The sequence below is a fragment of the Petaurus breviceps genome, unplaced genomic scaffold (assembly GCF_028583685.1).
Source record: "Petaurus breviceps papuanus isolate PSGF00001 unplaced genomic scaffold, PetGlider_PUasm1.0 90881, whole genome shotgun sequence".
In the NCBI taxonomy this organism is placed as follows: domain Eukaryota; kingdom Metazoa; phylum Chordata; class Mammalia; order Diprotodontia; family Petauridae; genus Petaurus; species Petaurus breviceps.
In genome coordinates, this window is record NW_027187369.1 from 7644171 (window position 1) to 7716259 (window position 72089).

General features: G+C 44.5%; 1 protein-coding gene across 1 annotated transcript; it reads left to right on the top strand.

Annotated features, from left to right (window-relative positions):
- The first annotated feature begins 34357 nt into the window (after positions 1–34357).
- ARHGAP36 (Rho GTPase activating protein 36) lies at positions 34358–55817 on the top strand. The gene is made up of 11 exons (XM_069073994.1): positions 34358–34472; positions 45082–45101; positions 47074–47316; positions 48570–48765; positions 50210–50265; positions 52442–52592; positions 52952–53100; positions 53295–53465; positions 54411–54628; positions 55113–55321; positions 55543–55817. The coding sequence occupies exons 1-11, from the start codon at positions 34358–34360 to the stop codon at positions 55815–55817; spliced, it is 1803 nt and encodes a 600-aa protein (XP_068930095.1).
- The last annotated feature ends 16272 nt before the right edge of the window (positions 55818–72089 follow it).

Here is a 72089-nt window from a genome sequence, read left to right on the forward strand (position 1 = left end):
CTGACTTGTGGATGACAGCAAGCCAAGGGTCTTTGCCCCCTCCTTCTGTCTAGAACCCCTCCTGACTTAGTCAGGCCACTAATGGTCAAGTTAATGAACTCTAGGGTGAGGGGATACCAGTGTGTAAACTGTATACAAAAAGGAAGCAGCTACACAGTATTCTTTCTTAATCCCGCTTAAACTGATTTAACACAATAATCAGACTTTAACAGTAGAAGACTGATTTTGCTCCCTCATTCTTTCCCCTCTAACCCTAAAGGATCCTTCACCTTTTCTAGCTAGACTTGAGTTGTAATCCTTGTTTCAAAACGACCTCTATCAATCCCCCTGAATTCTAATTGGAAAGTTCTATCTTCCTCTCAGCATATCTTCATCAAGTGTCCCTCCCCTCAGTCCATTCTCATGACCAAGCCAAACATTCTTCTCTCAAGACCTTGAATTCATCTCCTTCTGATAAGTTCATGTTCTCATTTCTGCATATACATTGAACACCCTCCATCTTTGATCTAATCATCATGTTTTCTGATTACCAATCTCTTTTAATAGCTCCCTTTCTTCTCTAACCCTTCCCTCAAAGCTGGTTACCAGCTTGCCATGAATATCAGAGAAGTAATTAATTTCATGTAGTCACCTCTCAATCAAAGTCTCCTTTCTTTTTTTTAATTTTGGGAAGCAGTCAGGGTTGAGTTACTTGCTCAGGGTCACACAGCTATTAGGTGTCTGAGGCTGGATTTGAACTCAGGTCCTCCTGACTCTGATACTTTGCCACCAAGTTGCTCCTAAAGCCTCATTTCTAAAGCCCACTTTTATATCCAATAACCTTTTCAGGTATAGGAAACTAGAGGGGCTGCCATACAATTTTCAATAATTTAGGGGAAGGGGTATTTCTTTACAAAGACCTGTTAGCTTCAAAGTGATCTCTTGACCTTGGCCACAGAATGATTGTCACAGAGTGTTATTTATGTGATATATATATATATATATATATTTGTATATATTTATATATATTTATATATGGCCTTCTATTTATATGCCCCAGGACCTTTAGGTTAGGGTATAAACTCAGTTTATCTATGGTAACAATCTGGACAGACAATGGGGGCTTCACAAGGAAACCCCATTCTCTGAGAAACAAAGACTTGAGATCACCTCTGTTTAGAGCTGGTGATTTAAGCCTGAGACCCTGGGTAAGGCCAAAAAAAGGCATACATACATACATAAGTTGAAGTGGGGAGGAAGGGTAGACAGCTATAAGGGAAGAAATTCTTTAAGCAGGTAATGAAACCGCAGTATGTAATCCTACTGCCCAAGGCAGCCCAAAGCTCAGTCCCCAGGAAAATAACAAATCAAGTCTGGATATCGAGACCAGAACCAGTGGTGAGAGGGCTTCCTTGACCTGAGCATTTGTATTACCCACTGCTGAGTGGGAATTGGGTGGCTGTGTTTGATGGACATGACTTATCCATAGTATTCTAGGGGCCAGGGGCAGACCCAACAGTTGGACTGCCATTCCTGCAGTGTGTGTCCTCAGAACAATGAGAGTGATCCCCCAACCCAAGCCCCAGACTGAGCCCTAACCCTGGTGCCAGACTAAGCTCTAACCCTGACCCCAGGCTGGCCCTGAAGACTGTCCAGTTGAGACAAATATCCTCATTCCAAAGGCAGGGGTAAGAAGGAATGACTGGCTCAGTACCAAGCTATCAAGCCTTGAAGGTGTCACTCAATTACAAGTCCCACTGACAGCAGGTCAGGAGTTTTGTTCCCTTATGGCAGCTTGTTATTATTAGGAGGAATAATCATGTTTATCCAATACTTCAAATACTTGAAAACAGCTGTGATTTTTCCAGTGTGGGTGTGCACTCCACCAACAACCCAGATCATAGCCCCTCAGGTTTTAGTAACTGGCCTTCATGAGATCTCATCACCCTGCCACCCAACGCCCCTGGAGATTGGCACTGCCTGACAGGGGCTGCCCCTCTCAGGCTTTATGGCATTCATTTGTGAAGCTGGGAGGGGAGAACAGGGCTGGCCCTTAGTAAAAATGGGGTGTTGGCAAAGCCTAGATTTGGCATTTCCGCTTCTTCCTTCATTTCAGGGCTCCCCTTCTGACAGATATCCCAAGCCCCTGTGCTGTCCTCAGTTCCTCCCCCGCCCCAGCTAGGGCCCCACTTCACTCCTCCCCCCAGACCTGCGTAGGTGTGATGCAATTTCAAAAACACCAGGAACATTCTGGAGCCTTCCTCTCCTCCTCCCCTCCCCAGTCCCGATCAGCCCTTCACCACTGGCTGATGCCTAAGAGGCTGCGTTGGAATCACTAAGCTTTCTGTGAGCACACAGCTCTGTGAGCGAGCCACTAGGAAAGCTGATGTGATCTGAAGCTACAGCCAGTGGCAGCCCGCGATTGATAGGCTGCTCCAAGGTTTGCAAAGTGCTTTTTACCCACTGGCTTCGGGGGCAGAAGACCCAGCTGCTCATTAACTAGAGAAGCCCCCTCCTCTGCCTGGGCCTCAGTTTCCTTCTCTGGAAAGTAAAGGGATTTGGACTTGGTTATCTTGAAGGCCATTTCCAGTTCTGACACTGAGCATTGGATCAGGTTATTAAAATGGACTGTGTCCCAGGATTCCATCTGGGAGCTGGGTGTCTGGGAACAGGAAGGCATTTCTAAATAGAAATACTCAGAAATATGGCAATCTGATTCCCAGGTGATTCCTCCATAAACCCCTTCTACCTCTCAGAGGTACTTACTTTCCTAAAGAAGAGGAACCATGCAAAGAAGTCTCAGGCAGCATGACAACATGAAATAAGAAATTTCAGACACTGTAGGGGAAGATATTGGGGGGGGGCTTTACTGTCACTATATATACAGACTCCTCAGAGAAAATCTAGTCCAGTGGTTTTTAACCTAAGGACAATGAACTTGTTTTAAAAATATTTATAACTGTTTTTAAATATATATAATTGGTTTCTTTTGGAATCCAATGTAGTTTATGTTATGCATTTAAAAACATTACTCTGAGGAACGGACTCTAGACTTCACCAGACTGCTAAAGGGGACCAGGACACAAAGGTTAGATCTAGTCCAAACAGTACCTAAAGAGAAATCCCCTTGAAAGTATCCCTGGCAAGTGCTCCTCCAGATTCCTTTTGAACTGACACTGTTCAGTCAGGGGGATGAGGCACTCACTCCCAGTGCACTCTAGTGTGGGGCCAGCTCTGATTGTTAGGAAGCCTTTACAATTATTACTCAGAGAATTTTGGGAATTTATCAGTTATTTAAGATTTCATTGGTCCCATTACCCATTGCTCCCTGCCCGGGGCCTGTTACAGGCTTGGTTTTAACCTGTCCCTATTCTTTCTAATTCCCATGCTTATGAATCCACAGATTTTCTTAAAACTACAATGTTTTCACTGTGGCCCCCAGAGCAGTGGATGTGGACAGGATTCTGACAGGGAATGGACATCTGGACTATTTATAAACATAGGCCTGTAAATTGGGGGCTGGCTAGACAATGGCCAAGACTAGGGAGAAGGGAATCCCACTCTCTTCCTCTATCCTGCTCAAACTATAGCTGGAGTATTACAACCAGTTCTTGCTACACATCTTTGAAATGGCCTGGCCAAGCTGAAAAGCATCCAGAGAAGAGCAGCCAGCAAGGGGAAGGGTCTCCAGATCATGCCACATGAGGGTGGAAGGAACTGGTGGCATTGAGGTTGCAGAAGAAAAGCCATGAGTATATGGTAGCTAGCTGTCTCTGATTGTCTGAAGAGCTGTCATTCAGAAGAGGGACTAGTGCTGTTCTCCTTGGTCCCAGAGGGCAGAATGAGGAGCAAAGAGGGGAAGCTCCATCAAGGCACATTTCAGGTTTGTGTCAGGAAAAGACTCCTGACAATTAGCATTGCCCCCAAAGTGCTTTGGACTACTAATGGGCTCCCCATCCACGGAGGTCTTCAAGAGGATGCTGGATAAACATGTCCCAGATGCTTTAGAATTCTGTTTAGGCATTGGTTAGACTAGATACCCTTTAGGATGCCTTCTGACTGTGTAATTCTGGGTAATGGTCCATCAGAGACACTGAAGGAGGGTTGGGTTGGGGGGGGGTCTGTGAATTAAGAGAAAGGTTGGACCAAAGGTCCTCTAAGGTTTCTTTCAGTCTTCCAGTGCTAAGAGACTGTGACTCATCCCTTTAGCTTTTGGCTTTATCCCCTGTTAAAATACGGACTCGTCTCTGATGGGTACCACAGTAAGCCGTTATCAGTCTTTAGCCTTTCTTTGTGAATATACGTTTATTTAATCCTGTCCTGAGAGCAGATTTGGAGAGAGGTGTTACAGATGCAGTGGAGGATGGCCTTAGGTACCTAAGGCTGGGGGTGGGGGGAGCTGCAGGATAAAGATACATAGGATGCTATTTCCTAGGTCCCATCTTTTCCAGACCTTCCCCTCTGCTAGGTGACAGGAGTAGCACTGCTGAGCTCAGGCCTTAAGTCTCTCAGATAATGCAGCCCAGCATTTTAATTGGAGCCTTCAATATTTTTCTCCCTGAGAAGTGACTTTAATGGTAGGAATCTCCAGAGTGGGGACAGGCTAGGAGGGTAAAGGTTTGGACCAGCATGGAGCTTTTGCAATTTTCTAGTCCTACAAGGTAGCATACCACCTCCACACAGGCCAGCTCTGCCTGAAAGATGGGCAATGGCTGAGACTGGAAAGCGGAAAGAAGGCAAGGGGAGGCTGGGAGGCAGGAAGAGTCATAGGCCTCAGAGCTGGGCAGGAAACTAGCATTGATTTAGCACCTACTATGTGCTAGCACTGTGCTAAGAGCTAAGCACTTTACAAATATTATCTCATTTGAGCCGCAACAAACCCTGCAATGTAGGTGCCATTATTAATCCCATTATACAGATGAGGAAACTGAAGCCAGCAGAGGTTAAGTAACTTCCCCAAGGTTACACAGCTAGTAAGTGTCTGAGGCTGGATTTGAACTCAGGTGTTCCTGACTCCAGGCCCAGTGCTCTCTCCACTGAGCTGCCTAGCTGCCTTAATAGCTAGAATTTTTATAGCTCCTTAATGGCTTCCAAAGCATAACAACAGCAACACCATCCACCTACTATGTGCCGGACACTGCTTAAAATCTGGCCTTGGACACTTACTAGATGTGTGATCTTGGGCAAGTCACTCAACTGCTGTTTGCCTCAGTTTCCTCATCTGTGAAATGCAGCTCTGCCTCCCCCATCTACAGCCCCACTGAAGACTGTTTGTTGTCCTTTTATAACTTTTCTCTTTCAGCTCAGCCATCGGTGGCCTGAATTCAACAGGAGGAAGGGCCTCCATAATTGGTAAAAGGCTGTCAGTTTGGGGAGGGGTAGGTGACCCATGATTTGCCCAGGCCTATGTCAGCAGTGGTAGTAGACTTATATTGAGCTGTCCACGCCCATCCACCAAAAGCCAGGGCAGACAGAGCTTCTTTCTCATCAGACCAGAAGTTCCCTGGGAGCATGACCTTACCCCATCCACACTTCCACAATGCTAGAAGTCCCCCAGTAAGTGCTGACCAGTTCACAATGCTGATCAGTGACTTTTTTAAATCCCTTGGCAGCTCCTGTCAGTTGTGTATCTGGGAATTGGTGAGGGGGAGGCTTCCTGTTATGATTTCCTTGCTCCTGCCCTTTCAGTTCCCTAGAGACCTGCACCCCTTTTCTAGCCTTATTTCCCTTCCAGCCCTGGCAATCTGGGGAACAGAGCACTTCACTTCTCTTCTTTCTTTCCCCCCACACATGGTGGAGACTTCTAGTTCTTCCATAACCTCAGTGGAAATATTCCCCTTTCTTTCTTCTCAGAGCACATGAGAGCTCACTGCTTTGAGAGATTGTAAGCCCCTCCTCACTGTTCATAGGTCTGGATCTGGAAGGGAGTGACTCAGTCACCTAGTGCAACCTTCCATATTTTACAGATGAGGAAAATGATTTCCAAAGAAGTTAAGAGATATGCCAAAGGTCACACATAGTAGTAAGTGGAAGAGCCAAGATTTGAATTCAGATCCCTGGACTCTGATTAGAGAACTCTCTTCACTGCACCACACGGCATGCCGAGGTCAGATGGCTGCTTGTCAGGCATGTTGTGGAGAAGCTTCTTATTCAGGTCTGGCCCAGGACCAGATGGCCACTGAGGACCAGAGGAGATTCTGGTAGGGTATGACTCAACAAAAAGGGCTTATTTGCTTTCAAGGGAAAGATGTTAAAAGCAAACAAGCTCCCACATCCCAGACAAGGAGAGCTCTGAGTTCACAAATCAGATCCCAAGAGATCCTTCCTTTGACTTCACTGGCCAGCAAAGATTCTAGGCAAACCAGCCCCATGAGAGGGGGAATAAGTAATAATGAAAATGGTAGTTGACATAGATCCCTAGATTCTTGGGGTTGGAGGGGACCCCAGAAACTGTCGAATTCAATCTCTATCTGACTAGGTGTCCCTTCTTCAACATCACTGGTGAGCAGTCATCTAGCTTCAGGTTGAAGACTTCCAGTAACAGGGAACTCACTACCTCCAGAGGCAGCTCATTGTCCTTTGGGATTGTTCAAATTATTAAGGGGTCTTTCCTTACATTGAGCTGGAATCTATCCCTCTTCAAGCAACTAGTCTTCTCTTCTCCAAGGGAAAGAACCTCAATTCCTTCCATTGAGCCTCTTGTGGCCTGATCTCTGTTTCCATCATTCTGTTCACTCCCTATGATGGATTGCTTAGAACTGAGCATGACACTCCAGCTGTGTCTCAAGAATGGCATACTACATTGGGGCTACCCTCATTCTGAATACTTTACTGCTCTTAATGAAGCCTTTGGGGGATGCCACCTGCAACATATTTTGAACTTACAGTCCACTAAAACCCTCTGATTTTTCTTCTTTTAGACATGAACTCTTACCTAGCCCCACCTTCCTCAACTTGTGCCCATGTAGTTGACTTCTTTTTTAGAATCTGAATATAAAACTTAGCATTCATTCTTAATAAATTTAATATTCTTAGATCCAGTCCATTGTTCTAGCCTGTTGAGATTTTTTAGATCCCAACTCTGTCATTCAGCATATTAACTTATGCCTCCAACTTCATGTTACTTTCAAAATTGGCAAGAATATCTTTGATGTAGCTTCATCCAAATCAAGTTAGAATGATTGGTTGGAATAGAATCAAGGCCAAATACCTGTGGCCCACCATTATAGACTTTTCACCAATCATTCAACCACTTCCAAATATTCCTCACTATATTATATTATCATCTAGTCCCTATCTCTCCATATTCTGCATGGGGATAACCTTAGAGAGTTTTACAATGCCTTTCTAAAATCTAGGTAAACAACATCTACTCTATTCCCTTGCCAAAAAGAGAATAGTCAGTATAGCAGGTAGAATGACTTGTTCTTGATGAAGCTGTGTTGGCTCTCAGTGATCCCTGCTTCCCTTTCTAAATGCTCACAAACCATCTCTTTAATAGTATTTTTTAACCAAATATAGTCATCAAACCTACTGTCACTACAGTTTATCAATTTTATCATCCTCCCAATTTTTGAAAATTGGGATATTTGCCTTTCTCAAGGCCTTTAGCACCTCTTCCATTCAGTTAAACAAAACAAGTGATACATCAAACATTCATGATGATGATCATATATTCACACATACATACATATATACACTATTCTGTATCCATAGTCCTCCACCTTTTCAAGGAAAGGAGGGAAGTTCATTTCCTCTTTTTTTCCCTGGGGCCAAGATTGGCAGTCACACACTTTGGTCTCCTTAGATAGCTCCCCCCTTTTCTCTCCATCAGAATTGTTTCTGTTTTTTTCTTCAAAGTCCTTGAAAACTTTTTATCCTCTTTGCCCTGATTTCTAGAAGAATTTTAGATCAGTCTTTTGAACCTATTCTCCCTAAAGCCAGGGTGCATGTTAGATTGGCTTTCCTCCCTTTTTCAGTCACAAAACCTAAAGTGGAGTAGTCACTTTCCCCTGAGGTTTCCATCATCTCAAACTGAGCAACCAGGGCACAGTAGATCTTTCAATTGTTTCTGTTGGGTTGATATATGACCACCTTTGCATACCTCTGGAGGGGATCACTGCTTCCCTGAGGCCTTCCCTGATCCCTTCTCTCCACCTCCTCCCAGATGAAAGTGAAAATGATATACCTCTAATACATTTCTCATAGCACTTTGCTTGGATGTCCTTTGTTCCATCACATCTCCACCTGAGGAAACATAACCCCTGACCTCACCTTGTCACTCCAGGGCTGTGGGCACTGAGGTGGGCAAATTGGGGAACTAAAGGGGAGTTAGGGAGAATGAACTCAACAGCAGAACACATTGACTCATAAGAATTGGCCTCCAAGAATGACCAGTTGTAGGTAGTGACCTATAAGAAATGACCTTCATCAGAGGTCCTGCCCTGGGGTGAGACATCAGAAAGGTAAGTTTGTGTTTTATCTGTCCCTTCCCTTGGGAGAAGTCTGAATTACACACCCCCACAGAACAACTCAGAGAGTAAACAAATGGATTTGTGGGAAATAGATTGTGTTGGTCTGTCTTTAGAGAGATGACCACAATCTTAGACTGGCCTCCAGTCCCCCCTCATGGAATCATGGGATCATAGGTCTAGAGCTGGAAGGAAGGCAACAAGCATTTATTAAGCACCTACTATGTGCCAGGTACTGCTCTAAGTTTCTTTGCAAGTATTATCCCATTAGATCCTCACTCAGAACAACCTGGGGAGGTCAGTGCTGTTATTGTCCCCATTTTACAGCTGAGGAAACTGAGGCAGGTGGAGGTTAAGTGGCTTGCCCAGGATCACACAGCTAGCAAATGGCTGAGGTTGGATTTGAACTCAGATCTTCCCTCTCCAGTCCCAGTTCTCTATCTGTGACACCCAGATGCCATTGAGGTCATCTAGTCCATCCTTCTCATTTTACAAATAAGGAAACTGATGCCCAGAAATGTTAAATAGCTTGTCTAAAGTCCTACTTAAGTCAGACTCCCTTAGCTGGTAGCTAGTCCCCACCCCAATGGCCATTTTCTTTTCCAAAAAATGCATTGATGCCTTCTGTTTTGACTTTATTTCAAAATACATGTGTTACTCCTTACTTCCCACAAAGCCATCCTTTGTAATAAAGAATAAAAAACAAAGAGGAGGGGTGGCTAGTTGGGGCAGTGAATAGAGCACCAGCCCTGAAGTCAGGAGGACCTGAGTTCAAATCTGGCCTCAGACACTTAACACAAAAACTAGCTGTGTGACTTCGGGTAAGTCACTTAACCCCAACTGCCCTAAAAAAAAGAGGAAAAAAGTAATTCAGCAAAATGAATCTGATAGTATATGCCATATTCCAATCCCATAGTTCCCCATCTCTGCAAAGAAGGGAGAGAAGCCTATTTTCTCACATCTTTGCTAGGGTCAAGCTTGGTCCTGGGGGCCATTTTCTTTCTTTTTTCTTTTAAAATTGCTTGTGAAGATACCTTTTTTTGTTTGAACATTACATTCATTTCTGAGGGTATTCCTCCCCCTTCTCATACCCACTGAGCTCATAATAAAGAATAAGAGAAAAAAGAAAATCAAGTAAAACTAATCAGTACATCAACTAAGTTTGACAGTATATTTAATGTTCCACCCCTGTAGACCCCTACCTCTTCAGAAAAAGAAGGGAGGTGCATTTTCTTAACTCTTCTGGGGGTGCCTCTAGCTGGAGGGCCCTCTTACCCTAGCCTGACTCCTTTCTTATCCCTCAAGAGTTCTCTAACCCCAGGTCGATTACCAAGCACTTTCCTTACATTCACCCTCTGAGGAAGGCCAGAGTTTACAGAGGTGGCTGGGAACCAAGACCCAGGGTGGTGGGTCTTGTTTGCCCCACAGTCAGAAGGTTAATTAGTGGTAGAGCTCTGGAGTAGAGTCTCTCAATTTCTTTTTCACTACAGTCTGATGTTAGTTGTTCTGAATTTACCCCCATCATTCTCCGTTTTCCAGCTTTCACAGAGGTAGCTTGGCTCTCAGACTCATAAAATCACAGCATTAGAAAGGATGTGAGAGAGAAGCTGGTGAACCCCATAAACAGTTATTCTCTCTACAATATCCCAGAGCAATGGTCTTTTCTCTATTTGAGTACTTCCACATGGGGAAGGCCTCACAGCTGCCAGGCACCATAGAGACTCAGGAAGGCTCCCTCATTTCACAGGTGAGGGAACTGATCTCATCAGACAGTCAAAAAATATTATTAAGCACTTACTATGTACAAGGCACTATGCTAAGAAGGGGGATAAAAAAAAGACAAAAGATAGCACCTGTCCTCAAGGAGCTTATAATCACACAGGTAAAATGGAGCTGAAACTTGAACCCAGACCCTTTGACCTAGCTCATTAGGCCTTGCATAGGGTGGTTTGGGAACCAGTTCCAGTTCTAGCTCTGTGGGGGGCAGATGGCATGCTTGCAAGCCTTCCTCTGTCCCCAGCAATCTCCTCTCCCTCTTTCTAATAACCCCTTTAAAGACCAGGGGCTGTCACTTTCTATAACTTCTCTGGAGGCCCTAGGCTCTCCCCTCCCTCCCCTCCCCCCAAAGCCCTGGTAAAGAGGATGGGTGGAATTATGGAAGGCCCTTGGGGGATAAAAGTCCCTCCTCTACACCATATCAGCATTCTACCTTTCTTTGGGGTTACAACTAAGATGTAAGTAATTGACCCATAGTTTTCTTGCAGAGGTATTCAGGGCTGTGTGTGGGTGAGTGGGGGACTTTGGGTATGCAATACTACATATACTGCCAGAGTCAGTTGCTGTGCCAGTTAGCTTTGCTGAATTGATTTTCTTCATTTTTTTTGGTAATTTTTTTTTTCTTACAAGGGATGGCTCATTAGGTGGGGAGGGTGATATATTTGGAAAGGAAGATATATAGGAAAGAAAAGATAGCAATGAAAATTTAAAAGAAACAAAAAAGGGAAGGAGGAATGGCCATTGGGATCAAGCTTGACTCCAGAGAAGATTTAAGAAATTCATCTCCCTCCCTTCTTGGCTGAGGTGGGGAGGAACATTTTTTATAATGTCAGACTCAAAGATGTGTTGGTTAGCTTTGCTGAACTGCCTTTTCTCTTTCTTTTTTTATTTTTCCTTACAAAGGAAATTGGGCAGGGGAAGGGATCTATTTGGAAATGAAGATAATGTTTTTTTTTAAAGAAAGAAAATATAGCAATAAAAATGTAAAAAGGAAAAAAAATGGGGGGAGGGGGAGAATGGTCATTGGGACTAAGCTTGACCCTAGAGAGAATCTGAACAAATCCAACTCCCTCCCTTCTTTGCAGTGGTGGGGACTATGGGTGTGGAACACTGTCTGTAATTTCAGACTTGGTTAACGTGCTTGTCAGTTTGGCCGGACTGCCATTTTTCTTTCTTGTAGAAAAAAATTTTCTTGCAAGGGATGGCTTACTGGGTAGAGGGAGGGCTATAGGTGGAAAAACAAGCTAATAGGAAAAAAAAAGAAAAGATAGTAATCAAAATTAAAAAGAAAACAAAATAAAGAAAGGAAAAGGGGGGGAAATGGCCATTAATACTAATCTGGGTACTAAAGGGGGAGATTTTCGAAAATGCACCAGTCTCCCTCCTCTGCAGAGGTTGGGGAGGGCAGGGAAGGGGAAGGGACCGTGGGTGTGGAACACTGCCTGTAATGTCAGACTCTGTTGACATGGTGGTTAGTTTTCCTGAATTGTTTCTCCCTTTCCTTCTCTTTTTTATTTTTTATTATGAAGGAGGCTTGTTGAATAGAGGAGGGGGGCATATATTCTGAAATGAGAGTGATATAAGAACAAATGATATACAAATGAAAGAACAGTAACTTCAAAAAAAAATCTCGGGTGAGGGTAGCGCTGTAATGAATACATTAGCTCTTTATCAGATGAAATTATCCAAGTAGCTTTAGGAATCAGAGGATTACAGATTTCTGCATTGGAAAGGACCTCCGAGATCTAGTCTAGTATTTTGCAGGAGGAAGCAATAAGCCCAGAGACGTTTAGCAAGCTCCCCAAATTCCTACAGGTAGCTAGTAGCAAATTTGGACATCTAGATTCGGATCCTCTGATTTAAAATCCAATGTCTCTTAAAAATGCATCCCGGATGTCTCCCTGGTCCATAATTGGCATGAATTAGCCTGTTTTAGGAGTTAATTTGGTAGACAGTCTAAAAAAAAAAAAACAAACTTTAATCACTTAAAAAAAAAAAACTAATTAAAAAAAAACCTTAAACAATTAAAAAAATCCCTTTGTCATGCTGGTTTAAGGTAAAAGAATACCCCCCCCCCCCGCCTTAAAGGCTAACAGAATTTGGGCATGCATATGTGTATAAACATGTATACATACATACACACATGAAGCAATGCCTCATCACCAAGGAATGAGCTATTTCATCTAACTGCATTTCCTGGAAAAATTGAAGTTTCTCCTCTTTTAAGCTATCGGTGTGTATATAGGAAAGAGAATTTCGATACCGCAGAAAGCAGCTGGGCTGGGATTCCGGACTAGAGAAGTTGTTTTTTAACCCCCTCCCCCCTCCCCCGGGTGGCGGTGCTGGGGGAAGATCATCTGGTCCAATCCCCTCCTTTGAACCCGGGGGAGAGAGCTGAGAAGCGCTTTGCTCCTGGGCACAGCTCGGAAGTAGCCGCTCCGGGATTGGGAAGCGACTCCTTCGCCTTCCAGCCAGCGCTCCTTTCGCCGCAGAGCCCCGGCAAAGGGCTGCAGTCCTGTAAGGGGCCTCGGGAGGGTAAGGGGTACCAAGAGGAGCCCGGTTGGTCGAGACTCCGGCAAGGGGCACCGGGAAGGGGGCAACTTGGGCAACTTCTCGACCCTGGCGGGGACCTGTTGAGTGGCGCGATTGGCGGCGGTGGCGGCAGGTGTCCGCTCCTGCCGCCGCCGCCGCCGCCGCCGCCAGTCTGATCCTCCCAGGGTCCCGAAGGGGCTCGTGCCGCCGCCGGCGCCGCCGCCGTCTCTGCCACCACCTCTCCGGAGGAGCCGCATCCCCCTTAGCTGATCGTGCCCTAGCCGCCGTTTTGCCCGGAGAGGCTTCTTTGGTCCTCTTTCGTGCGTGTGGTGCCGTTCCCGCCGCCGCGCACCTAAAGCTGCCGGTACCGGCAAGTGCGTCTGAGGGGGTAGCGGCTGCAAAGTTGGGCTTTCTGGGGAGCTGAACTGGCACCCGCGGCCGAAACGGCATCAGAGGCATAAACGGCAGCCAAATGTGCCTCTCCCGGAAAAACGGCGCCGGCACGAGCGGCTGGAGCCGCTTGTGAGGGGTGGCGGGAGAGGCGCAAGCTGGGGCTGGGGACAGAGGCGGGTTCTTGGCTCCTGCAGCTTGGAGCTTCTTCTCCACTGCTTCTTCTCCCCCCTCCCCGCCCCTTCACCCCTAAGGCGATGGGCACCGGGCACCAGGAGAGAGGGAGCTGCGGCGGGCGGGGGGGGGGGGGCAGAGGGGGCGAGGGAGGGAGCGGGATGGCTGGAAAACTGCAGCCCGAATCAGACAGACCCCGCCCCCTGCGCCCCCCGGAGGGGGGCGGGCGGGGCTGGGCGTAGCCAGAGGAGCTCTCAGCCAGTCAGTGAGAGTCATAAGCCACTCCCACACCATCAAGAGCCTTGTTTCTCTGGCGCGCAGCTCTCCTGTCTCACTCGCGCTTCGCTCCGGACGACGGTCAAGCCTCTCCTGAGCCAGCCCGAGCCTCTCCATCCCCCGGCGCCCCCTGCGCCCCCCAGCGCCCTCCGGCGTTCCCTACCCGCTTCCCTAGCGCCCTTTTCGTATCCTGCCACCTATTTACCTCCACCCGGCCCCCTGCTAGCCTCCGCTGCCCTCAGCTATCCCCTGCTGCCATCCGCTGACCCCTAGCCCTCTCCCCTCCTAATTCCCCCCTTTCTCTCTTCCTCCAATCGCTCCTCTCATCCCTGCTACCTTCCATCCCCTCCCCTGTTGCTTCCCGCCTTTCTCCACTGCCGTCGGTGCTAAAGGAGAAAGCTTAGTGTTGGTCTTGTGCGCTTTCTCTCGCTTGCTCCAAGTTGAAGCTGCTTATCCCAGGGCAAGGGCAGAGGCTGGGGGCAGCTCAGACAGGGCACAACAAGAAAAGCTTAAAGATTGTCTTTTCTTTTATATTCCTTAACATTTGACAAGGTTCGGTTGTCGGGTCTTTCGCCCGAAGGTAATGAGTTTTCTCTTTTATTTCCCCTCCCTGGGCTGGTCAGTTTTGGCCCAGGGGCTGCGCGGTGGGTGGGTGGGGGCATCTTAGTGAGGTGGGATGAGGTGGAGAACTTAGACTCTACTGTGGCCTTTTGGGACACAGAGGGCTTGGGGCTATGGATTTCCCATAGGATCCAGCCCTGGAACGTTCCAGAGTAGGGAGAGATAGGCTTGGAGACTTATTGGCGAATTTTTTTTTTGAGGGCTAGTAAGCCCTTTGTAAGGGTTATGGGGCTCTAGACGGAAGGGCCACTTTAGAAATCGTCTTTCTCTTTTGTGGAGGAGAAAACTGAGATTCTGAGGGTAAGAGCCTTGCCTCAGGTCGCACAGTAAATGGCAGAGCAAAGACTTGAACCCACGATTTCAGATAACAAATTCAGGAAATTTGACAGTTTCTGGGGGCAGGACTGAGGAGGGGGAGAGACAAATTGGCCTCTGATGCTTGTTCAACTTTGGATCAGAGACAGTTATTCATGAGCATTTCGGGGAGGGGGGCAATTGTGGAGGAGACCTTGGCGGGGATTTAGGAGACCTTATGTTTAGACTTGGGCTCTTCCATTGACGTGCGCTGGAGAGGGCTCTTGGAGGGGTGAGGAGCACCTGTTGACAAAGCTGGCTGTAAGATCGTCTTAGGGTTCCTTTTATGTAATAGAATCAGTGCAGCAGAAAGGGTTTGGGGAGCCCCCACTGTGTCAGGCACTGTGGGGGGCCACAGAAGACAAGGGGGTTAAGACCTAAGACAATCAGAATGCCTGGGTTCTAGTCTCAGCTCTGTCGGAGATGATTATGTTCTCTAGGACAAGCCCCCCCCCTTTCCTTTTTTTCAGCCTCAAAATAATGAGGATTGGACTAAGTGGTCACTAAAGTCCTTTCTAGCTCTGGATCCTATGATCAGATGCTAGACAAGTCAGTGGGAGTGGGATGGGGTTGAATAGATCTGGTTTGAGTTGAGGGAAAGTGAGGGAGGTGTGGGAGGTGGGGGAGTTGGAAGTGGAAAGGTACTGTGTTGGGGTGTTGATGTGGACACAAGAATGATGGGGTGGGGTCGATGTGAGCCAGGAGCTTGTCTTGGTGCTGGAGATAAAGATGGAATTGGGTGCTTGGTTTTCAGGGGTCCCTTAGGTGACCAGCATAGTGGGAGGTAAAGGGTGGCCATTGGGATTCAAGGAGTAGGAACTGAGATGTTATACCTCAGCTCACCTCTTCAGTGTTAGCATCTAGCTAAATCCACTGGGATTTATCTCTGACAAGAAAAAACTCCCTTCAGAACCTGAGAACCAAGCACCTTGGGGATGGTGGGGGGTGTTTGGGGTGGGGTGAAAGAGAACCTGTTTTGTTGACCCTTCCTGATGTTCTGAGGAAGTGGATTGAGCCTCTGGACAAAAGAAGGGGAAGGGGAAGAAAAGACCCACTTTGGGTATATTTACTTGTGCTACTGAAATGAAAAAAAAAATTAAAATGAAAAAAATTGTAACCTTGGTATGGTATCTTTTGCTTTGCAAATTGCTTCTTATATGTTGTTGTCTTTCATCCTCAAAGCTACATTGTGGGGTAGCTAGGATAGAAATCACTGGCTCCATTTTACACAGGGGGAAACTGAGGCTCAGAGAGGTGAAGGGATGTGGCTGAGATTGTCTAGTTCCATCCCTCTTTTATAGATGAGGAAGGGATTTGCTCTTGGTCGCACAGCTAACAACAGCACCAAAAGCCAATTTTGTTCCTTCCCCCCCCCCCAAATGATTTTGGGATCTTAGAGATCATCTGGTTCCTCCCCCTCATTTTATAAGTAAGGAAACTGAGGCACGGAGCCGGAGAAGGGACTTGATTGTGGTGACGCAGTTACTAATAGGCAGAGCACCCCGTTCACTTAAATTCGGCCCCCCCCCCCGGTCCCCTAGAGTTTAGCACGGTGCCTGGCACATCTCAAGCGTTCAATCATCGCTTGTTGATCCAGAGTGTCGGACTGCCAGAGCTTAAGAGATCATCTGGTCCCACCCCCTCATTTTATAAATGGGGAAACTGAGGCACTGAGATCAGGAAAGAATTTCTTTTTTGTCACGCAGCTAAAAAGACTCGGAGCCTGGTTTAAAAGTCAGTGACGCTTAGGGATCATCTGGTGCCGCCCTCTCAATAAATAATAAATGGGGAAATCGAGGCACTGAGACAGAGAAGGGGTTTGATCATGGTCAGGAAGCCAATAAGAGACAGAGTTAAAAGCCAGCTTTCTGTGCCCCCCCATCTCGGCATCGCTCCACCCCCCAGTCCCCTAGACTTTAGCACAGTGCCTGGCACATAGCAAACATTTAATCAATGTTTGTTGACTGAGAATACCTGACTTTCAAAGTTTAGAGATCATCTGGTCTCACCCCCTCATTTTATAAATGGGGAAACTGAGGCACTGAGCCAGGGAAGGGGCTTATTCCTGGTTGCGCAGTTAAAAAGAGCCAGAGCCAAGATTCAGAGCCATTTTCCCCTGCCCCTCATTCCTCCCCCCCTCCCCATTCCCTCTACGCAGGCACATCCAGGCGCGCGCGCGCGCGCGCGCGCGCACACAGACACAGACACAGACACAGACAGACAGACACACACACACACACACACACACACCCCGAACCCTAGGCAAGAGGCTGAAAGGCACACAGCACACTCACGCACACACAGACACATACACAGCACACACACACTTTAGACAGGAGGCTGAAAGGCAGACACACACATATACACATACACACACAGAGACACATACACACACCCTGGACAGGAAGCTGAAAGGCAGACACACACACACACACACACACCACACACTTTAGACAGGAGGCTGAAAGGCACACACACACACACACACACAGCAGGGCAGGAGGCTAAGGGGTATGGTATGATTTGAAGAGTCCCTGAGAAAAATTCCTGTCCTTAAGTATCAATGTATCAGGAGTAACACTCTTCTCTCTCCGCCCCCGCCCCATTTAGATATCCCCCCCCCCCCCAGTAGCCCTGTGACGCAGCACAAATGCATTACTTGGGTTTTGGAAGGGTTTGTTGTTGTTGTTTGTGGTGGGTTTTTTTCTTTTTTTCTTTTTGGACTATGGTGCAAATCCTTCAGGGAAGCACCTTCCCCCTCCTTCACCTCTCGCTCCTCCTCCTTCTACCCCCCCCCCCAACAGCTGAGACTAGTTTACCCAGGATTAGGAGCTATGCGCCCAGCTGCAGTGTGACGCAGGATAGGAGGAGGGGGCTTGGAGGAGGTGTGCATTGGCCTCCTGAGTCCAAAGTCACCTCATTTGCAGGTTTGCTGAGGGACTATCCCTGTCTATAGGACAGTGAGAAAGCCTGAGCTGTTCCCTAGTCCAAGAACACTCTAGATTTAGACCTGGAAGGCATTTCAGAGGCCATCTAGTTCAATCCCTTCATTTTCCAGAGAGAATCTGGAGAGGATAAGGGACTTGCTTAGGGTCTCACAGATAGTAGCAAAGGTAACATGCCAAACCTGGAGCTCTGACCCCAGAGTTCCTTTGCATTGTTTCAGAGAATATACAAGCTGGGAAGGAAGTTAGAATGTAGAACAGAGACTGTCCAAACTGGAAGAGACCTTGTACCATAGACTCACAGCTAGGAGAAACCTTGAAATACAGAATGTAGCAGCCAGGTAAGACCTCAGAATAGAGAACACAGCGTCAGAGATGGAAATGATCTTAGACACTTGGATTCCCCCTTTTCATTTTCCAGGTTCAGAGAATGTGGCAGTCAAGACCAGGACATAGGTCTCCTGACCCTAACACTACTAAGGGTAGTTTACATGTCTAGAGCCCTTTATGACCCATGTTGCTTTTTTAAAGGCTCGAACAAGAGTTGGGAGGTGTCTAGCCTTCTGAAAAATGGCCCCTGATTTTAGGTATCCAAAAATTGGGTTTGAGCCCTCCCCCCATCCCAAGCTGGGGAATCTAATGGGAATTAGATTCTGGTTCTGTGCCTCAGTTTCCTCATCTGTAAAACAGACTAGATTGGTATTTCCCAAACTGTATGTTCTGTGGAGCCCAAGTGTCCCCCTGCAGTGTGAATAATGATGGTGATATTTGAAAATATGAAATTATACATGTTCCAAAACGCATGGGGTGCTTTTCACTGTGAAATTAAGCTTAATTTCCTCTATTACCCTCCTAATTCACTCCCCCTTTTGCCTGGGAGGTATTCAGTATATTTAGAGACATTTATGATGTTTGTTGAACTGAAATATGGATAAATGAGGTTGAGAAACACTGACCTAGGTGAAGTGTCTGGAACATTCTGTGAGTCTGTGCTGTGTCAGTTGAGCCTTATATCAAAATCCTTTTGAAGATTCTAGATTTATCCATGTAACAGACATGCAGATGGATGTAGTGATTTGCCTGGTAACATATAGCAAAGCAAAGCATCAGACTAGGGACATGTGATGCTAGAGATAGCGCTTCCCCACTAACTGCGTCATGCTTCTCTTGAGGCCTATTAGCTCATCATAATCTCCAGATTGGGCCCCCCAATTTTAGAGGAGGTGAGGGCTCCCCCTTTCTAGGGAGCTTTAGCTTATTACTTCCTTGTTTCTTTACTCCTCTAGTCTTAGGCAGCTGGAAAAGTAGTTTCTGGTTTTTTTGCAGTCTGAGGGTATGATCTAGAGGTGATGTGTATATGTGTGTTTGTGTTGTGTTGTTGACATTATATATGCATTTATTTTGAAAAAAATCAGGCATTGGCAGAAAATTAGAGCCCTGTACTGGAGAGGATTCAGGGAGGGGAGGGGGCTGTAATCAGAGATTCTGCCAATTTCTTACCTTCTCTGGTTCTTTTTTGTGCATGGATTATTAAGCCATTGGGGAAAAATTGCCCATCAATGTCTCCGCTTTACAGCATTCTGTGGCATGATGATGGGGGTGGGGGGGGTGTTTGACGTAGGCTGCACTCAGAGCTTGTTTCATATTATGTCTTCAGCTCAAAGGGGGCCCTGTACCACCCCCCAGGAGTGGGCCTTGGGAGGAGGGGTGGAGCTTTAGGAATCAATTGAACAACTACTGTGTGCTAGAATTCAGTTCAATCAAACAGACATTTATTAAGCAGTTACAATATGAAAGCATTATGCCAGGTGACTGGGGATAAATAGATGTTTAAGACATTGCCCCCATCATCAACTTTATAATCTAGTATGGATGGGGTGGGGAAGATGTAGGCACAAAGATTTCTGATACCCAGTAGGATATGGTAAGTATCAAGAGAGGTTTATGGAATCATAGATTTTATATGATCTGGAAAGGACCTCAGTGGCCATTTAGTCCAACTCCCTCATTTTACAGAGGAGGAAAATGAGTCCCAGAGAGATTAAATTATTTAGGATCAATAAATCTAGAGTTTGCAGGGACCTTTCCATTTAGTCCAACTCCCTCTTTTTGCAGAGGGGGAAATTGAGTCCCAGAGAGATTAAATTTTTTAGAATCATAAATCTAGAGTGTGCAGGGACCTTTCCATTTAGTCCAACTCCCTCTTTTTGCAGAGGGGGAAATTGAGTCCCAGAGAGATTAAATTTTTTAGAATCATAAATCTAGAGTTTGCAGGGACCTCAGCTCATCTAGTCCAACCCCCTCTTTTGGCAGAGGGGGAAACTGAGGCCCAAGTAGGTGCAGTGACTTGCTCAGAGGATTGCAAGTGGTAATCCTCAGAAACAGGATTTGAACCCAGGTTCTGACTTTAGACCTGCTGCCCTTTCTATTCTATCAGATATCTGAGATGAGGGAGAGCTCACTTCTGACTGAGAGTGAAGGGGAAATAGGCATCAGGGAAGTCTGTAGGGAAGAGATGGCATTGGAACCACTGATTTCAATGGGGAGGGGCTGAGTGACAGTGCCTTGTTTTAATTGTAGGAGATGTGAGCGAAGGCATGGAGACAAGAAAGGTTGGGATGGGTTTGGGGCTTGGGGGATCCATTTTGTCAGGAGCATAGAACACTGTATGTGGAATGGTAACAATGCAAAATAATGCTGAAAAGATAGATGAGAACTAGATTGTGGTATTAGGGAGGATTGGCCTTGTATGCCAGACTGAGGACTTTCTATTTGGTGGACAATGGAGAGCCACTGAAGCTTTCTAGAATGAAGGGAAATGGTGGGACCTGTGCTTTAGGAAGATTATTATGGCAGCTGGATTAGAAAATAGGAGAGACCAGAGACAGGGAGACCAGGTAGGAAAATATTCCAGGTGATCCAGGCAAGATGTAATGGGGGCTTGAAGTAGGGTGTGGGGGAAGAAGGGGATGGATTCTAGAGCTTTCTGCAGTGAAATCTTCCGGACTGGGAGGGATGAGGGGAGGAAGTGGGGAGAGGAGGGGGGGGGGGGGGTGGTGATGAGCATATTCGACGTGGGAGGAGACAGACATGACTCAGTCACATTTGCAACCTGGAACTGAGGAAGGGTCCTCCTTCTTCTGCAGGTAAGTCAGGGGAAATGGTAGGTTTCTAGCACTCCCCAGAGGAACAGATGAGAGGGAATAGGTTTCAACTGTAGCAAGCGAGACTTCAGTTAGAAACAGAAGTACTTCCCTGATGGTACTTCAGACATTGCACATGCATGTGGCCTATTTTTCCAAGCAGCATCTGACATCCCCACTCACAAGGATGACATTTCCATTCCCATTGTGCCTCACTCTCAGTGCCCGATTTGGTTGCTTGAAGCCCAAAGTTGGGTGTCCAGTCCCTAGGTAGGCCACTTAATTTCCCTCTCTTTCATGGCCACAGACCACAACAGTGATTTGTGAGGAGCAAGCCAGAGAGTGAGTGGTGATGTCTAGCTGCAGCAAATTCTCCCTGTTTGACTCCGAGCTCCCAGCTCATGTCATACTAACATTGGGTGAGTAGCACTCTTTGCATGTTGGAAGTATGACATGGAACGTTTTTCAGGAGGGGGGGGGGCTGCTCTCCCCAGAGCTACATGTGCTGGAGTACAATCTTTATTCCTTTGTGTATTTCAGTAATAGAGGTCCTGGTAGTGCAGAAGTCTTACTTTAGTGGAAAGAGCTCGAATTTTGAAATCAAAAGGCTTGGGTTCAAATTAGAACCCCTGCTACTAACTAGTCTGGCCATGACATGCCACTTCACTCCAAGACACGTTTTGCTAATCTGTAAAATGGGGAGGAGAGTGGGGGGGGGTAGACTACATCTCGAAGGCTCCTTCCAATTTCAAAATCTATGATCCTCTGACCACAGCTGCACATATGCAGCAACCCTTTTGTCAAATAGAAAGGAAAGAAGTATATTTTCTGAAGCTGCCTGCCTCTGGAAGTAGGTGATTGAGTGGCATCTGGCCTCCTGGCTCTGTCACCAAATGTCCCTGAGAAATACCCATAAATAAGATCCCAAGGAACCGCATCCGATGAAAAGAGGCAGGTGGCAGAGGAAATGCTGGGTGCATTCATGGGAGGGGGTGTCGAGGGAATCCCTGACTCCTTCAGATGGCATCTTGGCACCAGCTTGATATTAAAGGAGATTCTTCTGCTGAAGGAGGTGGTGTTGATGTAGGCAGTCAAGGGTGTGAGCAAAATGTGTTTTTCTCACTGTTTAAAAGGAAGGGGTGTCTGATGAGCAACTGCCCAATTGGCCCTTATCCTTTGGCCAGCAAGGAGAGATCAGCATAGATACAAGCCCATGGGCTTGGATGCCTCTCCCTCATGCCCCAAGCTCAGACATCTCTTGGATGCCTCTTCCTCATGCCCCAACACTCACACACATACAATACATACACACTTGCTAATGCTGCAGGACTAATAGGAGACAGAGGAAACATATAGCTAGCTCAAGACCAGAGAAGCTGGGGACTTAGGGAGGTCCCATGCTCCAGATGGCACAAGAAGCCCACCTGTTATAGTTGCAGGTTTTCCTTGTTCTATGAAAACCCAGAATGGTTTCAAAGATCTATTTTGGCAGCTGGCTAATGGGTCCCCGGGCTGCTTTGTGTATTTCAGTTTGTGGAATGACATTGCTTAGAGGCAGCTCCATTAGAGCCTGGGGTAGGGTCTGAGGTAGGATGGACCTCACTGGTATTAAGAAGGAGGAGGCACCCCCCCCAAATTAGCATAAGGATTGAGAAAAATAACTCCCTGGAAAGTAGGTGAGGGGGAAGCTGAGCTCCAATCGAGCCCATCTTTGGGAGCCCTTGTCATCTATTTTTTCCTAGTTCTGTCCTCTACAAGATGACTGTCATCTGTCCATCTTTCAGTGCCAGCACCCCCCTCAGATCGGTGGTCCTCCCTCCCTTGGTTCAGGTTCTAGTCATTCTCATGTCAAAGGGGCTCCCTTTCCTACTATGGGATTCTTAGGTTGACCCCCAAGTTGTATCAGGAGGTGGGGACAGGACAATGATGATGAGGAGGAGAGAATTTGGAGCTAAGGGAGGCAGCTGTGTTTAACGAGTACCAGACTAGTCTCCCAGAGACCTATCTAGGTTTAAATCTAGCTCTGAAAATTACTAGCTACTGTAGCTTGGGTTTGGGCCCCCTCTGGGTCTCAGTTTCCCAGTCTGTCAAATGAAGGGCTTGATCCTTTCTAGCTCTAGCTTGTCACTGTGGATTGCCCAGCTCTTATATTGCCCGTATCTGCTTGCTGCCCCCTAGAGGACATTCTCCTTCCCCTGAACCCTGCCTTTTTTTGTCAGCTGCCCTCTTGGACACCTGGGATCCCACACACACACTCACACACATACAATACATACACACTCATGTCTGATCCTGAGGGCACCCTTTGGCTCAGCCCCATAGCTGGCAGCTGGGCTGCCCCTAGACCCAGGGGGGTGGGTTGGTGGGGATGAAGGAGAGGGGAGAGGAGAGAGGAGGGGAGTGAAATCCTGCCTTGGTGCTTAATGTAGAGCCCTGGAAGTCTCTCTTTCAGGGTCTTATTTGGTATGTAAATGAACTCATTAGAGCAGTATACAAAAATGTGGTAGAGCTTCCTTAGCCCACTGATTTGAGGGCGATACCAATTGGGTGGTCTTCCAGCACCTGACACAAGGATGCTGGTCATTACTGGGACAGGCTAGCACCTGTTAGTGGGGCCAGAGTAGAGCCTTCTGGACAGGGAGTGAGCAAGGGGGACTGATGGACAGAGGGACAGGAGGAGACAGCAGGGAGCGTCCGTGGGGACGTCACCAGAAGAGGCTCAGGGATACAAACCCCCAGGCTTCTAGTGGGCATGGGATGGAGGAGGCTCCCCAAAGCACTTCCCAATCTCTGTTCCCATCTCAGGGGCTTCTTCCCCACCTCTACTCCAGCCCCTGGCTTGTTTTTGGATGAGTAAAACCCACCTAACACCTCTCCTCTAGATTAAAAACCAAACACTGACCAGACTAACATAAATCTGAGGGCTTATATGGGGCAGGGGGCTCAGGGGGCTCAGGGGCAAGGTCAGAGAACATTAGGAAAAGTGGCATAGGTGGGCAGAAGAAATCCCAGTTTTCTTTTTACTGGACAGTGGGAGGAGACAGCCTCAGACACCAGAGAGGGGGGGGGGGAGGAGGAAGGAGAGAGGAGGTGGTGCCAGACAGTTCCAGAACTTTCTCCCCTAGCTAGCTCCCATTGGTTGTTCAGACAGCCACAACTTAGCAACGGTCTCTGCATATTAAGTAGTTTCTCCAGGGTGGGGCATGTTTGGAGGTAGGTCGGAGGTAGGGAGGTGAACTCCCTTTCAGTCCTTCTCTAGGAGTGGGCTCAGCAAACCATGGGCCCCTATTAGGTGCACCCATAATTCTCCCTACCCTCTAGCAACACCATCCTACCAGCTGGCAGCACAGCCCCCCATCTAGGGGCAGGAGGAACAGGGGGAAAGGCAAAGTTGAAGTTGGTAAATACCCACTGTGTACAGTCTGGCACATTAACATTTATTAAGTGCCTACTATGTACAAAGTCCTTAAGAGTCTGGGAGTGAGGCAAAATTGTATTAAATGTCTACTGTGTACAGAGCCTGCTCTACTAACATTTATTGAGTGCCTACTATGTACAGAGTCCTTATGGGACTGGGGGAGAGGCAAAGTTGATATTAAATTCTTACTGTATATGTGCAGAATCCTAAAGGGGCTGGAGGAGAGGCAAAGTTGATGTTAAATTCCTACTGTATACAAAGTCTGCCCCATTAACATTTATTAAGTGCCTACTACGTACAGAATCCTTAAGAGGCTGGGAGTGAGGCAAAGTTGTATTAAATGCCTACTCTATATAGAGCCTGCCCCATTAAAATTTATTGAGTGCCCACTATGTACAGAGTCCTTATGGGACTAGGGGAGAGGCAAAGTTGATATTAAATTCCTACTGTGTACATAGCCTGCCCCATTAATATTTATTGAGTACATTCTATGTGCAGAGTCCTTAAGAGGCTGGGAGTGAGGCAAAATTGTATTAAATGCCTACTCTATACAGAACCTGCCCCATTAACATTTATTGAGTGCCTTCTATGTGCAGAGTCTTTAAGGAGCTGGAGGAGAGGCAAAATTGAGGTTGGTAAATGCCCACTGTGTACAGAGCCTGCCACATTAATGTTTATTGAGTGTCTACTATGTACAGAGTCCTTAAGAGGCTGGGAGTGAGGCAAAGTTGTATTAAATGCCTACTGTGTACAGAGCCTGCTCTACTAACATTTATTGAGTGCCTACTATGTACAGAGTCCTTATGGGAGTCCCAAAGGAGACTGCCCCATTAACATTTATTGAGTACCTACTATGTGCAGAGTCCTTAAGGAACTGGAGGAGAGGCATAGTTGAGGTTGGTGAGTGCCCACTGTGTATAGAGCCTGACACATTGACATTTATTGAGTGCCTACTATGTACAGAATCCTTAAGGGGCTATGGGAGAGGCAAGGTTGAGATAATTCAATTCCATGATCATTTATTAAGTTCCCACTGTGTATAGAGTCTATCTGGCTAACCTTTGTCAAGTACTTACTGTGTGCAGTGCCCTATTCTTGGGGTGGAAGACAAGCAGAGTTTAAAAGGTTATAGGACCAAGTAATCTCAGAGGCCATCTATTCTAACCCACTCATTCTACAGACAAGTAAACTGAGATGCAGAGAAGGGAAGTGACTTGCCTAAGATCACATAGGTAATAAACATCAAAGCTGAGATATGAGGTTAAGATAAATAATTCAGCAACCAATTATTAAGCACCTACTGTATTCAAATCTTGTCCAACTAACCTTTATGTAACTGCCTACTGCATTCGGAGCCCTGGGCTGTGGGAGATGCAAAGTTGAGGTAAGCCGATTCAACAGCTATTAAACATTTACTGTTTACTTGTTTACTGTACAAAACATGGTCTACTAACTTTTATTAAGTGCTTATTGTGTTCGGAGGCTTGAATTAGGGTTTGGGGGAATGCAAGGTTGAGATAAATTAAGAAATTATTTGTTAAGCACTTACTGTATACAGAACTTGTCTAAAATAGTTATTAAATACTTAATGAATGCAGAATCTGGGGCTCTGGACTGGAATATAATTCAGTCACTTTATTAAGCACCTACTGTACACAGAGCCAATAGACATTTATTAAGTACTTACTCTGTGCAAATGCCTGTGATCAGGTTTGGTGGAGATAGAAACTTGAGGCAATGCAAATAAATTCATTTATTAAGTGCTTTCTGTACACAGAGTCTAACATATTAAGCACCTACTGTATGCTGAACTTTGTGTTCTGGTTTGGGGGAGATGTAAAGGTCAGATAATTCATTTAAAAGTTATTCACTAAGCAAGTCCAAGGAATATGCACTGAGCATCTACTGTGTTCAGAGCCCTGCAGGAGATTAAAAGTTGAGATAACAATTACTTATTAAGCACCTGCTGTATACAAAGTCTAAGTAACTTTTATTATATGCTTGCTGTAAATTGAGTTCTGTGTTCAGTTTGGGGGGGGTAATAAAGAGTTAAGGCAATTAAATTAAATTTGTTAAGTGCCTACTGTGTACTAAACCTGTCCAAGTAACATACATTAAATACCTGATGTATTTTAAGAGTACTCCAGGCTAAGGAAAATTCAAAGTTGGGATAAATCAATTCAGCAGCTATTTATTAAGCATCTACTATATGCAGAGTCTGGGTAATAGACATTTATTAAATGATTATTGCATGCAGGCTCTTTCCTAAAGATTGGGGGAGATACAGAGTTGAGACAGGTCAATTCAAGAATTCTTTATTAAGTGCCTGTGGTGTGCAGAGCCTGTTCAGCCCAAATTTATTAAGCTATATGCAGAGCTCCATGGGAGATGCAGAGTTGAAACAAATCAATTCAACAACCATTTACCAAGCACCTACTGTTTGCAAAGTTTAGTGAACTAATATTTATTAAGTACTTATTATATACTGAGCCTTAGACTTGGGGCTGGGAAGATGCAAATTTGAGATAATTTCATTTAACCACTATTTATTAAGCACCTATATATGCAGAGCCCCTATGTGCTAGTCTGGGGAAGATGCAAAGGTCAAATAATCCAATTCAAATCCTATTTGTTAAGCACCTAATATGTGTAGAGCCTAGTCAGCTGATGTTTATTAAATGCTTACTGTATATGGAGCCATGTGCTCAGAACTAGGAGACATGAAAAAATCAAGATAATTCAATTTAATAATGATTTATTAAGTACCTGCTATATGCAGATCAGGTTTAAACAACATATAGTAAGCACCTCTGTGTACAAAGCTGCACAGGAGATACATAGTTGAAAAAAATCAATTCAACCATCGTTAATTAAACACATACTGTTTTCAGGGGCAGGGCAGCTAATATTTAATAAGTGCTTACTATATAGAGAGCCATATGCTCAGAGCTGGGAAGAAAGTTGAGAGAATTCAATTCAGCAATGATTTGTGATTTGTCACACAGTATTCTGTGCAATGCCTGGTAACTGACATATATTAAGTGTTTACTGTATACATAACCATGTATTCAGGCTGAAGAATTGCAAAGTTGATCTAATTAAATTTAGTATAGATCTATTAAGGTCCTGCCTTTGGTGGAACAGGATCAAACAGTATGTATTAAGCACCTACTGTTTGCATAGTCTTTTGGGAAATGCAAAGGTGAGATAAAATAATTCACCAGTTTATGATTTTTCAAGCTGTGCTCTGGGCAAAGCCTGGGCAACTGACATATATATTAAATGCTTACTATATACACAAGTGTTCAAACTGAAGAGCCACAAAACTGATCTAATTTAATTCAATATAACTTTATTAAGTGCCTTCCTTTGGTGGAGCAGGATCAAACAGCATGTATTAAGTACCTGTTGTTTGGATAGCCTTTTGGGAGATGCAAAGTTGAGATAAATCAATTCAGTTACTGCTCATTAAGAGTTGAATGTATGCAGAACCTACCCAGGTAACATTTATTAACTATTTATTGTGTTCAGAGTCTTACAGGAGAAGCAAATTTGAGAAAAAGCAATGCAAGAACTATTTATTAATAGCCTCCATGTAAAGGCTAACCAATTCACATTTATTAAAGGCTTGCTGTATGCAAAATCCTATTCTCAGTACTGGGGAAATGAAAAGCTGAGATAATTCATTTTAAAAATAAGTTATTTACTGCCTACTATGTGAAAAGCTCAACCAACTAACATTCATTAAGCAGTTGGTGTACAGAATCCTGTGTTCTGGGCTGAGGGAAGTTCAAAGTTGAGATGATTCCATGTAACAATAATTTTTAAGTGCCTCCTGTGTGCCAAGCATGTTCAATTAACACACATTAAGCACCTGCCCTATACCTATAGCTTAAGGAGAGGCAAAAAATAATGTGTCCATTTCATGACTATTTATTAAACACATATGCAGAGTTTATCCAACTAATATTTATCAAGTGCCCACTGTATTCATACACCTGTTCTCAGGGTTCCGAGAGATTAGAAATCAAGATGATTTAATTCTCACCCATTTACTCTGTGTACTTCTATTTAACCAACCCATCTTAAGTGCTTATTGTGTGCAGTCCCCTTTTATCTGAGCTAGGAGGAGGTACAAGATTGAGTTAAGCCACTTCAGCAAGCACTTATTAAGTGTTTGAAGTCATCTCAACTAACATTTATTCAGTGTTTATTGCATGTAGTACCTGTGTTCAGAGCTGGGGAAGATGGGAAATTAAGATCATTTACTTCAGAAGTCATTTATTAAATGTTTTCTGAATGTGAGAGGCTATCTAACCAACATTTATTAATTTCTTGGTGTAAATAGAATTCACTAGGGGATACAAAGTTAAGCTAATCCAATTCAACAAGCATTTAGTAAATGCCTACTATGTGCACTACTTGGTCAACTAACAATTATTGAGTGCTTACTGTATCCTAAGCTCTTTTCTCAGAAATGGGAGAAATGTAAGGTAGAGATAAATTAATTCAATAACCATTTATTGAGCATCTACTGTGTGCAACAGTCATCCAACTAGCATTGATTAATTACTTGCTGTATACATAGGTCCCATCCTGGGAACCAGAGGAAATACAACATTAACAGATCTCAATTAAACATACAGTATTTATTATACTTTTATTGTTTGCAGATCCTGTGCTCTAAATTGGAAAAGATACAATTTTGATAGAACTCATATTAAGCCCTTGCTATGTGCAGAGCTCTATGCTACAAATTGGGAAAGGTACAACTTAGAGATCATTCAATTCAATTCAAACATTAAAGCACTGTGTATCTCTAGTCTGTGGGATATGCCACATTTAGGTAATTCTATACAACATGATTTTAAGAAGCATCTACTGTGTGCAGAGCCTTGTGCTCAGTACGATGGAGATAGAAAATATATATGAGAATGGTCCCATCTCTCATGGAACTTATGGGACCCTTTATCCTAGGCATCCTTGAGATGGCTGGCATTTGGCCATGTGGGGTTTACTAAGGCAACATCCTCCTAAATATTGTTGACTGTCCTCTGAGGATACTATGTCAATTTGCTAGTGCCAGGTATAAAACTGCTCAGAAACCTGTCAGAGCCCTGAACTCTAAGAAATGGCCAACATCGGGCGGCCAGGTAGCACAGCGAGTAAGAACACCGGCTCTAGTGTTGAGAAGACCTGGAGATCGAATCCCGGGCTCAGACACTTAGCACCCACCCAGAAACACCTGGCCGTGTAACTTTGAGCAAATTACTTAACCCCAATTGCTTAGGGGCAGCCAGGTGGCTCAGTGAGTGAGAGCACTGGCTCCAGTTTTGGGATGACCTGGATCAAATCCGGGCTCAGATACTCAGCACCACACCCAGAAATAACTGGCCATGTAACCTTGAGCAAGTTACTTAACCCCGATTGCTTTAAAAAAAAAAAAAAGAAATGGCCACCATCTTAGTTCTGATATTGAATGACATAAAGACAACCTGAAGGTTTACAAAAGAGTTTCCTCATGGCACCTCTGGAGAGGTTGGCAATGGCTCCCATTTTTAGAACACTGTAATTGAACCTAGTTAAAATAATAGTATCCTCAGTATTTGAACCCTGGCTCTTCCACCTGTCTTCTGTTGGGCAAGTCACCTTATCTACTTAGATAGACTCTCTTTCCTCATCTGTAAAATGTGGAAGTCAAGCTAGATGACCTCTAAAGAACTTTCCAACTTTGATATTTGATGACTCTGTGGCAAACTAGTCATGTGGCCTTGGCAAGTCACTTCTCTGGATATCAGTGTCCCTATCTGTAAAATGAGGTAGTTGGACAATCTTATCTCTAAGTCTCTACTGAGCTCTAAATCTTTGGTTCCTGTAAAAAGTGCAGTAAATAAAAATGATTTAAGTTGAATCTAATTTTCCCACAGAAACAGTGGTGTAATAAGGGTTGTGTTAGTGACTCAGGGGGTCTGAGGTTGGTCTTTCACAGAAATGATGACAAACACCATATTTAATCAACTATAAATGATATATCTGTACAGTATAAAACTTTCTAATGTGTACGTAATTCAATTAAGCATGGCAATACACTAACAAATTACATAGGATTATATTTAATATAAAACAGTATCATGGTGAAGTATACAAGGTCCTTATTTCCTTGATAATTTCTGCTTTCCTTTTATTGAAACAAATCAAAAGGTAAAAGGTCATTAGGCTCATGGAGTTCAGAATGAATTTTTGAGGGAGATGTTCACAGCTATTTTGAGGAGACTTTGGTCTACCTTGAGACTTTTGGAGAAACTGGTTCAGGGATGTCTATTTTATTCCCCTCTTTTTACTTACTTCAGAAATTACTGCAGAAAATGGGTGTTAGAGACCAAGTTATTGTTCTTTCCTTGTTCAAAAAGAGAAAGTCTTTCTGCTTTCTTGAACTGCTATCTCCTAAGCATGAGCCTTGCCCCTAGGTTATATAATATATAACCTGTCATATATTTTAAAATAAATGAACTAATTCTTATTTGCATTGGATGTTTCATCCCTTGAGCCCTTCTTTGTCAATGTTGCTTTACAGCACTCCCAGACTGGCTTGAATGGGGGCCAAACCAAAAGGCACACAGCACTGAGTTGGGTCCTGAATCCACTTTTCTTTAGGTACTGCCCATTGCTTTATGATGGTGGGTTACAACCATTATCAGAGTATAGCTTTTTCTTTTGATCAGTCAGCTTTGAAAGACAGAATATGAGCTGTGATCCTAAAGTCACAATATCCTTTTTGAAAAACAGATATATGGGAACTCATCCATTCAAATGAACATTGTCCTTCAGTGTGGTGGCCTTATTTCTGAAATTCCTCCAAAGACACTAACCACACAAGAAAACTAGTCTTTAGAGTTACCAGAACAAAACAGCTAGTAAGTGGTAGAAAACAGAGTCAGATGCTCCAGGGGAGCACAAGGAAGGGGAAGATAAGGCAGATAATTCAATAACAATTGACAACCACAGGGCCATAATGATCAGTGGCAAAAATCATGATGCAGGCAATAAGAATTGTGGGCATATAGAAGAGAGCACTGTGGCCTAGAACAATCAGGAAAATATTGAAAAAAAATTGGAAAAGCTGACACTCAAATTGGCTCAGGAAAGATGGGTGGGATTTAAATTGGTGCAGAATTGGGAGGGGGTAAGATGGTATGGAAATACCTTGGCATTCCATTTATTGGCAGTCCATTGAATTGAAAGAACAAGACTATTTCTAAAGTCCAATAACTTAGAGAGCTTATATCCTCCCTTAGAATAACATTATACCTATTTATATTCCCTCTTTTTGAATAATAATGTATCTATGTATTTAGATCCCATCTTTTCCAATAATAATGTATCTACTTCCATCCCCTCTTTTTAAATAACAGTGTATGTACTTACTTATATCCCCTCTGTAAGAATAATAATGTATCTATGTATTTACATTGTCTCTCCCATTAGATTGTGAGCCCTTTGAGGGCTAAGACTGTTTTTCGCTTTTCTTTATACCCCCAGTTCCTAGCATAGTGTTGGGCCTTGGCATACAGTAAGTGCTTAATAAATGCTTACTTGCTTGATGAAATCTGGCATTTAATGTAATAAGAGGCAGTGTGGTACAGTGGATAAAGAGCTGGCCTCACAGTTGGGAAGAACAAAGTGAATAACAAAACCCAAAGCAAATGTTAGGAAGAGCATTGAAGACATTAAAGGGACAGAGCAATGCCCCCTAGGACAGCTCAGAGGCAGAAACACCAAGAAGGTCCTTGATCATTCAGAGAACCATTGCATCTTAGGGTTGAAAGTGCCTGGCACATAGTAGGCCCAATAAATAATATATTCAAAGCTTCTTCACTTGCCTTGATATGGCTGCAGATGATCCTACTGGAAAGAAAGATTGTAACATCCTGGGCAAGAAACAGGAAATCTTAGGGGTACAGGTGGTGTTTCATCACCCCCATGTTCACCCCCAGATAAGGAGTGTAGAAGGGGTTATTTGAATGCTTCATATGTGTTTGTGAGACAAACTCACCGGGGATGACAGAGTCATGAAGGGCAGCTTCCCTAGTTCCTTACAAAATTGCCTGTTGTCAGAATTTTCCCTATTCATTATTTCAACTCCTCCGGGCCCATTGGGTGACAACTAGCTAATCTGATCAATTGGTCTGAGTTAATGTTTTAATCCAATTGTCTCAGGTTGTCTAAGGGCAGGATGACTGTGGCCTTTTGAAAATAATACCACCAGCAGCCCTCCTTGTTTAATGCATTAATGGCTCTTGTCGGAGTCATTTCAAGATGAAAGGAGTGAGAAAGGCACAAGGCTATAGGGGGAAGGAAGGACATATTAGGGGGGCAAGAGGAATTGTAGGATTTAAGACTGGAAGGTGCTCTAGAGATTGGCAGCTGGGTGGAGTAATGGATAGAGGGTTAAGTTTGGAGTCTTGAATTCAAAACCTGCATCAGACACACACCATCTGTGTGATCCTAGGAAAGTCACTTACCTTTTCTCAGCTTTGGTTTCCTCATCTGGAAAATGGGGATAACAAAAGTACTTACTTTATAGGATTGTTGTGAAGATCAGATGAGATAGCATATGTAAAGCTCTTTGAAAATCTTCAATTGGTATAGAAATGCTCATTATCATTATTAAAAGAGGAAACTGAGGCCCTAAGAAGGTCATGATTAGCTCAAGATCACATAATAACTAAGTAATAGAGCTGGGATTTGAACCCTGAACCTCTGATTTGAAAAGCCAAAACCCTTTCTACTGCTCTGTACCTGATGTCTTGGAACATTTTGGAGACAAAACTGCATAGGTGGCCTTCTCTTCTGCCTATTGGAAAGCTTGACTAAGCCTAGGCTTAGGGATTGTGTCTGGGAGCAAGCTGACCAATGATGGTAATCACATAGGTGTTGAGTTTCTCCAGTGGGCCTTGCCTTATGCTTCAGCTAGCATCTCTTTCCTGCCCTGTTTCTGGCCCCTTTTTCATACTCTGCAGTAGGGCCTAGGAGGGAGCATCAGGTTGACAGAGTTATTCTCATGGTTACCTCTAGGCTTTGCTCTGACCTTCTCAGCCTTATGCCTTCTTTTTGTTTGTTTTTTTTTTTTTTGGTTTATTGTTCTATTGCTGGATCAGAGGAGATGACAGTTGTTTGGGCAATTTTTATCCCTTTAATTTCATTTTAAGATGGGAAGCTCTTGGTCTGGCTCATCTTTCAAGACTGGTGTTGTTTCTTGTGTTGCTCTTTCTTTGTGAGGATGCTTTTAATCCTGATGGCTAGGGGGTCAGAGAGGCCCCTCTACTCCATCCTTTGAGGACTCCAAAGATGGGAAACCCAACTCAGCTAGGATAACTAAAGGTTGACTCTCTGGGAGCCAGGGATCTGAACTAACTGCTCCCAGAAGTAGATTGATGTTGATTGCAAACTGCTGTCTTTATCTGGAGCCACTTTGTTAGCCACTGATAGCACTGCTGAAAAGCCTAGCACAAGCCTAGATCCCTTGAGGCAGTGTTCTGCAGCCCTCCTTGGGAGTCCTCAAAGGAAGGAGTAGAAGGGCAGGGCAGGTTGTAAACATGGAGTGTATTATACAGGACCTGACTTGGAGTCAGAACACCTGGATTCGATTTCCTGATGTAATAGCTTTAAACTGTGTGGTCTTAGACATCATTTAAACTTCTCTGAGTCTCAGTTTCCTCCTGAATAATAGGAGGGTAGTAATACTTGCATGCCCTATCTCATGGGGGCACATAGAAAGCACTTTGGAAACCAGCCCAGGTAGAAGGTCACATTAGGGAACCCTAAACAGCCTGGGGAAGGGTGCTTGGGTCTCTTGGAAAGGGGGAATCAGGGAAAATGGGTTGAAGGCAGGAATGATGCTGATTACAAACTTCCCAGGTTTGCTGGGGGGCTATCTCTGCTCCTAGATCCTGAATTAGAGAACTGGAAGTAGGAAAGCTAGTGTGAGAAGCTCTGGCTTTTGTTTACCAAAGCACTGTCTTTGGTTTCCTCTCTGCCTGAAGCTTCTCCCTACCACCCACCTCTGCTTGCCTTCTCACCCCCTAACTGGCCCTATCTCTTCCTTTTGGTCCTGTGACAGTGAGATGGTTCTGTCTGGCTCCTTCAACCTGGAACAAGAGGAGATGCTTTGGAAATGGCTAAGCCCACAAGGTGGAAATTGCCAATTGCTTCTCTGTTTTTGTGCTTTCTTTAGTGACTACTCTTGGTAGTATTCCTGGAATTGGAAGAAGCCTAGGGATGCAGGCCGTATTCCTTCAGAATCTCTCCGAGCTGGAACGTACCAGGCTTCGGGAGATAGCCTTCTTCTGCTTGCAGGAGAAGAATCCTTCCTGGCCTATCAAGATGCCCAAAGGTAAGACCAAAAGGACCCAAGGAGGGTCAGCGAGATACCTCTCCTCTCAGTTTTTTCTTTGACTCCCCTGGGCAACTGGAAAGATTCTCACCAGCTTCTCAGTGTCAGCCAGTTCAGGCTCAGGAGGAGAGTGGGGTGAGGGCTGTTGTTCTAGAAAGCTTTAGATAGAGGACCTGGATTTCAATCACAGTTCTGCCACATAATTGTTGTATGCCTTAGGACAAGTCTCCTAATTGTCCCCATTTATAAAATGAGGGTATTAAAATGGATGGTGGCAGGGGATAGAAGGCTGACCCAATCTGCCTCTGACACTTATTTGCTTTTTAACACTGGGAAAATTGCTTAATCTTTCAGTGCCCTCCAGCAATTCTCTAAGACTTTATAATCCATTCAACGATCGATTCAACTTTTCTACACCATGGGTACCTATTGATAAAACACAAGTCCAAATCCCTGCCCTCCCCACCCTCCAAAAAACAACTGTAGGGTCACTTCCTACTCTGGAAAGTACCTCATCAGGCTCTGCTGACTGAGGCAGGTGGTAGAATGGGAAGGGCACCTGACTTGGAATCCAGATCCCAGAATTCTAAGGCTTTACTCCTGGTTCTGGTGTGATTTTGAAAAAAAAAATTTCTTCCTTTCCTTGGAGATCATTTTTGTACTCTGTAAAATCAGAATGCTGTACTAATTAAAGTGGTCTCTAAGGTCTGTTTTGGCCCCAAGTTCTCTCCAATTGCATTGTGCTGGAGACCATTGCCAGGGCTAGGGGATTGCTAAAAATCCCTTCCAACATCTTCATTTGGTTACTGCATCGGGAGCAAAGCTTGGGAAATTCATTGTGGTTGAGTGCAGGTGCCCATCACTCTGGTTTATAGTCTTTTCAATTGGATTTTGAAAGGATTTGGGGGGGGGAAGTCTCAGGTTGGGGTGAGAGATTTGAGTGGAGGGCAAGGTTCAGGAAAAAGTCCCTGCTGTTGAAGGTGGCATCTCTGTCTGTGCCAGTTATGTTTGGGAAGGAAAGTCAATTATGAGCCTTTAATGACTTAAGAACCCCTTCTCCCAAACCCTGATCCCTGCTCCTTATGTTTGTCAAGCAGAGCACAGGGAATAATAATATCGATATTTGTCAGTAACTGCACAGAGATGCTATAATGACCATATCCATCACCTCTGTGCAGTGTGCCTCGGTTGGACTTGGCTTACCCTGCCATCCAGCTGGCGCACATTGGACAGACATGCCACAGGCATCAGTTTGTTGGATGCTGGAGAGAGGCCCGGGCTCTGGATTTCACTGATCTGGGCAGGTGGGAAGCTGTAAATACAGTCTTCATCAGTTCCAGTTGCCGTGGGCAGAAGCATTAAATAATGCATGTCATTGTCAGATGGATAACACTGCCCAATTATGTGATCAAGGCAGCTTCAGGCCCTTTTGGAGGTAAGGAACTCTCTGCAGGTATCAGGGCTAAGGTAGTCATGACCATCCCCTTCCTTTCTTCTTCCCCTTCACCCCTACCCTCAAGTCAGAGGGATGGAGATTGCTATGAAACCTTTTTGCATTGACTATTTTGGAAAGGACCAAGGTGAATGGAGTGGGAAGCCCAAAATCCCATGGTAGATTGTTATGTATGATGGTGGAGAGGGGTGGTGACTGCAGCAAAAATTCTGAATGTTGGTCAGTCCCTTATGCCAACTACGTGTTCGAAAGGTGACCACCCAGAAAGAGATTTGCCTCCCTTCTCCCCTCCTTTAAGAGTCAATGGATGTAGTAGAAAGAACACTGGATTTAGAGCCAGGAACCTTGGCTCTGCCATTTACTAGCCATGTGACCCTAAGTGGAGGAGCCTCAGTTTCCCTTATGTAAATGTGGGATGTTAATGTTTAAATCCTGCTCACCTCCCAGGGCTTTTGTGAATAAAGGACTTTGTAAAGCCTAAAGCATTCTAGAAATGGAAACTATTTTTCTTGTTATTTTGACAAACAATTTAAAGAGAGACATGCTGGGGCTAATAGCACAGTTTCCTCCTTTGAGCAAACCACCTTGAAGACTCACCCAGCCAATACTTCTAGCAATGGCTGCTTGAGCAGTACAAGCCCTCGAGAGGAACCAAAAGGTGAAGAATGTTTCTTTTGAGAACCCAGTCCTTGGGGACACTCAGTCCCAAGGTAAGGGTTGAATGATGGATAATAGTCAGTAAACAATATATAGAGCCATGTGATAAGGGGTCCCAGGCAACAGATAATGCAGAAAAAGTATGTGCTCCACTTAAATGGTTGACTTTAATGCAATTCTGAGAAACCCAACATAGATGGCTTGGTTATTTGTGTCTCTCTAATTTCCCACTCGGAATTACATTCGCGTTTGGGTAGCTTGTTGCTGCTCTCATTATTTTGGAGGGATGTTTATTAAATTTCCTTTATGCTAGGATACAATCATTTGGTTTTCCAGCTCTGCCCATCATTCCCTTCAATACTCCCCTTCTTCCCCATGATTCTGAGGCAGATGGCTATTGAATCCTGGGTTTGGGGTCCCTCTTATTTGGGGAGAGTGGAGTTGGGGGGGAAGGAAGGAGGGTAGGACGGGAATAGCTCTTTAATCTTCCTACTCCTTTAAGCTTTTTGTTCCTTTTTCGTTCCCCATTTCATGTTTTGTTTTTTGTCTATGTAAAGAGAAAAGAGTATTTCATCAAGAACCAGAGTTTCTAGATTCACACTCCAGCTCAACCACTTACTAGCAGTGTAACCTTGGGCAAATCCCATCAGCATTCTAGGTGTCAACTTTCTGATCTGCTAAATGGCTGAGGGGAGAGAGGAGGAGTGGTCAACTAGGTGATTACTAAGTCTCTTTGGGCTCTAAAATGTGATCTCTGTTGTTAAGGAAGAAGGTGGTTTGGTTGAGAGATCATTAGACCTAGAAGGGACCTTAGAGGCCACTTAGTCCAACCTCCTTATTCAACAGATAAGGAAACTGAGGCACAGAGTGGTTAAATGCCTTGCCCAAGATCACACAGGAAAGAAGTAGCAGAGCTGGGATTCTAATCCAAGTCCCAAATCCAGTGTTCTTCTCATGACAGAACACTGCTTTCTGAAGCCCCTTTCCATTTTTGAGATTCTTAGACTCATGAAGAATTTTATATTTACAAAGCATTTATGTGTATCTTGTCTCATTTGATCCTCACAGCGATCATCTAAAGGTATGTCGGGCAAGTATTATCACACTTGTCTTATAGATAAAGAAAACAAGGCTTGGAGGGGGTTAGGTTGTTAAGTGACCTGGCCAATGGCACACAATGAATGCCACACAGTTAGACAGAGTTGGACCTTGAATCTAACTCTTCTGACTTGTGCCATAAATGGAAAACATAATGAACTTGTAGTCGCATATTCTGTGGGCAGCCTAGGTACTACCACATATTAGCTGTGTGACCTTAGACAAGTCACCCAACCACTCTGAAGCCTCAGTTTCCTCATCTATGAAATAAAGAGGTTTGACTATATCATCACAAATATCTACTCTAGTTCTAAAATGAGGTGATATGACAAAAGGTGCTAAAATGAGTCTCCAAGTCTAATAGTCTTTTCCTTACAGCACATTGCCTACTGAACAAGGCACTTACTGGCCCCTTCCTTTCATTAAAGCACCATTGACTACTGTTTGGTTGGTTGAACCAGTTTGCTCAGGGGTTAGAACCTGTAATTTATGAGGTCAAGGCCATGAGCTCCATTTCTGTGTTGGTCTGGTCTAGACTGACTGTTCCTAGGTTGATTCCTATCCTATCTCACAAAGGCATGCCATTGGTCACCAGGAAGACCAAGTAAGTAAAGGAATGGGGATGGATCACACTGAGCCATCCCCATTACTGGAAATTAGAGCCAAAGTGACCATTCATTCTCTTGATGGTGGGGGCACAACATCTCTGTGTGCAAGATGCTCCATATTACTTAGGAGGAGCCATAAGAGGAGAGTGTGCACTTGCAGGTCTGGAATTTCCCACTCTCAGTGGAGGGGTTGTGCTAATGCAGTCAATTCATTGCCCTCTTGCAGCTCAATGGCCTTGTTGTGTGACTGATGCTTTGGCTCAGTTGGCTTGGTTGGGTGCCAGTTCTGGCTGGTGCTACTGAACTGCTTCAGTTCCATTCAGCAAGCACAGCTTAAGCACCAACTGTGTGTGAAACAACCTGTTAGGAACTGGGAGAGATGCAAAGTGTGGATGATTTCACTCTAAAAGCAATGATCAGGCATCTACTGTCAACCAATCAATTAACAAGCCTTTATGAAGAGCCTCCAATGTGCAAACTCCCCCCCCCCTCCCCCGTGGTAGGCCCAGGGAATACAAAGACAAAGACAAAGCCCTCAGGGAACTTACATTCTATGTACAAAATAAATAGGAAGCTATTTTGGTTAAATGTATAGAGCTTAGCTAAGACATGGCTCCTGCCCTCATGGAGTTCACAGTCTAGGACTGATGAAGAGAATGGAGACTGTTCCCCATTTACCGGGAGACATTCCACAGTGAGACAGAGAGGTAATGAGCTCTTCATTTCAGCAAGTGTTCATTTTAAGCATCTTACAGCCTGGCTCCAGCCTACTTTCCCAGCTGTACTATGTTAGTCCCCTTGACACACTGTCTGCCTTGCTGTTCCTCACATTTCATCTCCTGTCTCCATGCCTTTGTACTTTGTACTGGCTATTTCCCAGGCCTGGGCTGCCCTCCCTCCTCATCTCCATTCCTTAGAATCCCTAATTTCCTTCAAGGCTTAGCCATTACTGTCTCCTACATGAGACCTTTTCTGGAGCCACCCCTCACCCCCAGCTGCTTTTCTCCCTAAAAAAATACGTTGTACATATTTCCTATATACTTAGAGATGTATATTCTGGCTCCCTAACGCATAGCATGGTGTCTGGCACATAGTAGGTATCTAATAAATGCTTGTTGATTGATGATCACTTGTCAGGGATGCCATATGGGGTTCTTAACCTGAGGTCAAAAGATGGATTTCATGGAGTCTGTGAACTTGGATGGGCAAAATTTATATCTTTATTTTCATTAACCTCTAACTGAAATCAAGCATTTCCTTCAATTCTGAATTTTAAAAAGCATCCATTATTCTGAGAAGGGCTCCACTGGTTTTACAAGCTTGCCAAAGGAGCTCTGGATCCAAAAAGGACCCACCAAGGGAACTCCAACCCTGATATTCTCCAGTATTGCTTCCAGGTCTGTGAATCTCTGACGTCTCACCTGAGTTCTGTGATTTTTCATCTGTGTGGCCTGAACTCAGTGAGATTTCAGGTAGAGACCATTGGCATCAGTCTGATAGCTGAAGGCATTGAGCAGAGCTGGGGAGCCAGCATGGAAGTACTCAGCTTGGGATGGCTGGAGCTAGAGGCAAATTGGGCTTTGGGGGCTTCTCCTATTCTTTTTAATGAAGAAGAACTAGGGCCTTATTATGAGTCACATTTAGTAACACGCAGTCACATATTGAGTCCTTACTGTGGTCACACATTGAGCCCTAATCTGAGCCCCAGACTGAGTTCTTGTCTTCTGGCTCTACTGAACTGTGACCCTTGCCCTAAACTACATCCTTGCCTCTGGCTCCAGACTGAACCCTCCAGTGCTAGGGAGAAGAAAATACTCTTTAAAATTTTTTCATTTTTTGCATAGTTTTTTTGTTTTTATATCACCTTAATTTTAAAATATATTCTTCCCCATTCCCTTCCCAGAGAACCATACCTTACATGCAAGAATAAAAAAAGTGAGAAGAAAAAAGCAATTCAGCAAAACAAATCAACTGAGCCTGGCAGTATATGCAATATTTCACATCCATAGTCCCCCACATCTGCAAAGAAAAGAGGAAAGGTCATTTTCTTATCTAGAAGAACATATTCTTATGACACTATATCTCTCCCATTCTGCTTTCCCCAGCCACCTACTTCCCATACCCAGTTATCTCCCCCCCGCCCCTTGACATTCCATGGATGACTTTGTTAAGAATTAGGGAAAGGGTGTCCAGAGTGAAGATAAGTGATGAGAGGGAGGAAGCATGAGTGGAGAAATGTGGGCAAGCAGACAGGCTGCCTGAGGGGCGTATGGCTATTCGCTCCCCCCGCCCCCTGCTCCATTTTTCTCTCCTGGCTCTTGGAAGGTTCTATGAAGAACTTTGCTAGAGAGGAAACATTAAACAGAGGGAGACTTTCTACTCATCAGAAACACATCAGAGATTTTGGTCTAGGGAGAAAAATGTGGAATTAAAAGCCAATAAATAAATCTGAGGAGGCTTCTTGGTGCCATTCCAGGTTTCTCTGGCCTCTGCGGCTTCCCCGGAATCCTGCCCAAGTCAAGCTGAGACTTATATAAGTATTGCCAAACTGGCTTTTCTTCAGAGCCCTGGGGCACATACTGTTCCTTTTGTGGACAGCCACTCCAGAGGCCTCCCCCACCCCAATACTTTGGAACACCTATTTTGGCAGAGAGACAGAGACAGATAGACATAGAGACAGAGACAGAGAGACAGAGACAGAGAGAAAGAGGCAGAGAGAGACAGAAACAGACAGGAGAGAGACAAGAGAGGCAGAGGAAGAGAGAGAGGAGAGACAGAGAAAAATAAGAGAGGAGAGAAGAGAGACAGAGAGAAAAGACAGAGAGAGAAGAGAGACAAAAGAAACAGACAGAGAAACAGAAACAGAAACAGACAGAGACAGATGGAGAAGGGGAGGGGAGAAGAGAAAGAGAAATCTGGAAATTTATCCTCCCCTGTTCTGTGGGAGGTGAGCTACCTCACTCCCCAGTCTAGGGTGGGTAGTAGGTGTAAAAAAACCTTACAGAATCTTAGAATGGAAAGGGACTTCAGATCCAATCCAGATCTCTACAGAGACCCTTCTAGACCATCCCCAAGAAGTGATCATCCAGCTTCTGTTTGGAGTCCTAGGGAGGGAGAATCCTCTCCCGTCCCAAACAGCCTCTTCCCTCCTTGGTTCTCATTGTTAGCAAGTATTTTCCCTTTCATCACACCAATTTCTGCCTCTTGGCAGCTTCCAGACATTGCTCCTAGTTATACCCTACAGGGCCATGCAGAATGAATCTAATCCCTCTTCCCCATGACAGCCCTTCAAATACTTGAAGACAGAATGTCTTCCCTTAAGTCTTCTCTTCTCTAGGCTAAGCACCCCCACTTCCATGTTTATATCTGCATCTTTCTACCTGACATAAACAGGAGAATTGAAAGAGTCAGAAAAAGGGAGAGGTTTGGCAAGAAATCAATTGTTCAGCTGTCTAATGAGGATTTTTTTTGGGGGGGAGCATCTCTCAAATTAAAATGAAATACCAGCAACAAATAGGGACCAAATATCGACAATGGCTGTAGTGTTTGACTGTAGAGGTGAATGGAAGAAAAATACGTGATTCTCATAGCTAGCTGGCCTGTCTGATTCCCATAATAATAGTCTACCAGACTGGCCTTCCTGCTGGAACTTCTAGGTAGGGGCCTTTTAGGGATGGCTGTCTCTTCCCTCTCCTCCCCCAAACTGAATTTTCCCAGGTGCCAGGATTCTTAGGGCTTTAGAAAAGGATGGTGCTGAACCCATATTTTTGATTTGTTCCCCTTTCTTTCTGTAACTTTAGCAAACAAGAAGGGCAAATTCCTTCGCAAAAGATTGGATGTTCTAAGTCGTGACAAAAAAGGTAGGACCTCCAGTCATCGCCTGTTCTGGGTTGCCATGTTGTGGGAAGATAACAGGAGTGGGTAATATCGCATGATGCTGAGCATGGGGAGGGAAAAATTTGGGAGTGGGGTGGGGGTTGGGATTCTGATGTGACAAATTCAGAGGATAAGGGGTGAATGGGAACTTCGAATGGGGGCTATTTCTCATTTTGCCACTGCACCCCCAGTGCCTAGCACATTGCCTTGTGCATAGCAGGCATTTCATGAATTCTTGTTGAATTCAACTGGTTAGGGTGGGGGAGGGGGAAGTCGGTGGAACTCAGAACTTGACAATGGCTGTTCTTCTGCCATCACTCCTCTTGGGCAAGTCACAGATTCCTATAATACTAAATTGAATAAAGGGAACCCATTGAACACTCCTTTGCAAGACTACATAGGGGACACCATTTCCACACACTGTGGAACAAACCCCTTAGAATCACAGAGTACTGGAAGAGATCCTGGAGCCCACTGAATCCAACCAAGACCAGACTTGACCCCCCTCTACAACATACTGACGAGTAGGCATTCAGCCTCTGCTTAAAGGTCTCTAGGTTCTTTATCTCCTTGATCTGCCCACTCTCCTTATTAGCTGTCCTAATTACTAATGATTACATTTAGCCTAAGTTGTCCTCTCTGAAACTTCCACTCATTGTTCCTAGCTCTACCCTCTTGTAGCTAAGCAGAACAAGCCTGTCCATCTTCCATATGACGGTGCTTCAGATACTTGGAGATGACAATCATGTCCCATCCTCCCCTCCAATTGTTCTCTTCTCCAAGCTAAACACCACCAGTTCCTTCAATTGATCCTTAAATGGAATAGTGTCCAGTCCCTTCATCGTCCTCATAGCTCTCCTCTGGACAACACCTCAGTGTGTCAAAGTCTGTCCTAAAATACTGTCCCCAGAACTGAACTTAAAGCGGGAGTGCGACAAATATTCTCCCATGATTGGCTGTCATCTTTTCCACATGAATAATATGTGAGATTTTATCAGATGCTTTGCTAAAAATCCATTTTTATCAGATCATACTATGCTTTTACAATTTTTCTTTATTACTTGCCCTTTTTCATCTATTATACATGACTTTAAAATCAAAGTTAGGATGAGTCCCCTATGCATCCACATTTTTGTCTTTTAGACAACTCTACCTTTCTCTCCTCATTGAAATTTTTTCACTTTGGATAGTCTGAATTTCATTCTGTTGAGCTTCTCATCCTTCCAGCGATGACTTCCCCTGCAGAAATTTAGGTTATGGTTTCCTTTTCTGAATCCTTTGAAATTTTCTTTCAGAAAATCTAAAGTAGTATGCTAGATTATCCCTGACTTTACTCCCCTTTCATAAATTCTAAAATGGACTAGTCACTTATCCTCAAGGTTCTCATCATTTCCATCCCAGAAATCAGTTCATCCTTGATGTTGAGAATCAGATACAGAATAGAAATTTTCCTACTTGTCCCCAAGGCTCTTTTTCCTTCTTTTTCAATGTAAGTCCTTCTTTTGTTCCTTTTTTCCCCTCAGATCCTTTTCAAGCCCTTCTTCACCTCCAACCATTCTCCTTCAGGTTGAACTCTTCTCTTTCTGCTTCAGTTTCTTAAGTCCTTTCAAATTTCCTCTCCCCCAAATCAATCTCTGACCATTTTCACAATTTCAAAGTTAAATCATCTTCATAATTCCTTCTCCTTCTTCAACCCCAATATTTCTCCTATATTACCTTTAGGGTTTCTATATAGGATTCTTCAGGATCTTAGTCCTCTGTATTTCAACTCCCAGAAGCCAGAGTCTGGCCTGGCCCAAATGGGAGATAACAAATTCAGAACACCTGGGTTAGAATCACTGCTCTGCTTATTACTGTCTGTGTAAATTAGGATGAATTACTCAATCTTTCAGGGCCTCAGTTTCTTACTCTGCCTCTTCTTTACCGTTTCAGTGACCCAAAATTCTGATTCTTCAAAGATGATAGTGTTCCATAACACATAGGCATATCACATTAGCTGAAAAACAGTAGTGTTAAAAAGATGAGTTTTTCCTTCCTGGGGGAAACTTGGGATCTTTGAAAATATTGTATAATTTTCCAAATGCAATCCAGTTCATTCTCATCTAATCAATTCTGGGCATCACCATCTATAATCTGGACAATAGGCATTCTTTATCTACTTGATTTTTCCCATGTGCATTATTAGGAGGAATTCTTTCCCAAGATTATTGATCTCTTTTAATAGACTTTGCAGTATTTTTGAACTAGATGTAGTCCAATTTCCTGCAGACAAGAACATCTGGAAGACCTCACCCATATAGATATAGGGAATAGCTCTTCTATTTGGCTTCTGTTCTGGACATCCTCCATCACGAGCAAACAGCTTTGGTGATCCACATGTCTTCCGTTTTATGTTTCAATTGATTTTTAATAATCAGAAGATTGTTCCAACAAAGTCCTCTCTGTTTTATCTATCAAGAAACCCTGCATGGTATTAACATATACATGGGAAGCACTTTGTCGGAGGAGAGCCTTTAAGGCTGCATTTTGCTCTAATCAATCAAATGATTTTTAATAATTAAAAAAACAATACTTAGGGGCGGCCAGGTAGCACAGCAAGTAAGAGCACCAGCTCCAGTGTTGAGAAGACCTGGAGATCGAATCCCGGGCTCAGACACTTAGCACCCACCCAGAAACACCTGGCCGTGTAACCTTGAGCAAGTTACTTAACCCCAATTGCTTAGGGGCGGCCAGGTGGCTCAGTGAGTAAGAGCATCGGCTCCAGTGTCGGGATGACCTGGATCAAATCCGGGCTCAGATACTCAGCACCACACCTAGAAATAACTGGCCGTGTAACCTTGAGCAAGTTACTTAACCCCAATTGCTTTAAAAAAAAAAAACAATACTTACAATGGAATCTTGTATTCTTTGAGCCAAGACAAGTATGCGACTTTAAAGGTATTGCCTATTGTATAATATTATTTATAAAAGCCTCCCTATTTCTCATATTTTCACAAAGGATACCCTTGATATGTAGGTAGGTTTGTCTCATAAATATTTTGTTGGGTTGAGAAGGTAGGCTTATGGGTTGGTAGTTATTGATAACTTCTCAGTCATCCTTTTTGTAGAGTATTAACATCCATGATTTTTTCCCACTTATTTGCTATCTTTTCTTTTTTCAAATATTTTGTTTTTTGGTCTCTTCATTGTGGTGATTGCTTTACTTTGGTTCAACTTCCATAGGAAATGGTGTTGGTCCATGTTAATGTCTGTTCCTTGTTCTTTCATCTATTTATTAGACATCAGTAGCCATTTAATTAGGTCAGGTTGGAACTGTTTTGATTGTACATCATATTCACTTTTCATCTTTAACCTTTTTTTCCTAATTTGGCATTGATTTTGCTTTTTACTCTAGCAAGTCAGTGGTCTGAGAAATGACCCCTGTATCAGCAACAGGTTGTTTCATATATTATAAGAGAAAGTCAATTTCATTTTTGAGATGTTTCTTGTGAACGGTCTTTTTGTTATGAGTGGGAGCACTGCAAGATAAGATGACCAACCACCCTTTGAAATGATGTTTCTTGTTGTCTTTAGAAGCATGATGAAACTAGCTTCGCTTCTTTCATTATATCTTTTGGTATCATTTATATTGAGAATGTCCAATATTGCTATAATTCTGTTCCTTCAATGCTTTCAGATTTGTTGGGGATTGGACAAGGATCTTGCATTTAGAGTGCCAACAGTTAGGTTAATAAATTGTTTAAAATGGTGTGATTCTTAGCACCCACTACCCCCTTTCTACCATAACTACAGAAATGCAAAGGAGCTACAGAAGGATTGAGTGCCATTTTGTATTTTTCTTTGTTTTACACTTTAGTCAAAGAATATATCACCTAATTTAATCCCTTATGGAAAGGTTGGCCCCAGGCAATCAATTAACACTCAATTAAGGGATCTAGGAGTTTTGTTGTTCACTCATTTTTAGTTGTGTCCAACTCTTCATGCCCCCATTTGGGGTTTTCTTGGCAAAGATAGTGGAGTTGTTTGCCATTTTCTTTTCCAGCTCATTTTACACATGAGGAAACTGAGGCAAATGGGGTTAAGTGATTTGCCCAGGGTCACAGAGCTAGTAAGTGTCTGAGATCAGATTTGAACTCACAAAGATGAGTCTTCCTGATTCCAGGCCTGGCACTCTATCCACTGCACCACCTAGTTGCCCCTTAATTTAGAAGTTACTCTCAACTATTCCCTGAACAATCACCTAAATTCTGAGTAGAGGTCTAGCAGACACTTCTCAAGCAAATAGTTATGGAGCTAGAGAAGTTTCAGATAAGGACAACTAATGTAATCAAAAAGGTGGAGAGGTGGCAGCTATATGAGCCTGGCCCAGAAAAGGGGAGGCTTCATGTCACTAAGATTAGGAAGGTGATGGAGATTAGCAAATAGATTTGTTTATCAAGCTCTAGATGCCAAAATGGAGGGAGACTCCTGGAAAAGGAAAATTTAGGACAAGATAAAGGTCAAAATTTACCTCGGGGAACTCATTCTCTCCAGAGATGATATAAGCTAAAAGGATAAACAGTTTCACAAGTGGTTGGATCAATTCTTGGGTGACAGATCTGGACTGGGAACCAAGAGACCAGAGTTTGAATCTCACAGCCACTGACCAGTGGTGGTTCTTCTTTCTTCTCTTGGCCTCAGTTTCCTCCTCTGTATGATAAGGGGATCTTTCTGCTTAGATTATCTCTAAGATCCCCTTGACCCTGGATCTGTGAATCAATAATCCATTGAGGGGTAACTGCCAAGTCTTGAGTTCTAGACTTCTCTACAAATTTCCAGACTGAGCAACACCCCTTATCCAAAATGTATGCAGTTATCTTCCTGCACCTTCCTCTTTTGACCCAATTTAGTTTCTCCAGATAATTCTCAGACCTTTGGGATACCCCTTTCCCAAGTCATTGCCAACGACTTGGCCAACAAACGGCAGAGGGAAGCCATGAAGGTTCCTCGGAGACAAGGCATTGATGTGGAGGCTTCCGTGCTTCGCTTCCTCACAGAGAAGCATCGCCAGTGCATGCAAGGAGAACACTCCCTGCTGGGAGCCCTGATGGAGTATCACAGGGAGCCTCTGACTCCCCTATTTGCCGAACATCCCCCAAAGATCCAGAGAAGGGTAAGTTCCAAACTTAATGTGGTGTGAGGAAGTCTTCTGTGTGCCTTCAAAACCATGTAGAATTGGGAGTTGTGATAACAATTATTTCAGTGAGGGTACTACCGTCACAAGGTTAATGGAGAAGGGCCAGAACTGGCCTCTCTGGCCCTTTCTTGATGGAAGCAGCAGTAACCTGAGTCTTTGGACACTTGTCCTACAGTGAGAAGTCTTGGATGGCTTAATGAAGGTGGTTAATGTATCTAAGTGAGTATTGCTAGGAAGTAATATTGAACTTGCATGCTTTTTCTGATTTAAAAAAATTAAAATTTTTTCAGTTAACAAGCATTAAAAAAAATTAATCTGTCCCCCCTATAATTCCCTGTTCCTCTTACTTCCTTGAGCAAATTAAAAAAGAAGCTAAAATAAAGTCCTCAATACCTAGTCTGGGAAAACAAATTCCCACTTTGGCTATGTCTGAAAAAAAGAATATATATATGTATATATATATATCTGTATGTCTCTTTCTGCATTTTAAGTTCATCACCTCTCTGTCAGGAGGTGAGTGGCATGTTTCATGTTCATTCCTTTGGACTCGTGGTTCATCATTGTGTTGGTTGGAGTTCAAGAGTCTTCCAAAGTTGCTTTTCTCTGTGATGTTATCATTGTATAGATTGTTCTACTTCTGCCCATTTTGCTCTGCATCAGTTCATAAAGGTCTTCTCAGCTTCCCCTGAAATTGTCCATTTCACCATTTCTTATGGCACAATAATATTCCATTGCATCAATATACCATAATTTGTTTAGCCATTCCCCAATAGGACATCCCTTTAGTTACTGATTTTTGGCCACCACAGAAGAGTCATGATTAATATTTTTAGTCATTTCCTTCTTTCTTTATCTCCTTGAGTTATCAAATCTACTAGTGGTATATCTGGGTCAAAGGCTATGCACAATTTGGTTATTTTTGGGGCATAGTTCTAACTTTCTTTCTAGAATGGCTGGACCAATTCACAGCTCCACCAACTATGCACTAGTGTATCTGTTTTCCCATAGCCCCTTCAACATTTGTTATTGTTCTCTTGTCATCTTTGGCAGTCTGATGTGTGTGAGGTGGAACTTTAAAGTTGTTTTAATGTGCATGGCTTTCCTGTTACACATTTCATGCATCCTGGTTGCCTTGGCAGTTTCCAGGAGAATCCCAGTGGGGACAGGGTGGGGAGGGAAAGAGACTTGGCTGCCCAATCCCTCCCTAGAGTCTACCCATTTTTCTGCAGGGGGGCTTATCTGTTGACTGCATTTCCGATTTGGATCAAGGCAACTCGCGCCTACTGGAGGCCCTGCAGCTCTCCCTCCCTGCCAGTCAGGAGGGTGTAAAGCTCATGGGCAATGAGGAGAAGTTGGGGCTCAACCCTATTTTCCGACAGGTCCCCGTTATTGTGGACAAGTGCTGTGAGCACATCGAGCAACATGGTAAGGATGTGAGGGGAGGAGTGAAGGAGGGAGTTTTACATGGGGTGGGGGAAAAGACAGTAGAATGGTTTGAGCAATATCTAGTCATCCCACCTTTAGCTACTGAATCTAGTCTAATCACCTTGGAACCAAGCAGCACTAGGACAGAAAGAAAAGGAGAGAAAATCCAGGGAAGAAGAAATTAGAGAAGCTCAGTTTGGTGAGGAGAAACTATTCCTTCCTTCATACCTGTACCTGAACAAGAATCCCCTACTCTCCACAACATGCCCACCAAATGGATATCCTGTCTCTACATGAAGACCACTGATGATAGACAGCTTGCTACCTCCAATAAAAATAGTTGAAGATAATTGTCATTCTTTCTCCAAAGCATAGTCAGGTCTTTCCTATCTAGAACTTGGTCAATTGATTATAAAAAAAAATACATACCTGGGATTTTATGCTTACCCCCCCCCTTTTAAAATTTCATATTGCTAATTTCAGCCCAGTGTTCTAGGCAATCGTTATAATTTTGTAACTTGATTATCTCATTTATCATATTTTCTCTCCCCCCCAGCTTTGTGTTTTCTGCAAATATGAGAAGCATCCTATCTATGCCTTTATTTCAATTAGTGACAAAAATATAGACTAGCCAGGACCATGGACAGAGTCCTAGTGGCTCTCCCACTGAGGCTGACATTGTTCTCATCAACCAAGACTCTTTGGAAGCATTTTTTTTTTGACTAGCTAAGAATCCACATAACTGTACCTCCCAGCCTACATTTTCCACAACTTCTTCACAATGGCATCATTAGCGATTTTGTCAAATACTTGGTCAAAATCAAGACATATATACTATGTCTATGGCATTCACCTGACATCCAAACCTAATAACACTATTTAAAAAGGAAATGCAATTAGTTTGACATGAATTATTATTCATAAATATGTTAGCTCTTAATTATCATGGTGTTTTATTTTCTAAATGCTTACAACCCATCTGTTTAATTATCAATTCTTGCTAGGGATTGGTAGCAAACTCAGTGGTCTACAGGTTTGGGACTCCATCTTTCTTTACAACTTTTTGAAAACTGCAATGACATTTACCCATTAAGGTGTTATGTTATGGTCAGAATATAAACAATTCAGTGATCAAGGTTAGCACTCAGCATGGGCCTGGGATTAGGGATCAGGCTAGGACCAGGGACAGGGCTTAGTCTGGAACCAGGCTTAGGCAGAGACTCCACACAGAAATTCTGAATACAGCCTAATGAGATATGAAGATACAAGTGAAAAATTCCAGGGTGCTACTCCAGTGGGTTCTAGAGCCATGTTTTCCATCAAAATAAGCTCTAGATGAGAGAAGGAATTCCCCATCTTGGCAGTGGACAGTAGGCAACAGGTGGGCAGTAGACTGACCCTCAGGGCTAGTGTTGCTCCATGTCTTGTCTAACTTTTCTTTCAGGCCTGAAGACCCTTGGGATTTTCCGCGTTGGAAGCTCCAAGAAGAGAGTGAAAGAGGTAGAGAGATGTTTACTTGACCAATTTCTGGAGATCGGGAGATAAAAACCCAAAGGGATAATGTCGGGGCCTGGGGAAAGGTGTATGTGTGGGAACTCCCTCAGGGAACAGTCAAGGTATGCTCCCTCTAGGGACTTGCCAGGTTGGTTCTTTCACCTTGGACACTCTTTGGGGTGACCTGGCTTCCATGTCCTGGGTCAATGGGGAGAAATGAAGGAGAATAACAGAAGGCACATTCAGGAAGATTAAAACCAGAAAATGGAAGAAGAGAATGAACCTGAAGAATGTTAAGGAGAAATTTAAGTGGGAAGGGAGGTCAGGGAGGGGGAAGTTAGAATTATTTGGACAAACTCTAGGGAAGGGAGCCTGTTCTCCATATTTTTCCAAAGAATTTTCACTAGGCTGGGACTAAGAAATGAGTTTCTCTATTTATATTCTTCATCACTGGAGGGCAAATTGAATTCTGTCCCATGATTTGGGATCTAGGCAGAAGGAGGTAAAGGGAAGTGTAGACACAATCCCTTCTCTTAGGGGGCTTCCTGTCTGATAGTGGAGACAACTTCTATCATAAGGAAGCTTCTGGTGTGATAGGGGAGAAAAAATCCCTAGTCTCAGGGAGCTACCATTCTGAGAGAGGCAACATGGTATAGCAGATAGAGTGCTGAATGTGGAGTCAGGAAAACCTGGGTTCCAATCCAGCCTCTGACATATTAGCTGTGTGATCCTGAAAAATTCACTTCAATTCCCAGCACCTCATTTTCCTCGGCTTTAAAATGATGGGGTTGGATTCAGTAGTCTTTAAGGTCCCTTCCAGATCTGAATCTAAAACCCTCTTATGGGAGAGCTGCTAATCTGATGGAGGAAGTTACCCACAGGGAGATCCTGGTAGTATGAGAGAGACATGGCCCTTCAAACCCCCAGTTTGATAGGGAAGCACAGTGTCTGAAGATCACACCAGCATGACTTAGTTCCCTGATGTTCCTTGATCTCAGCCCAATTCTGAGATATTGAATGGGAGGGGCATGGCAGCATGAAGTCAGGGGTGGGTCCCACTGGCAATTGGGAGGGATGCAGGGGGGGCATGAGGATGGAGGTGGTGGAGGGGACACACCCAGGAGATTGGGGTGAGGAAAACTTTGGGCCTCAAGCTGTTCTGTGGATGGACACAGTTGTGTTTGATGAGTTCTTTCAGCTTATTTTAGCAGGTACCCTTGCTGAAGCACCTCTGAATAGCGAAATGCGTCTCTTTTGTTCCTATGTCTTATCACATCCTGCCTCTTCTGGTAGTTCCTTGGGTCCATGTCTTGTCTTGTCTTGTCCTGTCCTGTCTTGTCTTGTTTCCTTTTCCAAACTAGAAACTCTCCAAGTTCAAGGATCATGTCTTAGGCACCTTTGTATCCCCCACAGGGACAGCAATCAATCAATCAAAAACTATTTAGTATACATTCTATGCTGGGCATTGGAGACACAAAGAGGAAAAGGAGTCACCTAGAATGTTAAATAGATGATCCTAGTTTCATTTCTTGTAGCACTTTGCAATTTACAAAGAGAGTTACTCATGCAACTCTGTGAGATGATTGCTAGTCCAGTTTTGTTGATGAGCACACTGAGTTTGAGAGAGGGGGAATGACTTGGCTTAGGTCACATAGCTAGTAAGTGGGGGAGCCAGGACTAGAACCCGGGGGGGGGGTAAGCATAAAGTCCCATGTATGTATTTTTTTAAATCAAAATTTTTTATAATAGAAAATCCTGAGCTTTTTCCACGACATTGGGCTGACCCAAACTAAAAGGATTTCTGAATTTGGTGTCAGGTAGAGTACTTGAAAGTTTGCAAATCACTTTCCTCACAGCCACCCTCGGGGTCAGTATTGCAAAGGTTGTTAACTCTATTTTACAGGTGAGGAAACTATGACTGAATAAAGGGAAGGGACTTGGCCAAGGTCACATAGGGAGCAAGTAATGGGGATTCAATCCCAGTTCTCCTGGCTGCACATTTAGTGTTTCTTTTTTCACCGTAGGTCCCTAGCAGACTGTCTGGAAAAGTGTTTGAACCTGGGAAGCCTTCCCAGAGCCCCTCATACTGCTCCATCTACACAGAAGACTGAAGGGAGGGAATGGGAGGGGAGGGAGGGACATCCGGACAGGCGCTTATTCTTCCTCTTTTTCCTCCTTTCAGCTTCGTGAAGAGTTTGACCAAGGCATGGAGGTCACTCTGGATGAGAACCAGAGCGTTCATGATGTGGCAGCCCTGCTTAAAGAGTTTCTGCGGGATCTGAGTGAGCCCCTGATTCCCCGGGAGTTCTACCAAGTTTTTCTTCGAGCTGCTAGTAAGTCAATTCTGAAACCCCGTGGTGCTAGGTATGGGAGGGTGTGGGCAAAGGACACAGCTTTGAGCTGAAGCTTACATGAGATGAATGGCAAAGCATGAGGATCACCCCCTCCAGGGGCACCAAGGGAAGGGTTGGGAGAGGTATGACCTGGTTGTTCCACAGAGAGGGGACATTAGGCACTCTTCCAGAATGGAGGGAAGGAGTCCACAGTGGGCACCCTCAATGCCCTTCCAGTTTACAGAGGCATGATGGACTTTTCTTTGGTCTCAGGCAGTTATCAAGCTACATTTCCTAATGGCCAAAGATGCCTGATGCCTTTCTAAGATGTCTCAATCTGATGCCCTCCTTCTCCACAGGCCTGCCCACCGGTGAGAGGCTGGCCATCTTGCAGCTGCTGATTTATCTGCTGCCCCCATGCAACTGTGATACTCTGTACCGCCTCCTGCAGTTCCTGGATAAAGTGTCCAGGCATTCTGAGGACAGCATTGGGCCTCAGGGCCAGATGGTAAAAGGGCAAGGCAGGAGGTTGGGTGAGGGGATGTTTCCACTATGCTTCACTGGTGGCATGTAGGAGGGACAGCAAGGAGACTGATCTGACTAGATTCAAGGATACATACTAAGGGATCGACAGGAATGTCAGACAAGTAACTTCTTCCTGACTCCTCTTGTCTCCTGCTCATTCTTCATTGTCCTCTCTAGATTCCTGGCAACCGGATGACCACCTCCAACTTGGCTATGATTTTTGGACCCAACATCCTGCAGAAGGAGAAGATGCATGAGAAGGACACTAAAGTTCTGGGGATGGAGGAGAGCACGGCCATGATCACCGTGCTCCAGACACTGATTGAGCATTTCCAGATCCTTTACATGGTAGGAAAAGAAACTTGCTTGGGTGGGCTTATCTTACCATCCCCCAATTACCTTCCATTCTGTCTGTTGGTAGCATATAGTGTTCCACCATCTTGGAACACCAAATAGAAGAAAATGGTGAATCTCTTTCAAGGGGTCTCTATCCATAAAGCAGAAGAGGCCTGAGGACCCAGACCTGGGTGTGTTAGGTGGTCAGTAGGGGACCTAGAAGAATTTTTCAGTGAGGTAGAATCCACTATTTCTGAGACAAATCATTTCACATGAGAGCTCTTCAAGCAGTTGAAGATGGGCATATTTGTCCCCAGCCTAAGTCCTCACTTCCTTCCCAGTTCTTTTTTCCAGTCCTTGTGATATGGTATCTAGTTCTATCACCATCTTGGTTGCCCTCCAGCTCACCAATGTCCTTCTTAAACACTCCAGATGTGGTCTAACTGGGGGATAGTAGCAAGGGACTGTCATTTTCCTGCCTCTTTTGGTGCAGACAACGATCTCAGCTTCTTTGGCTTCTGTATCACACTACTGTCATGCATTAAGCTTGCAGTCCACTTCAGAAAGGCCCTCTGCCTCCCCAGATGACACAGTAACTCACTTCTCTTGACTCTTGGGCCATCCACATTAAATGATGTAATAAGAATAATCCTACAGGGAATCATTATGGGAAGGGGAAAAAAAGAGGAAATAAAAACATAAGTGACCAGTGTGTGGGTTTCAGGGAAGAGGTAGCTTCCTGGGAAACTTCAGGGGTAAAGGGCAATCATAAGGAGGAATCTTCCCTAATGTCCCTGTTCCGGGGGAGACTGAGAGTGAAGGAGCCAAGGTCTCTGGACATTTGGTCCTAGAGCTAAGATTCCTGGAGAGAGATGCCACCCTGGAAGGGAGGAGTGGGCTCTCCCACCCTTCTAGGCTTTGGGTGCTTGTCCATTGAGGTGCCAATTCCTCTCCCAGGTGCCCCCTGATGTTCAGAGCGAGGTGCTCCTCAGCCTGTGGCACACTGACCCTGATGTCATTGAATATCTTCTGCGTCAAAAATTCAAGACTCCCACACCATTGGCAGTCCCTGAGACATCAGCTTCTGATAGCGAGTCCACTTCTGCCTCTGAGTGTGTCTCTGCTTCTGGATCCATGTCCTGCTCTGCTCTCGAATCTGCCACATCCTCCATTTTGTGAGTTGCTCAGGAGAATGGGTGGTCATCTCAAGCTGGGTTAGACCCTTAAAACCATATTTCCCAGCAATGAGGAGTGGGGAGAGGCAGGAATAAAGGAAGGGGAATTACATTATATTCCCTCTATGAGACCCTCCTTCATTCACTGATCCATTGAGCAAATATTTAATGCAGAATATTTTTGTCTGCAAAGCAGTGTTTGTGAGGAGGGGAGGGGGATAGAATTTCCATTTTTAAGTCCAGTAGGAGAGTATACCCAAATTATTCCCAAATGGAGAATGTTGTATTCCTGCCACAATTGAGAATGTCAATTCTGAAGTTAGCTCAATTTGTGACTCTTTCTGTTTGTTTCCCTAAAGAAAACAATTTTGTCTAAACCTACCTTCTCTCTTCCCCCAATGAAATCCACTATTCTTCTCCTTAAATATAGATAATGAAAAAATTAGCTAAAGACCCTGGAATAACTTGCCCTTTCCAATTTCAGGGGTGTGCGCAAAGAGACTGATGAGGCCGTGGCGAGTACCAGTGCTGGGGCAGTCCAGATCCCCACTCTTTTCCCGCCATTCTCTTTCCTGAGGCTCCCCGGCCGCATGGAAAAGGAAACTTCCAAGAGCTCCAAAACTCTCTTCTGCCTGCGCCCTTTCAGGTCTGGCCATGGAGCTCAGACCCCTGATGATGACTCTTCCAGCCAAGGTGAGCCCAGGGTTTGGCAATATGTTTTAGGAGCCTGTGTTGGGCCGGGGCCCTCAAGATACCCTCAGAGGTCCCTGTCAGCCACTGCCAAGCCTGGTACAGAGCTCCATTCCAGCCCTGGGCTCTGGTTTTTTAGCACCTAATGAAAATAGGAAGGGTTGTACAATTATGAGATCATTGTTAATATTTGCTGTTAACTGTTGATCATCAATATTTTTCAGGAGTCTGCATGAGGCTGTTCGCGTCCCATAGCCAGCGCCAGATGGCACGTTCTGAGGATGATGTTGTCGCTGAAGAGCAGGACCCCAAGGCTGAGGCCAAAGAGGAAGAGGATGAGGCTGAAGACAAGGGCAAGGGCAAGGGCAAGGGCAAGGGCAAAGGCAAGGGCAAGGGCAAGGGCAAGGCTCCCGCAAAGTCTGATAAGCGGGCCAAATCGCCCCTTTCTGATGATACCGATTCTGAACCACGCCCTGGCTGCAGCTGGTTCCAGTCCTAAACGGACACATATCTATCAGTCCCCCTGCAATTTCTGCTCCCTTACCTCTTCCCTGTAACTCCCTTACAATGTGCCGGGCAGGATCTGACAGGTGCCAACTTTTAGGCTAGTATGAGAGATCTTGGTGGGTGAAAAATTTGAAGGCTGAAACCACACAGCCTGCCAGTCATGACTGACTCAGGCTTCTGTGGGGAGGTAGAGAGGTTCCCATGAGATCTCACACCTGGAGACCCCTCCAAGCCAATATTTCCAAAATATTTCTGTCCTCACCAGGGGGGATGGCCCGGGTCTTCATCTCCTCTGACAAATCTCACACAAGCCGATGACCCAGAAACATTCCCACCTTCTTTGGTGCTGTTCTCTACTTGAGAACCTCAGCGGAGAGGGACCAAAATTTAAGGAAACCGTAGGACCATAGGATGTGAGAGCAGAAAGGGACTTTGGAGACCACTTAGTTTTCCACCTTAAAATGAGGTGGTTGACCAATGATCTTTGACATCTCTTCCAGCCCTCAATCTTATGACCCTAAGTCTCCCGATTCCAAATCCAATAAGGAAGAACCAGGTGTCCCAGACACCTTGCCCCTCCAATTTCATTTTAGCAGACCTGTTACCTGTGCACAATTATTTCCCTATTGATGTATCTTTGGTGTAAGAACTCCCTTAAAGGCAAACTGCCTAAGCCCCCCGCTGCTTTTCTCTCGTGAATGCATGCCACTTTCGTATACTATACCCTCCCCCAGTGGCTCTCCTCAGAGAAGTTTGGAAGGGCCTTCTCAGGCCCCTTGTGAAACTGGAACCCGACAGAGATAAAAAACTAGAAGGGATACCCATACTAGCTCACAGCCACCTCCGGACTCTATTCTCTAATACAGTCAGACCACTAGCCGCGTCAGACGGCCTTCCGTCTTGGTGCTGTCTGCTCAGGTTTCATCACCAACAAACCTCACGCCAACAACTACTCTTTCCACCAACCGGTGAATGGTTTTCAACAGGAGAAGGCACTCGAATAAGTCTAGTTGAAGATGCTGTCATGTGTAGAATGTTTCGTTTGCAGATATCCTATGTAGGTTTACATAGGAATATTTATATGCAATCGTTACCTCTGCCGTTACTGTATCTTCACTATGCAGGGTCTCCGAATTTGCAGGCTCTGAGCCGGTTTGTAGGACTGAGCATTTCATCCGACAGTCAACACTATATAGCTGGCTATGAGCCATTATGATCTATCATAGGAGAAGTATGGTATGTCGATGGAAAGTACCCGAAAATGCACTATACTGCTGGATAGAGGCTGCTGGGGGATAAAACTTTAGATGTATACTTTGTCTGTGGTGTGTTGTAATAAACAATGTGATTTCAGCATCAAAAGGTTGTCATTGGCTATGATTTCCAGAGTGTATTGTGGGGCCCGTGGAAAGGCAGCAAGCACTGAGCTGTCCTTTACGCTCTGTGGGGGGAAGTGAAGGGGTTTGCATTTCCATTTGATGTCAGGCTGCTGGGCAGAGCTTCGAGGGGCTCAGGTCATAGAGTAGACCTACCCAATACTGGCCATTTCTCCTACATATAAATAGCTGACACGATGCTGTTGGACATATATCCATTGCTCTTAGTGTGGGGAACAGTCCTCTTATAAAGTAAGGGCAGTGTGTTGTAATGAAAAGAGCACTGGAGATTGAGTCAGAAGACCTGGGTTTGGATCTCAGCTCTGATATATACCCTTAGGGCCTCAGTTTCCTCATCTGTAAAATGAAGAGGTTGTATTAGGTCATAACATCATCAATCTAGAGCTGCAGTTTCCATGAAATTGGACATTCCTTTCACCTATATGGATTGCAACTCCTCTAGGCTTTTTTATTAGACTGTCTTTGTGAATGTCTATCTCCCTCTCCCTCCCGCCCCACACCTGCCTCTCCAGTTCATCCATTGATATTCAACCATTCAACCTCCGGTGATAAACCTCTTAAACTAAGTTAGGTTGGTCCTTGAACTAATGGGCTGGAAAGTACCTTAGAATCAATAGATAAATCAGTCAACAAGAATTTCTTAGGCACTTACTATGTGCCAGACACTGCCAGGTGCCAGGTGCAGGGGTGGGGGTACAAAGACAAAGACTGAAACAATTCCAACATACAAGTAATCCTTATTTTCCCCTAATGGGGGAGACAACAAATACATACACACAATATACATATGTGTACATATATGTATATATCAGTATAAACAAATGGGGTCACAAAGAATCAGGCACAACTGAAACAATTAAACAACAATAAAAATATAGAAATTTGCACCCCTGACTCCAATTCTACCCTAGTTCATACTGGCAACATGGGTCTCCCCAAAGGGATAGCTGCTACCTTGGGTTCTAGGGGTAATCCTCTGTGTGGCTATCTTTCTAATATTGTCCTAATACTGTAACTCCTGAGCCCCCACCAGTGTACTTTCATTTTAGCAATCAGCCAGTAGAATCAAGTAGCTTTTTAGAAAAGGAATTTATTCAAATGGAATAACAGGTCAGAAGTTACAAAGCATTTGCCCCCTGGGGCACCCTGTCCCACAGATACACACAGAGACCATGGGGGAAAGAAGGGACATGAACTTAAAATACAATGGTAGTGAGGCACATAGGTAGGGAACACTCATACCCAAGATAACCTATGGAATGGTAGGTATTCCTCTGGAGAGTCCACATGAAGCTCACTGTAGGGTGAGTGTCACTGTGAATGATGAACAAGGAACTCAACTGCTGAGGCACCCATCCAGTGGACACTCTGTGTCCCTCAAGGAGCTCAGATGAACTCACTTCTCCTCATAAGGACAGTATCTTCGTTGGATTGGTTAATCTGCTAATGGGCTGAGTCAAACAAGTTTTTCAGTTGTTGAGCTGTTGGACTAGACTGGGAAGATGGATTGGCTGCTGGACTGTAATTGTCTGAGCTGGGTTGGATGTATTGCACTACTAACACAGGGTGCATGTCTCTTCTGGATGGATCAAAGGATTGTAGATTTGAGGCTGAACAGTACCTTTGAGTCACTAAGCCCAACACCCTCATTTTACAGAGGAGGAAGCTGAGGCTGAGAGCACCAAAGGAGCTTGTCCAAGTTCACACAGTTAGTAAGAGTCTGAGGCAAAATTAGAACTTAGGTCTAACTTACTCTAAGCCTAACTCTATCCACTGTACCAACTCCCTGAGCTCCCTCCTAAATAGATTGCTAGAGTCTTTAACACCTTTTGGCTGGGTGTTACCATGTTTCTGCAACATCTCCCCTTAGACTCACTCAGTGCCTTGGCCTTTCAGTTTGTCCCTTCCAGAAAGGAAGCGGGAGAAATCTAGTCTCTCCTGCTTGGTAATTATTCCTAATTCAGTGTAAGTTCCCTCAGTAAGGGGTATCTTTACTAATAGTGATCAACCAGTTATACTTTCCAGGTTCCTCTTGGGTTCTTTAATGAATGGCTGGGGAAAAAGGTACTGAAATTGTTGGTGCCTTGGGTCGTCCCTTCATTGAGTTATTCAAGCCAAGGCTTGGGATGTTTCCTTTACACCTGAAACAGCTTCCACTGGACATTTCATTGTCTGATTTTTGCCTCTCCCTATCTCTCTATCCTTTCCACCATGTAAGAGAACCAAGGGAAAGAGAAAGCAGCCTCATGGGCCATAGATACATTGCTGTTGCTGCTCCTGCTAATCATGATGACTGATATCTATAGCACTCCAAGGTTTACAGAGGGCTTTCCTCCCAATGCCCCTGTTAGAGAAGGACCTGTTGTTATAGCCATTTGACAGATGAGGAAACTTAGAATCAAGGAGGTTAAGCGATTTTTCTAGGTTTATATAGCAATGGCAGAACTGAGAGCTGAACCGAGTCTACTGAACTCCAAATCCAATATTCTTTCTACTTTGCCTCTTCAACCAAAAGCTGAGGCCTCTCATGAATGGCTTCCTTTTAATCCTGTGTTACATTCCCATAGTCCTCTGGTGCCATGTGTCCTATCACCGGCACATCCCTGGTAATATCTTTCCTCACCACCTGACTCCCAGGGGAAAATGGACTTAGTTTCTTGGTACTTAATAGCAGAGCCACAAACAATGCAACCTTCACCCACCCTGACTCTAAACATGTACAAATTTCGACTCCATGTATCACTTAGTCCCTGTAGGGAAGTTACTGGCATGCTAAGTCAAACAAATCAAAAATACCCCAGGCTCTCATCTATCTTGTCCAATCGGCTTCAGTGGGCTTCTGACCATCTTGTTTCTTCATGTGCAATTTCTCTGATTATTTTATCAAGTGAAGTTTCCAAGTTTACGTTGGTGTGGTTACTCCTTTCACAGACCAATTTTAACCCCTTCATGTCTTGGTAGACTATCTGTGTGTACTACTGTGGCCAAAATGATTGATTCCCTGGCAGCCAGGCTTTTGATGATGATTTTCTCTCTACTTGCCTTGGCTGGTCCATGAAATACAAACATAGTTGATTACTGGGTTTGCATTCAAAGCCTTTCCTGGCTTGGTAGGATCTGACAGTGCTTCCTGGAAGAACTTTCAAAACCCCAGGGTCACCTCCACTCAAATATGTGGCAATGGATGAGGATTGTAGGATCTGAGATCTAGACCTGGAATGAACCTTAGGGCCCAGTGAGTTTACAGCACCCCCCCCCCCCTTTTTAAAGAAAGGAAATAAGGCCCAGGTCAGATAACAATAATAAGATATATATATATATATATATATATATATATATATATATATATATATATATATATACATATATATAAACATATAATATATAATATTTATATAGCATTTTAAGGTTTGCAAAAAAACTTTACTTATATGATCTCATTTGATTTTCACAACAATCCTATGAGGTAGGTGCTATTCTTATCCTCATTTTACAGATGAGGAAACTTAGATCAAAAGAATTTTAAATGACTTGCCCAGGGTCATGTATCCAGGAAGTATGGTAGGATTTGAACTCAGGTTTTCCTGATTCCAAATCCAATATTCTAGCCAGTCCACCAAGAAGCCTCTCAACACTTTTGCCCAACCTCCAAGAGTATTTTAGTGGAAGAATTTCCCTGCAAACTCACCAACTTTCTCTCCTGAAATAGCCTGGCTCCCACAGCCCTGGGAGGACACACTGATTAAAGCTGGCTAGCATTTCAACCCATATGTTCTCATTCACTACAGCACAGGTAGACATGCCCCAGAGGATTTTCTCCCCATATGTCCCTACCTGTAATTTTCTGGGGTGGTTCTCCTCACTATACTGACATCTAAATGGAGTCTTTCCTTCCCCTTTCTCACCTGCCCCAACTAATTTTTCCCTTCAGAAAGAGAGATTACCTCTTTTTTCCCCGACAGATTTGGACCTCCCTTAGCTGGAACTCAAATTTCCATACTCAGATCCCCTTAGCAACTGTTGTAGCAGTCTGCTCTCAGCTCCCAGCCACTTTCATAACAGCTTTTATCAGGGAGTAACTTTTAAGAACAACATTTAAACAAAACATCGACAAGTTTAGCCAACAGCTTTCATTCACTGGTTTCAGTCTGGGCACAAATGAATGTGCTGTAGCAAAACAGTGAGGTTGGTCACATTGATCTTCTGTGCCTTCTCTTCCTTTTCCTTTTCACCTGATCTAACAGGTACCCAGAGCCTTCATGCTGACCACCTGAACTGCCATCTCCTGTCCCCATGTCCTGGATCAAGACTATTCCTGCCCCTCCTTCCCCATAAAAATGTCCATATCCTGAGCCCCATTAGATGGGACTGCTACTTCCTCTTTAGTAGACATAGCTGTAGCAGCAAGCACCCCAGCATCCCCAGGGTGGCTGCCAACACAGGTTCTTGGATCTGCTTTGATAAAGGAAAGCAACTCAAAATGGGTTAACAGGCTTACTTTAGTCAGTCAAATATGTATCATTTACCTAGTTCAGGGGAAAAATGTCAGCACCCCGAACTTCAGAATATACAGACAGAATTATCAAGACAGAGAAACAGATCAAGTAGACAGTTTCCAAACTGTCCAAACATTACATCCATACCAAATCAACATCTGGGTCTTTCAAAGCCGGGGGGGCTCTCAACAACGGCTTCCCAGAGTCTCATCTGATCAAATCACAGAACATTTCTCAAAGTGAGCCCCAAAACAAAGCTATACATCAGGGCTTATATAGCCTTCTCCTGGCTCAGAGAATGTAACAACCTTATTGACTCACTGCCCAATCAAAAAGTATCTACTGAAAAACAAGCCTCCCACCCCAGGCTCCAGGTGCACTTTAACCTAGGGGCAGGGAAGATCTTAAAAATTTACATTCCATTACAATAGCTGACATGTCAGAATCAGGTTTTAAAATTAGTCTAGCTGGTTCTCCCCAGAAACCACTATTTCAGTATCCTATATAGTCATAGACCTATATGGGCACAATGCCCACAAATGCTGCTGGCCACTTCCCCCAGGAAACAGCACGCACCCATCCATACACACACAGATACAAAGACAAAGGGACTCCAGACCACCACAGTCATTCCTGGGCTGCCCCATCAGACCTCAGCCAGGCTTTACTCCTGAACTTAGCTCTCTCTGTAAATCACAATATATTCCTGGTTTAAGGAATAGAAGTGCTTCTTTCCCCACTGCAGCCTTGGCATAGACAGAAGCTTCCAGAGCTGCCCTTCCCCAAGCCTTGCTACCCCTCTTCCATTTATTCCTTGAGGTGTCCATTCTTCTTTACTGGCAAGCTCTCCACAATAATTCCCCAGCTAAGTTGGTCTGGGGCTGATCACGACATTCATTTCTCCAACGTCAGGCTCCCTGCATGTTAGAGTTTGTTTATAACCTGCTGTGCCTACCTCCCTGATCCCTGCGGCTTCTTCTGGAGGTCACTGACATATATACATTGCCTAGGGCTTTGCTCTTTGGCAATGAGTCCATCACAGAGACAGGGCTAACATGGTTCCCCTCCCAGGGAGTGCACTGGGGCTGTAATCAGGGAGGGAGGGCAGTTGAACTCTGAAAACTGGAAGGCAGGGCTTTTGCCAATAGCCCCAATGAGATTTGTAGCCTTTCTCCCACTCTGAGGCCATCTGAAGGAGATAGAAAGGGGCAGTTCAGAGGCTTTGGGGATGATCTTTATGCCAGTCCATTATACTGGACCAGATGAGCTGTGTGTGTATGACCATGAGATCATAGATTTGAGAGTGGAAAGGACTTTTAAGGTGAGGAAGTCTAACCCCCTCATTCTACAGATGAGAAAAGTGTGGCCCAGAAAGGTTAAGTGACTCAGGGTCACACAGCTAGTAAGTGTGTGAGGCAGGATTTGAGCTTGATTACAAGCCCAGTGTTCTATGCACCATGCCACAAATAAGCCTTTTCAGCTCTGAGCAATCTGAGCTTGGTTACCTATGTGGGTTTCCCTGTATATCTGTATGTCTAGTGTTATGCATGACAGTGCTGTGGGCTGCCTGAGGTGTTAGCACAAAGTTTACCAAAGGCTAACAATTATAGCACAGTCATCAACACAAACTTCTGGGCCCTTCCCTATTCCTTCAGGTATACTTGTGTTAGAGATCTTCAGACCCTTACACAGTAGCATTTAACAGGAACTTTAGGAGACACTCACTAAATATAGTATTGCTGTTGTTCAGTAGTGTCCAACTGTCTGAGACTCCATTTGGGGTCTTCTTAGCAGAGATACTGAAGTGGTTTGTTATTTCCTTCTCCAGTTTGTTTTACAGAGGAGGAAGCTGAGACAAACAGGGTGAAGTGACTTGCCCAGGGTCACACAGCTAAGAAGTGTCTGAGGCCAGATTTGAACTCAGGAAGATGAATCTTACTGGCTTCAGGCCGGGCATTTGATCCATTGTGCTACCTAGCTGCCCCAGAGTAAATATAAAGCTGGCAATGTCAGAAAATTTGACAGATTGGCTATCAGAGGGGCTTTTGGCAGCCTCTTCCACCTAGGGCCTGGGTTCTTAAACATTTTTAAGTGTCATAGATCCCTTTGGCAGTTGGACCCCTTCTCAGAATACTGGTTTTAAGTGAATAAAATAAAATACACAGGATTTCATAGGAAATCAATTATATTGAAATAGCTATCAAAACATTTAAAAACAAACCCCTCCCTTCTCCTCACCCCACCTCTGTTTAAGAGCCCCTGTTCTGGAGCACTCCAGGGAAGGGACCTTTGTGTTTGTCTGCCATGGTTTTGTCTTCACAGGTTAGGGCAAGGCAGGCCACTCTGCCCCTCCTCCACATCTCCTTAATGGCCTGTTAAAGCTTTTGGAAGCTTTTCTCACCCAGGGTCCTCTTGTTCTGGGCTCAATGACTTCCTAAGGCCATCCCTATACATTGTCACCTTGTGAGCTCCCGGCCTGCTGTTGCTTCCTTTTTCCAGATCGATAAGGTGAGGCTGTTAATTATCAGTCCCAAGGCAGCTTGTTAGCCTGGCCTGATTATCCTCCTTGGATGTGAGAAGAAAACTTTTTGAAGTTACTTTTCCAAATTGCCTTTTCTCTAAAATTGACATCAATGATTCTCAGGCATTAATAAAGTCTCAGGCAGTTCAAAGACTGGTCCAGGTGCTCCCTCCAACCAGTTTTGGGAGCTCAGGACTACAGGCAGACTCTCTAGGTTCTGTCTCCTTTGTCTTCATCGTTCCCCAGGAAAGACCTAACAGAGAGTCCCCTTGATATCCTAGGTAGTAGACTCCAATAACTCTGTCCCTCTACCCCTTACCAAACATATTTTGGAAATTTGAGAAACTAATCCCTCCTATTATATCTCAAGTATCACCCATGTAGCCTAGGGGAGCCAATAGTAGATAAGTTTAAGACTATGTCACAGAGGAAAGAGATAGAGCCTAGGATACATGATGTGACCAGGTAGACCATAATGGAAGTGCATCAAATGGTTTGGGGCCAAGGGCCACCTAGATTTGGCAGACCAGGTGCATCCCCACCATCATAGCCCCAGCCAGAGGGATGTTTCCAAAGCTGAATCGATTAAGGCCACCCAGAGCATGGTCTCAGGAGGTCTAATGGTCCAAGGGGTGCACAGATGAATAGGTGGCTAGAGTAGGTGATCATTTGGGATGTGAAGCATGGAAGCATCTATTCTCAGGCATTCTTTAGCCTCTGACTTATGTTCAGATAAGTAAATAGAAAGAAGATATCCAAGAACTGGAGGTCCAAGAACTCTCCTTCTAGGCACACCCAGGCAGGCATAGGACAGTCACCATGTCCTCTGACACGTTGCTATTTTCTCTTCCTGGGGGAGGGTAAGGGAGAAATCCTCTATCCCTGCCCCCCCCACTGCTTCATTCTGGCCTGGAAATCCAAGGTAGAGAAATCCAAGGCACTTCATAGTTCACTTTTATAGACCCCAAAGGGATCAGCAACTCTGCCATGAGCCCATCTTCCTGAACCTCAGACAGTAAATCAGCAGGATGGAACCCTTATCTCTGAAGTCCCAATCAATTAGATTTCAGTGAATAAGTTCACCTCCATGACAGGTACCTCTTTTAACAGACGGCTAGGTTCTGTTGTTGTGGTCTGTCCTTTGTTATCAAAGAGGCCCATGACATCAGGGAGGTGATGCCATGACTCCTAAGTGAATTGGATTTAGGTGAGGGAGGACTGTGCAGTCACCAGCCTCACTTTCTCCTCTGGAGCCATCTGGGGCCAGTGGCAGGATATAGATCAGGATGAATGGAGATGGTCCCTAGGTCCTGTAAGCTCAAGTTGAGTGGGGGGAACTCATTAAGTGATCAGGAACTTACCTGATTCACCCCTTTTATTACTCATAGATATGCAAAAGCAGTTTTCTCCCTCCCCTTTATTTTCTATTTGAAGCATATTTGATTGGACTCTCAAGACTCCAAGCAAATGTTTACCAGCCCTTGGTAGATTCTCTCCATCCCTGGCCAAGAGTTTACTATATTTTAAGCCACAATCCCAAAATACAAATGACATCCCCAGACACCATTTATAGTACCTACTATGTGCTAGGCACTGTGCTAAGCATTTCACAAATAACAAATCTCACTTGATCCTTAAAATAACCCTGAAAGGTAGTGCTATTATGATGCCCATTTTACAGTTGGAGAAACTGATTCAGAGAGCAGTCAAGTGACTTGCCCAGGGTCACATACCTAGTAAGTATCAGAGACTATAATATAACTCAGGGCTTCCTGATTCCATGACAGAGCTACCTCTAGAGGGTCTCAGTTTCCTCTTCTATAAAATGAGGAAGTTGGACTAGATAACCTCTCAGACCCCTTCCAAGTCTTACATCTATGATTACATGATCTGACTGGGTTGTATATTTGCTGACTGACTGGATTCCATGACTGACCCTTGCTTGACAAGTCATTTTACCTCGAAGCCTCAGCTTCTTTATCTATAAAATGGAGACACTCACAGTTGTACTATCTAGCTTACCGGGCCTGAAGGCAAGTGCAATGTCAATGGGAAGGGGAAGAAATATGAGCTATCACTGATAATAATTTGGGGAGGGATTTGGACCTCTGGGTTTCTAAGTGGAAACTCCCTCCACCCATGCAAGTTTAGCCCATGGTCCCAAAGCCAGTGGATGGCAGGGGCAAGACTTGAACATTTGTCTTCCTTGCCCCAAAGTTAGCCCTTTACCCTCTATACTACACTGGCTCTCCATGGTAATAATAGTAGCAACAGCTACAAGATGTACATGAGTACTTTCCCTGCAACTTCTAAGAGGTCAAGTGACTAACCCAGGGTCATATAGCCATTATGTGTCAAATGTGGGAATTGACCTCAAGGACAGGCCTCTATGTACCCCAGCACAGTGCCTATAATGATGATAATCTCCATCTTAGTGCATTGATCCTATAGCATACTTAGTAGTTTTCACCGTTTTCCAGCCCGAGCCCCCATTCCCACCCAACTCACTTTGATCATATCAGCCTTTCTGGATAAGGCAGACATGTTTTGGAGCTACCAGGTGAACCTCACTTGCATTGGCAGGGCAGCTCTCCTCGGGGTTCTAGGAGCAGCTATTAGGGACCAGGGTGGTTTTCTAATGCAATGGCTCAACAGCCCCCACAGGCATGCTTCTCATTCATTGCCTTAGTATCTAATATCAATTAATCAGCTTTTAAAGAAGGATCTTTTATTAAAGTAGTAATATGGTAGGAGCAATTGGTATAAAACATCCCTTGTCCCTGTACCCCAATGTCTGTGACACTCTCCCACTGGTATATACATAGTCCAGGGTGGAGGGAAGGTGGCCTCAAGCTTGTGGAAACTCATCGCTCCTGGAAATCCTTTTGTTGGCATTCCAAGATGGCCTCCTTTCCTCAGTGTTGTAATGTAATGCCAAAAGAAAGGCAACTTCCCAAGGTTCAGAATACCAGCATAGGTGCTCTCCATTTTATTCAGTAACAAACCCAGAACAGAGAAGATCAAAACATGACATCATTCAAAATACAGCATTTACTAAATGTGATTAATCTCCAAGGACTACCCCACCCCAGGACCTTCCAATCATTCAATCAATTACAAAGTCCCTGTTCTAAATACTTCTCCACCCCTAGGCTACACCTTCATTTGGTCCACCACAAAACCCCTCTTCTCAAATGGAGATTAGTTTCCAAACATAGGTAAAGTACCTTCATTTGTCAATCACAGAGCACAATAAGGTCAAAAGTTCCCCACCCCTGGATCACAATTGAATCTACCCCAGAGTTACATCAAGTTTAAACACAGCACTTAATACCCAAATGGAGGTCTTTTCTTCATCTAGACATAAGGCAAGTTCTCAGCAATCTTAGTTCCTGGGGAGACAAGGCCCAGCAAGGCCACAAGATACACCGCCAGTCCCTTCATCAATTCATCCTCTGTCTGTAGAACAGTCCTAGAACCCCTGAAAACATTAGCAAAACCCTCTCCCAGGATTTCTGTAAACATACAACAAGAAAATCCTTCTTCAGGGCTTCTGAACCAACAGAAAGGCTCCCAGACCCCTGCAACAACAGCACTGTCCCTCACCAGTGGACAGTATTCATTCTGTCTGCAGGACAGTCTCCAGACCCCTGCAACAACAGCATTGTCCTTCACCAGTGGACAGTATCCACTCTCTTAATCCCACAGGTGGGATTAACAAGCTCTGGGTTTTAACACAATCAATTTGAAAACCAAGCCAATACAGGGGAATCTTTAATTGCCATTACTATCAGAAGTGTGTCCAGGTTGTTCTTGGCTTCCCTCCTGATGCAGACACTGCTATTACTGCTAGGGAGCTGATGAGCATCCCAAATCCTTCAATCCTCCAAAGTTTATGGGGTTCTCCTTTGGTCAATGGTGTGAAGGGAAGGAGACAAAGGCTCTTTCTTCTCTCTGCTCTGTGACCCCTCTGGCCCCCAAATGACTTCCTCTTAGGGACCTAACTGGTCTGTTCCCTTTTCTTTGCTGCCCGACACCCAAATCTCAGTTCCAAACGGATCTGCTACAAAACCTACAGGATGTGATTCTGTTTTCTCAGCCAATACCAACACACCTCCTGCACAGCATCATTCCATTTCATCCAATGACTTTCAAGCACTTCTCTCACCTAGTCAAATGTCCTTGATTGACCAATTAATTCAATAGAGATATCTAGGTCTTGTTTATACCTGATCGATTGATTAAATAGAGGTGTTCTCACCTGATAAACCTATTAGCATCTTGTTAGTTGCTTCTTGTGGGGTGGGGTGATTGATCAACTCATTTGACTCTTACACTTTTACTAACAAAGCCACCCAGTATCAGTGCTGCCAACTCTTGTCTTCACCACAACTGCCACCAGGCACCAATGTGCCTCTTTCTACACCCATCCACCCCTCCTTTCTTCTAGTCTCAGAGGAGAAAGTTGCCCTCTTCCTCCTCCAAAGCCAACCCATGCACCTATAGACCAGGGCCACTGAAGATTTTGTAGAGCTAGGAGACAGAAGCAGTTGGAAGCTATTGCTCCACCGCTGAGGGATGATGAGGCAAGCTCAGTGGGTGTGACCATCCCCTGGATCATTTGTAGAAGTCAGACACTTGAGAGGGTTTGGGCTACAAGTGGTGGTGAGAAGGGTACAGAGACCAGCTGTGATTTGCTGGGTCAGAAGAAAGTATGGTATGGAGAGTATATTGGGCAAATGGCAGAGAAACGTTTGGAGTGAAGATATTGGGGCAGAGTCGGACCATCTCAACACAGTGGTGTTTGAGGAGTTCCCATAAGACCTTATATCAAAAGAATAACTAGATTCTTGCCTTGTTTTCCTATGGCAAAGCTTCTACCTGGAGACTAAGTTTCTAGTTCTCTGCCAGAGACTTCACCTGATATTCAGAGACAGAGTGGTGCATTGAAAATGGTACTAGATCTGGAGTCAGAAGACCAGAGTTCAAATTTGGCCACTGTCATTTACTGCTTGTGTGACCTTGGGTAAGTCACTTCAACTCTCTGGGCCTCTGTTTTCTTATCTGTAAAATGGGATGATTGGACTAGATGAATTCTAAGTCCCCTTGCAACTTAACATCTCTGATCCTATGCCAGTTCCTCCAGGCCTGCAACCCTGCCTTGCTCTCATCCTCCTGGGGAATGGAAGCTTACCTTTGAACGTCAGTGTTTGTGACTAAATCCCTGCTACTGCTGATGGAGCCTAGGCTTTCCTGCTTGGACCTTTACCTATGGTCTGCTCCTAGGCTGTCCCTTCCCCTAAGAACCCTGAAATTGAGTTCTGCTTATTATCCAGTTACTCTGGTTTGGTTGGGAATCACAAGTTCTGGATTCAGATCCTCCCCCTGATACTTAATTACCTATGTTACTTCAGGAAGGTCACTCAGATTCTCTGGGTCTCATGTTCCACATGTACAATTAGAATCATTAGGAGCCTCACTCTAGAGCTGGAAGGGCCATCTAGTCAATTTTACAGAAGGGAAAACAGAGGCCCAGAGAGAGGTGAAATGATTTACCCAAGGTCACACAGGCAGCAAGTGGCAGAGCTGAGATTTGAACCCATACTGTCTGATTTTGAATCCTTTGATCTAACTCCTCTGATCTTTCCTTCCCCTTCTTTCTGGTCCCTGCCCACCCTGCCACTGAAGACCCTACTTTGAGATTGTGTAGGAAAAGACCTTGACCTGAATTCTAACCTCCATTGAAGCCTTAACATGCTGTGAGACCTTGAGCAAGCTCTTTCCCCTTTCTGGGTCTCAGTTTTCTTCCCTGTAAAATGACGGCGCTGAAAGAAATGCTCCTTTTTGGAGTCTGTGATTTTTTGGTGCTGTGACAGGCACTGGAGTGACATCAAAAGCAGGGCCTGAGGTGGGTGGGCCAGGCAGTAAGAGGAGGAGAGTAAATACTTAGGGGGAGTCATTAGTGAAGGAATGCTTTGGATACATGGAAGGGGTCCCTTTAAGTAGGTGTCTCTAAATTGCTTCTGCTCCTTTCCAAGATGTGGTTTTTTCCCATTACTCTGAGAGCAGTAGAAGGGGTGGGGGAGAGGAAGAGTGGTGTTCCTTGGAGAGACTACCCAGTATTGCACTGAGAACTGGATCCCAGTGTGTGACCTTGGGCAGGTCCCTTGCCCCTTCCGGTCCTCTGTAAAAACAAGAAGAGTGGGCTAGATAATGCCTAAGGTTCCTAACAGTGCTGAATTCCACAAACCTACAAAAGTTCAGACTCATATCTTCTGTTCTTTGTTTTTTTGATTCTGACATATAATTTCAACAGCTGAAGGAATTCCCAGGGTAAAAATGACCTCACCTGATGCTAGCCTGTAACATAGTCTTAGGGAGCTGACTGGGGCACCAGGGGCTTCCCCACTATCATCCAGCAGAAATAGGACTTGGATCAAGGTCTTTCTCACTCTATTCATCACCTAAACACCAAGCAATTATTAAGAGTGTCTACTATGTGTGCTAAGCAGTGGGGATACAAAGAGAGGCTGAAGATAGTCCTTGCTCCCAAGGAGCTCATATTTGAAAATTTTAATTTTTTTCTCTTTTGATTTTTGTAGTGGCAATTGGGGTTAAGTGACTTGCCCAAGGTCACATGGCTAGTAAGATGTGTCTGTGGTCAAATTTGAACTCGGGTCCTCCTGACTCCAGGGCCGGTGCTCTATTCACTGCGCCACCTAGCCACCCCAAGGAGCTCATATTTGAATGGGAGAGACAATCGTGAAAATAATGAGGTAGATACATCCAGCTGGGAGGACAGGGAATGACCTCCTGTGGAAAGTGGGATTTAACCAGCTAAGACTCTAAGCTGTAGGAAGTGCATTGACCCTGAAACTTGTGGGTGGATCTGCCCCCCCCCCACCACCTTAGGGAGATCTCCCTGCCTTGAGTACGCAGTATCGAGGTAAATGCCAGATAGATTTGATTAGAGGTGTAATAGGGAGTTTACTGAGGAGAGAAGAATATTATCTCTAAATGGAACAATTCCCAGCTGATGTGTAGCATCCTTGTTACTACCACAGTAAACCCTTATTAAACACATTCTGTGTGCCAGGTACTATGGAAGGCACAGGTGATCCAAATATAAAAGCAACACGTCTCTTGAATGTGTGTGTGAGCAAAGGTTTGAGTATGTGTACTATCTTCTGGAACTCACAGGGCAGGTGTCTGAAATCCCTTTACAAATATGGAGGGAGGCCTGCAATGAGAGGCCACCCACAGCCTCAATGGGGAGAGCGGACTCCAGGCCTCTCCTCTCACAGTACTGTCTCTGCCTAAAAGCTGTCTGTGAAAGAGCCAGACAGAGAGGCAACAGCTGAAGAGCAGCATGGCCAAGGTTCTGGTCACCATCACCGTTGACTTTCTGAAGGCCCCTCTGGTGCTCATGGTGCAGACAATTGAGAAGGCTTCTAATTACAATGTTAGTGAACCCAAAGCAGTTACAGAAGGTCTAGGCAGGCTCTAATCACTCTTTAAGGTACTTCTATTACACGCCATCACAATTATCCTGAAAACAGGCTTTCCAGGCTCTTCTGCATAACGAATTTGAATTAGCCAAGAACATTGATGCTCTCAGCACATACACCAGTCCCCCATTACAGGGGATAGAGTGCAGTTCTCAAAGCCAGGGAGACCTGGTTTCAAGCCCCATTCCTGACACCTACTGGCTATGTGACTCTGGGCAAGTCACTTAGCCTCTAAGTGTTCTAGGACCTTGTCTAAGACTACACACACACACACACACACACACACACACACACACACACACACACACACACACACACACACACACACACACACATATATAT

Excerpts from the sequence above, each read along its gene's own strand:
- ARHGAP36 (XM_069073994.1), top strand. The coding sequence starts at position 34,358 with ATGCAGGCCGTATTCCTTCAGAATCTCTCCGAGCTGGAACGTACCAGG. Across the intron at positions 34,473-45,081 it reads GCCTATCAAGATGCCCAAAG|ACAAGTATGCGACTTTAAAG; the intron begins GTAAGACCAAAA and ends CTTTGAGCCAAG. Across the intron at positions 53,466-54,410 it reads ATTTCCAGATCCTTTACATG|GTGCCCCCTGATGTTCAGAG; the intron begins GTAGGAAAAGAA and ends TTCCTCTCCCAG.